Here is a 72,089-nt window from a genome sequence, read left to right as displayed (position 1 = left end):
AATAAAAAAATTTAAATTATAAAAAAAAAACCATTAAAAAAAATTAAAAATAAGACAAATATTAAGAAAATTTAAAACTTAAAAAAAGATTCCAAACAATTAAAATTACAAAAAATAAAATTAAAATTAGAAAACAACAAATTTAAATTATAAAAATTATAGAAAAATAAAAATTAAAAAATAAAACATTAAAAAAAAATAAAAAATCAAAAAATCAAAATGAAAATCCTATCTCCCTACTCACCCGAGCCCTCCCCTCTTCCCCTTTCCCCCTCACCGCTCGAGCATCCTTCCTCTCCTATCCGGCCACTCTTCCCCTTACACCCCTCGCATCTCCACCCCACCCTGCCACCCAAAAATAACAATAAAAATATTAAAAAAAAATTCAAAATCCCCACTCTATCATCACCCGACGCAACCCGCTTCTTCCACCACCCCCCCTCCTCTCCTACCCGCCCACACCCTACCTTTCCCTGCCTTCCATCTGCACCACACCCTACCACGCCCTCCCTTAGCCCCCTCCCATGTCCACCTGACTCGGGCGGGTGGGGGAGACGGTGGGGCAGGGATGGGAGGGTCGGTTGCGATGGATGCAGGGCATGAGGAGGGTGGGGGTGGGCTGGGGGCGGCGTTGTGGTTGGACGGAGGGAGGAAGGGATTTTGAATTTTTAGTTTCTAATATTTTTTTTATTTTTTATAATTATTTTTTATAATTTTTAAATTTAAATATTTTATAATTTGTTTTTTTTATATATAATTTAGATTTTATAATAGAAACTTTTTAAATTTTTTATTTTTTTAATTTAAATATTTTTATTTTTTTTAATTTTAATTTTATTTATTTTTAATTGTTTTGAATTTTTTATTTTTTATTTATTCTTTCTTAATATATATATATATATATAATTTTTTTTTATTTTTTCTTATTTATTTAATTATTTAATTTGTTCATTTTTACAAGTTAATTTTTATTTTGATTTTTTACATTTTTCTGGTTTTTATTTTTATTTTTTATTTTTTATTTTTTTATATACTTTTTTATATTTGATTTATTTTTTGTCATGAATCATCCCCTTCCCATCCTTGACTTGTTGGGCTACTGGGTGGCCACAGATTTTTTATTTTCAAGTTTCTATTTTTTTTAATGTTGTATTTAATTTGTAACTTTTTTTTTTTTTTTTTTCTAATTTTTTATTTGGTTTTTATTTTATTTTACTCCTCTTCTTTTTTTTCTTTTCTTTTTTTTTTTAAATTTTACATGGTATGGTTATTTTTTTTTACATTTTATAGCTTCTTTTATGCCATTTTTATATATATTTTTATATTTGACTTTTTTTGTCATTTTTTTTTGTTTTATTGCTTGCTATTATTTTTTATTTTTATTTTTTTTCAATATTTGAATATTTGTATTTCTATATATTTTTTATATTTGATTTTTTTGTCATGTTTTTTTATGTTTTACTACTTGTTATTATTTTTAAATTTTTTTATCAATATTTGAATTTATATATATATATATATATATATATATATATATATATATATATATATATTTTTTTTTGTAGGGACTCTGTAGATGCTTGTCCACAACCCAATCCCGTTATGTGCAATTTTATAGTTGATTTTAAATTTTTCATTATAATGAATCGAGTTTACCCCACAATGTGTTAATTTCATGGTTGGTCTTTAAGATTTCATTACAATGGGTTGAGCTCACCTACACTACATGTAAATTTGATAGTTGATTTTTAATTTTTTTTTGTAATGTATCAAGTTGTCTTAACCTATCATTTTAAAATCTTTATACATTTAGCATTTGAAAAAACTTACTCTTGGTATAATAACTCTTTCATTCACGTGTTCTTTTTTTATGTTTTTTTAATCGTAAAATTTTTCTATAATGTCATGATTGAAATATTTTGAAAATTTGAGATTGTTTTGTAGTTATAATCTTTGGTTTTGATCCCATGGTTGAAAAATTGTCAAGATTTTAATGTTTTTCTAAGTCGTGATATTTTATCTTTAATGCTATGGTTGAAAAGAGTTATAGGTATTTTTTCTTAGCACCATGCTTGAAAATTGTTGGAATTTTAAGGTTTTTCAAATAAGTGATATTTTAAATTTAATGTCATGCTTAAAAATCATTGGAATTTTAAAGCTTTTCAAAGACGTGATATTTTATATTTAATATCATGCTTGAAAATAGTTGGAAATTTAAAGTTTTTAAAAGTCATGATATTTTATTTTTAACATCATTATTAGAAAATGTTGAAAATGTACATTAAAAAAAATACGTTATTGTGGCATCAACACTTTTCGATTTCCAAATGTTTTTGGCACCAAAGAAAACAACTTTTATTGTTTTTTAGTGTTATTTTTAAAAAATATTGGAAATTTACTTTAAAAAAAATGGTGATGCACAATTAACACTTCTTGTTTTTGGGTTATTTTTCCATTATTTTTTTTTGAGATTGTTGGGTTCAAGAACCCATTTGAAATAATAGTTGTCGTTTGATCGGGTAACTATGTTATGGGACAATAACTATGTTATGGGACAAATGTTAAAGTACATAAAAAGTAGAAAACAAATAGAAAAAATAATGGTTTATATTGAACATAAATTATGATTTGAATTAAGTATAAAAATTCATTTGCGATAAGTATAAAGTCAAGGATATGGCAAGTCATAGATTTAGCCTTTTCTATATTGGTTAAACATAAGACTATCTTATAAGATAAATATTTGGCCTTTTCTATATTTGTTAAACATAAAAACAATTTTATAAGATAATAACTATATCGTACATCTGAAGGAACTATAATTTTCAATGGGGAACGGCCTACTCTCCAATGAGTTATATGGTATAAATTAGTAATAGTTGCTATCGTCAAAATTGCACCAAATCCATAGTCGTTTGTGTCTTGAAAATAATGAGGACTTGGTTACTCTCCAATGAGTTACATGGTATATATTAATAATAGTTGCTATCAACAAATCCATAGTAGTTTTTGTTCTCAAAATAATGTACAAATTTAGTGGAAATTTTTTGGAAATCAGAATTATAATTATTATGTTTCAAGATTTTGTGGGTCAACCAGTTAGTCAAGTCAAGTTACAGGAGCTCCCTCTGCACTTCGGTCACAGGCGGCTATCCTCGTATTGGGAGGGGTGCTTAGAGATTATATATATATATATATATCCCCGAGTCCTCCCTTCTCCTTAGTCTTTATGCTTTTGGTTCTTCGACAATAGGCATAATGAGTGAACACGAGTAACAGTATCTCGATAGGTAGTGTTTAACAATAATATTCTTTGTGTTCCTAAGCTAGGTTAACTTGAGTAATTAGATTAGCGTTGTTAATAGGAGCTACGTTTAGTAATCATAGCAATGTTGAGTTGGAGTATAAGTTCATAGTGATCTAAGTATAGTATAAGTCTAACTCTAGAAACAGATATAATAAGTGTATTAAAGTTTTTAATGATGTTAAATCTTTTTCTCCTATAAAAATATGATTGAATTACTTATACTATAAAATTTATTTAAAAAGAACTAGCATGATTAAAATTATTTTGGGCTAAATTAATAATACCTTAATCAAATAATTTTTTTTCAACATTTTACGAGTATCAAAGGATTTGAATTATATCTCAATAACATAATATATTTAATATTTAGCATGTTCTAGTGCGTTCAAATATTTTCGTTATATCATATATCAAAAGTTTGTAATCTTTTTTATATAAAAGTTATCTCGTAGTTAGGTATGGGAATTTAGAAATAATTAATATCAAATTATCTATATGAAAATTAGTAAAATAAAAAAATCGTAGTAAATTTTTTATAATAAGTATGAATTTAAAGAATGAGAAAAATCAAATAATAATTTTAAAGTTATTTCTTGTTTTGGGATAAATTAAAGTTATGGTAAATTTATTTTTCTTACATTTTAAATATATAGATTTCAATTTAAGATAGTAAAAACTTAATATTTCAGATTGTCATCTAGTTCGATATTTTTAATGAAATTAAAAGAAATAGAAGTTTATATTTAGAAATTTAAAATTTTAATGATTATGATTAGATTAATATTTCTAATGAAATTAGAACAAAAGATAGTATATATTTTAATGGAAGATAGTAGAAATTTAAGATTTCAATTTATTATTGAGTAGATCAATATATAGTGTTGGAAAAGAAAATCTAGTGACCATTTTATTGATTTATATTTAAAATAAAGATAATAATTTTGTGTCTATGGAAATGATTTGTAATAGTAATGAGTGAAATACATATACATTGTTAATATTGTATTTAAAGTATTGTAGGTTATGGATCAAACCAGAAAATTACTTAGTACATGTTTTTTTGAGGCAGCAAAAAATCACTCTATTTTGAAAAATGGTGCTTTAGAATACACATTTTTTTTTTGGAGCATATTTTTGGCACTTCGTGTATGAACAATTTTTTAAATGCTAGTGATTTTCATGCTGGTTTTAAAAGTGTTGATGCAACATCAACACATTTTTTTAGAGCGCTTATTTTTGACACTTTAAATTTTTTTATGTATCAAGTGTGAACATTTTTTTTTTTGTTAGTGATTTTCATCTTGATTTTGAAAAGTTCTCATGAGCATCAACCCTTTTTGTTTAGGGGGCTTAAATGTTGGTGATTTTCATGTTGTTAATAAAATAGAAAAATAAAAATAAAAAAACATGACAAAAATATATATAAAAAAAAACAAAAAACCTATAAAAATGTTAAAAATGAGAAAAATTAACTTGTAAAAATAAACAAATTGAACAAAAAATTAACCAAAAAACCAAAAATCAAAAAGTAAATAAAAAATGAAATTTTAAAATATATATATATATATATATATATATATATATATATATATATATATATATATATATATATATAATTATAATTTATAGAAAAACAAATTAAACGAAAAAAGAGAAAATATAAAACTATTTTTTTAAGTTAAAAAAAACAAACAAAAATTAAAAGCCTCATTAGAAATAAAATTTAAAATAATTACCAAAAAATTAAAAATTAAAAAAAAATAGAAAATAAAATAAAATTCAAGAAAACGAATTAAAATAAAAAAATAAAAAATAATTAAATTAAATAATTTTAATAAAAAATAAAAAATAAAAAATAAAATAAAATAAAAATTTAAGAATTATTTTTTTTTAAATTAAAATTATAAAAATAAAAAAATAACATCAAACAAAATAAAAAAAAAAAAATTATAAAAATAAAAAATCCAAAATATTAAAAAAAATCTAAAAAAAGGCATTAAAAAAATTTAAAAGTTAAAAAAAAAAAAAATTAAAAAAATACAAGAGAATTTAAAAAAAAAAAAATATTTAAACTTAAAAATTAAAAAAATTTAAAATTAAAATTAAAAAATTTATAGAAAAATAAAAATAAAAGAATAAAACATTAATTTTTTTTTAATTAAAAAAACATAAAAAATAAAATATCCTCCCATACTCATGCCTCTCATCCCCTCCCCTCGCAACTCCTGTCCCCCTCCTGACCTCTCCCCTCCCCTTCCTGTCCTCCCCAGCTCACAACCCCCCTCTTTGCCTCCCCCCCGCCCCCCCTTGCTCTCCACCCTCCCATTCTCCAATGCCCACCCCACCCCACTGAACCCCACCACCTCTTCCCACAACCCCTCCTATCTCCACTGGGTGGGCAAAGAGGGTGGTGTAGGGATGAAAGGAGTGTGGTGATGGGGGGCAAGGGGGTGGGTAGGGTGAGGGAGGCGGTAGGGTAGGGCGGAGTGAAAGAGGGAGGGGTGTATTTCGATTTTTTTATTTCAATATATTTTATAATTTATAATTTTTATAATATAAACTATTTTATTTTTTTAATTAAAAAATTTTGAATTTTTTTTAAATCTAATTTAATTTGTTTTGATTTTTTTTTTTTTTTTATTTATTTAATTCTTGTTTTGGTAGTCATTTAACTTTTTTTTTAAAGGATTGTTTTGTTTTTTTTTTTTGACATTAAAAAATTGTTTTTTTTTTAATATATTTTTTTAATTGTTTTTTTTTTTATTTCTTATTTATTTATTTTTTTTATTTTTACAAGTTATTTTTTTTTTTAATTTCTTATTTATTTACGTATTTAAATTTTTTATTTTGACAAGTTAATTTTTATTTTTATTTTCTTACATTTTTATGATTTTTTTTTTGAATTATTTCTTTTATATATATTTTTGATATTCGATTTATTTTTTGTCATGAGTCATCCCCTTGCCACCCTTGGTTGGTTGGGCCTCGGGGTAGCCAGGGATTTTTTTTTTTTTTAGTTTCTAATTTTTTTTAATGTTGTATTTAATTTTTGTAACTTTATTTATTTTTCTAATTTTCCAATTTTTATTTTGTTATTTGGTTTTTATTTTATTTTACTTGTTTTTTTTTTCTTTTTCTTTTTAAAATTTTACATGATATGGTTAATTTTTTTACATACTATCTATATATATATATATATATATGTCATTTCTATATATTTTTTATATTTGACTTTTTTTGTCATGTTTTTTTGTTTTATGTTTTATTATTTGTTAGTATCTATTATTTTTATTATTTTTTTCAATATTTGAATATTTACACACACACACACACATATATATTTTGTAGGGTTCGTGTCGATGCTTGTTTAGTAACCCAATCCCATTATGTGCAATTTGATAGTTGATTTTAAATTTTTCATTATAATGAATCGAGTTTACCCCACAATGTGTTAATTTCATGGTTGGTATTTAAGATTTCATTACAATGGATTGAGCTCACCTGCACTGTGTGTCAATTTGTTAGTTGATTTTATTTTTTTTGTAATGTATCAAGTTGTCTTAAGCTAAGATTTTAAAATCGTTATACATCTAGAATTTGAAAAAAAATACTCTTGGTATAATAACTCTTTCATTCAAGTGTTCATTTTTTAAGTTTAAAGGAGGAAAAGAATAAAACTTAATTAAAATAAAAAGTTAATCATTTTAAAATTATTCATAGCTACTAGATAAATTATGGTAATATTATTTTTCTTACCTTTCTAATAACAAAGGAAGATATAGGTTTCAACTTTAGACCATAGAAATTTAGGGATTCAATTTATTTTCCTGGATATCTATATATAGTGTTAGGAAAGGGAATTGAGTGACCATTTTATTGATTTACATTTAAATGAAAAGAATAGTTTGGTGTCGATGGATATGATTCGCACCAGTAATGGGTGAAATATGTATACTTTGTTAACATTTTAAGGATACTTAGCTTACAGTATTTGTTGTATTATACTTTGTTAACATTGTTTTTAAGGTTATGTAGGTTATAGTATTTATTAGATTGTATTTTGTTAACATTTTTGGTAAGGTTATATAGGTTATCTTATTTATTGGATTATTAAATATATGTTCAATATTAATTTGATCAATTAAAGTAAGAGTGAAATGGTGATGTAGCTTCCATTAAGGTTCAAGTTTTACTAATGATACTGTAAAGCATTTAAATACTTTAAAAACAACACTTAAATATTGCATCCACAACCAATTGTGGAAGATGAGAGTGCTCTCTTCCCAACCTAATTCCCACACATTAGATTGAATTCTCATCAAACCCACAATTATTAATTTAATATACCTCCATCATCTCTCAAATCAAACTCATTAATTAACAAGCTTAATAGCTCGAGCGAATTTCATGTAACGTCATACATCATTCTCCACAATCTCTCAATCATCTCTCTAGAATTGAAATATGAATTATCCCTCTAAAATCCTCATTCTTGTCATTATATAACTCGTAATCATGGATTCCAAGGAATTGTAAATAATGTAGGTAAACTTATAAAAGAAATGTTTCCAAAAAGTATCCTAATGACTACTTATAAGAACATGCCCCTCAATTTTTGTATAAGTCAACTTGCACATATTTTAACTATTAGGTACAAAAATTCATCTAAATATTATTTATTATGCATTAAATTATTATATACATACAATTAATTTCTCACATCAAAAACATATTTAAATAGCATTATTAGTTATTTATAATCATGGAAGCCATGAAATTATAAATAATGTAGGTTAACTCATAAAAGAAATGCTATTTCAAAAAGGTATCGTAGTGGCTACTTATAAGCACATGCCCTTAAATATTTGTATAAATCAACTTGTGCATATTTTAATTACGACATACAAAAAATCATCTAAATATTATTTATTATGCATTAAATTATTATATCTATACAATTAATTTATCACATAAAAAATATTTTTAAATAATAGTATTAGTTCACAAAATGTAGGATATGTATGTATAGTCACCATATGAAGAAACCTTTCAGTACACTAATATTCAATCATAAATAATTTCCCCTATTGCTATATGCTTTTCATATTGAAATATGTGACATGAGAACAACATACCAATATGATACTATATGTTCTTTTGTAATGGACGCAATTATGTACACTTCAATTCAATACAATCAATATGATAACAAAATATATTTAGAGCCTACCACAACTTCATACATGATCTACATTCCACAACGATCAATTATGCCCCACTTGGTGCTCAAATGATCTCATTCTTAGTGGAATGAGTTCCTCTTCTAAGACTAGTGTTCTATATTTTACTTTCAATGGCATGATATTAAACATGACCACATGTGTTGATTATGATAGGTTTTGAAGTTTTAACATTCATGAAATGGTTTATCTCTAAAAATTTTCATCTCACAGGATCTGGTGACCTTGGACATATGAAACTATATTTGTTTCCAAGTATCTCCTAAGTATTTATAGCCCCATGCATAACATGATCCTACAATAGATGAAAAAAAAAAATAGTGAATGCCTCTCTATCCACGATTCATATTATAATGCTTTTACTAAAAATCATTATTTCTATCATCTTCCATGAAATATAAAACTAGAACATCCCTACGGGCCTATATTGTGACTATCATATCAAGAATTTTCTCAAAAGAAAACAATAGTACATCAATTCATAAAATATTTCTTCTTGTACATCTCATGCATTAATTGAACAATCACATGCATCATATCATGTCAGCACTATAATATCATATGGATAACATTTCGTGTATATCCAATGTAAATAACATCAACAACATTTATCAAATCATAGAGCATATCATCCAAAATATGAGCATTCATTTAGTCACCAACTCCTATACTACACATAATCAACCCTAGTGAAATAATTAGATCATACGTGATCTATACATTAATATTTACTCATTATTAATATAGTGGTAATTTGCATCTTATGTAAATTGTAAGTTTATAACTCAAAACATTATGCCATCATAACATAGAAATATTTATATTTTGAAGGTAATAATTGATATTCATACACACTTTCATATATATGCATAAAGCCATGAACAACATAGAAAATCTCATCTCAAATGTACTTATCTATAAAATTAAACAATCAATAAAGTTGCATGTATTTCCATAAATATAAGCACAGTAGCCTAGGCATATCATATAATGTCTTCATCCGATATCTAATGTAGCATTAGGTCAAATATAACATCTATATCACACTATAAAAGTATGAGTGATTGAAGTAGAACAATGGATGACACAATAAATTGCGAAACGTAAATTTTCTCTATAACAATAATAGCAAAATCTCAAGGTAGCATAAAGATATGCCAATGTTGACCAGATATCACATAATTGCAATTCATAGATATCTAGGTACTCATGCATGTCATGTGTTTTGATAAGTGTCCTTTGATAAGGCATAAAATGTGGGGTATTACATACACCCACCCTTGAAGAATCATTGTCCTAAAATTAGAATGAACAAAAAGTTGAAATAAAACTTAACATAAAGTACTTACGCCTATGCCCTTATTAAGAATCACATATTTACAATGGTTTATTCAACATTAAACATATTGAAATCAAATAAAGAAAACCATAATGTTCTTAAGAGGGTAATTCTTGGTGTTATCACTTAAAAAATGTTGGCTTAGCCATTTCCTACTAGGCTGATCGAAATACGCCATGTAGCATGGATTTTAACATATTAAAACCCAGTTTCACCTTAGGAAATAATTTAATTGACCATTTTCCTAAATTATTTCTCATTAAAATCCAAAAAACCACATGATAATAATTAAATAATCATTATTTATTTATTATTCTCTCGAAATAATCATTAAATGAAGTTTTTGGATAAGTGTACCAAAAGGAACTCACTGAATATATTGGTGGAAAACAACCCTAACAACAATGAATAATGACTCACATTGCTCTTTATATCTGCCAAAAGAACATTAGAGACCTTGCAAGAACAACGCGCAAATGTAAAGAAACATATAACATTTAAAGCAAAATAAACTAAACAAACATATACCATGTAAAGCAAAATAAACTAAATACACCTAGTGAGGTGATGCAGGAGCAATCAGCTCAACAATATCATTGTATTTTAGTAAGGCATAGGGGGTCTCGTGTTTCCAAGGAAGTTGGTTTCCTAAGTGTGAATTAATGTAATTATTTAGGATTTTGAGTGATTTTAATGAGAATAGGATTTAATTGAATATTGTGAGACATATTTGTAAATATTCTCGAATGTAGGAAAATATGAGGGATTTAAGATAGTTGAGAGATTGAGGGATTTAAGAATTGATTGAAACTCTTGGATTAGGAGTTAGTTCATGATTTTGTGGATTGGAGAAGATCCTTAGGGATGAGGAAGAGATTTTAGGATTTTGTTGAGGAGTTTATGGATCTAAACCAGGAATTGGATTTAGAATCCCTTTGTATAAATGTAAGCCTAAAAGGCAAAGTTAGGGGTTAGATAGGTTAGATGGTTGGATTGATAACCAAGCTAATTAAAGGGTGACTGTAAGCCTATAGGAAGATTAGGAAACAAAGGCCAATAATTAAAAGAATTAGGCCAGAGAGGGACAAAGAGTTTCAATATGTAATCATTTGTTTATATGTTTATATATAGAGAATTTGATTCTGAGTGTGTAAGCGTGTGATTCAATATGGAATGATAAATTCTGTGTGTATTAGAGATTTTGTATAATATATGTATGCAGGTAGATTTCGGCGAAAAAAAGAGGAGAAGAATGAGACAATGGATCATAATGGATATTTGAAACCATTCGAAGGATCAAAGTAATGCCCCAAAATGACAGTGATTAAAGAATCAGGCAGAGTTAGAAGGAGTCATGTAGCGAAATAGTGGAAGAATGAAGAACCATTGAAATAACTGAACCGCGGAGAAACATTGAAGAAATGTCATAAAACCCAAGTAAAGAGATGGTCGAGAAGTAAAGCATCGATGTACATGGGTCATTGGATTGGGAAGATCAACAAACAGGATCAAGTCACTGAGAACAGAGCCATTAATATGACATTGCAACATCGCAAGAGTAAATGAACGAGCTTTAAGTGATTACGATTTGTGATAAGCGATGTCATTGTCAACCGTTAGATCAAATGTTCTGATTAATGGTGGAGGGTCATTGTTGAATCCCGCATCGCAACATTCCAATTGTGTATGAACTTCAGCCACAAGTGATTGCGATATGCGATTGTGATGTCCGATGTGATCGGAGGGTTGATCGCATTGAAAATATCTATGGGAGATAGACCTTAATATTGAAGGTAGCAACAAGAAATGCTAAAAATAGAAGTGCTAAAAATAGCACTGCTATAAATTGCATTTCGGGATACATTCCAATCTTAGTTAGTCCCTAAACTAAAATTGAGAATTAAAATTCGAATTTGATCTTAGCAGTTGTTTGTAAAATAATAAACTAATTGTTCTTGACTTAATTAGTTGTAGGAAATCAAACATGAAGTCTATGTGAAGACATGGAACAGTTCCTCCATTGATTGAGGAAGTTATCCCTTGATTAAAGGAGATCAGGATGAGTTGTACTTTGAGTTGTAATTAGTTAGCTCAGTTATCTGAGTTAAGTCCAGTTAGATTAGCTCCAACAGTTTGTGGAACTGATTATGAGTTCAGTTAGTTAATGCATGCATGCATGCATGTAACTTCTGCACTTCAGATAACTAAATATTCTCTCATAAATAACTAGTGCGTGTCAGTTCCATCAGAGACCCAATTGAGATTAGGTGATGGGACAGTGTACTATCAGTTGTAGGAATATTCTGTGGAGGATTCTCTTACATGCAGAAGGAACTCATTCCTTGGAGATTACGCAGTTACTTTTGAGTTTGTTGGTTATGTGATGAGGCTAATTCACATAGGTGGCAGCCTTGGACCCCAAGAGAAACTACGAAAGAAAATAGGAGGCTCGGAGGGCTGAGGGAAGGCATATGTTGTCTCTATTAAGTCTGTGAGCTGTATTGTTCGATTGTGCCGAGAGCTGGATGGATTGTGAGTTGAAGCTTTTTGCAATCTGAACATATTTCCACTTGTATGATATTACAGAGATCGGGGTTTTAGGCTGAGGTTTTCCCTAGGTTATTCTTCTATGTTCATGTATGATTGCTTTCTCATTCTGAGTTATATGTGTTCTATTTGATCTTGCTCATATTCGATTAAGCTTCTGCAAAGTTTGTTGTAGAAGTAGATCTTGTATTTTCCTTTAGTATATTGCATAATCTGTTGATCTATAGTGGGAAATTCTACATGGTATCATCGCAAAGGTGATCAAAGGATAGAATAGTATACAAGAAGGGAGAAGTTTGAAGTTTGAAGTTCCTGAATATAGAAATCGAGCTCTTATCACATCTCAATTTCACCAATGGTGTTCAACGGTTTAAGACTCGAGTATGCCCTTGATGGCAACTCGAATTATATAGCTTGGAAGGATCACATGGAAGAAGTATTAGAGGATAACAGTCTAAAGGAATTCATTGATCAAGAAGTCCCCAAGCCGGCAGTAGCTAATGGTACAGAATTTGCGAAATGAAAGAAATGTGTGGCCAGAGCAAGGAGAATCCTTCTGGAGGGAGTTCGAGACCACGTATTCTCGAGTCTCCATGGGTAGGAGACACCATTTTCGATGTGGAAAACATTGAAAGATCTATATCAAAATAACGGCGATTAAAGGAACATGGTGCTAAAAGACAAGCTTCGGAAAATCAAGTGTGAAATGGGCAACACAATCTCTACCTTTCTAAACAAGCTCACCACCTGCAGGGATGATCTTGGAAGTGTAGGGATCATGGCAGTCAATGATGACATGGTGAGTCTTGTGCTCCTTGTTCTTCCTAAGAGCTGGCATAACTACCAAAACTCGGTAAATGGAAGAGAAAAACTGCTAGATTGGGAACGAATTTGGTCAGATCTGATGCAGGAGGAGATAAGAAGAAGCACCAGAGATGGATCCTCATCAAAGCAATATGATGAGGATAATCTAGCCTTAGCGAGTAAGACGAGGAAGGGGAAAGGGAAGGTGTCCCATTCCAAATCCAATTCTTCCCATGATGGGAAGAAGTTTGACAAATCGAAAGTGTGATGCTTTCATTGTCATGAGGTGGGCCATTATGCTACGAACTATCCATAGAAGAAATCCAGTAAGGGATCCTCAAAGGGATCTGATGGTGAGGCACTGGCCTCACAATCTGAGTTGGATTTCTCACTCATCGCATCCATGGTTTCATCTATGGTGGGATGTGTTTGGTACTTGGATAGTGGAGCTTCATTCCACATGTCCAGTGACAAGAATCTTTTCAGTACCTTAGAGGAGAAGGATATCCAAAAGCGGATCAAGATGGGTGATGATGGAAAGTACCATGCTTCAGGTGAAGGTATGGTTGTGTTTCAGAGGGAGCATGGAGCTCCTCTCACCCTGACTGATGTAAAGTATGTACCAGGTCTGAAGAAGAATCTTGTGTCCATTGCTATGATAAAAGATAAAGTCTATGATGTAGTCTTTAGTAAAGGAAAGGTATTCCTGAGGCATATAGGCACTAGAAACACCAAGAGGATAGGGATTCGAGTTAAGAATCTCTACAAGCTGGAGGTAGACAACTGTGTTGCATTGAGTTCCAAAGCTGAGTTGTTGCAGTGCCATGATGTTGGCGAGCTATGGCATAAAAGATTAGGCCACTTGCACCATGGAGCCCTGAAGATCATGCGACAAATTTCTACCAGACTTCCCAAGGGAAAACTAGAGCAGACAGATACATACAAAGGCTGTACCTTGGGTAAGTATGAAAAATTGTCCTTTCAAGATCGAGACAGTAGAGCTGGAGCAATCGTGGAGTGAGTTCACTCAGATGCTTGTGGACCATTCTCTACAGCCTCCACTGCTAAACAAAGGTGCTATGTTATTTTTATTGATGATTTTTCTCGTAGATGTTAGATCTACATTATGCAAAAGAAGGGTTAGACCTTCTTGAGGTTTTGTGAGTTTAAAGCCTTGGTAGAGAAAGAATATAGAAAAAAAATAAAGGCCTTGCATAGCGACAATGGTGGAGAGTATGTCTCCCAATAGTTTAAGGACTTCTGCACTGCAGAAGGAATTAAACGGGAGTTGACGACACCCCATAACCCATAGCAGAATGGGGTGGTCGAAAGGAAGAATAGATCAATTGTGGGAGCAACTTGAGCGATGTTGCATGACCAAATCCTACCACTGCATTTTTGGGCTGAGGCATGCAATAAAACAATATACTTGCAGAACAAAAGCTCACACCGTATACTGGGAATGAAGACACCCATGGAGGCCTTTTCTGGGAAGCAACCAGATGTGAGTCACTTCTGAATCTTTGGATCATCAGTTTATTGCCATGTGACCAAAGATGCCCGGAAGAAACTAAATCCAACAACTGAGTTGGGAATACTTGTGGGGTACACGGATACACCCCACAACTATCGGGTATTTCTACCTACCAGTCAGAGGACAGTGGTATGCAGAGATCTAAAGTTTAACAAGTAGAAATCCATGCGAGTATCACTTGAGAGGGAGCTCGAGTTGCATGCAGAGGAGGATCTTTCAGTTCCGAAGGAGGAGGAGCCTCAAATTGATGTGGAGCAGCTGCATGTAGAGGATCTGGGAGTGGAGACGTCCACGCATGCTGAGTCTTCTAGAGATGGGCGGAAACACTTAAGGGAAGCTGACAGGTTGATGTTGGATGCATGAGAGAATGTGGGACAACCATCTTCTCAGCACAGACAGAGGAGGTCGCCTGAGCGGTACATTGGTTACATGGCCCTGGTTCGGGAGTGTGTAGAGTCTGAGCCTTCTTCATTCAAGGATGCAATGCAGCAGCAAGTCTAGGCTAATGCAATGGTGGAGGAGTACGACTCCATCATTCGGAACTATGTTTGGGATGTTGTCCCAAGACCTCAGGACAAGTCAGTGGTGAGTTCCTGATGGCTTTACAAGGTAAAGTAGGCACCTGATGGTAGTGTTGGGAAACATAAGGCAAGGTTTGTTACCCATGGTTTCTCACAGGTCGAGGGGATCGACTACCATGAGACTTTTGCTCCTGTAGCAAGGTACTCATCGATCAGATTGATGTTGGTGCTATCAGCTCAGATGGGTTGGAGGATCCATTAGATGGATGTGAAGACAACATTCCTCAATGGGAAGATTGAGGAGGAGGTGTACATTGAGCAGCCAGAAGATTTCAAGATGTTTGATTATGAGTTGCATGTGTGCCAACTCAAGAGGGCTTTGTATGGGTTGAAGCAAGCACCCCATGCTTGGTACACCAGGATTGATATCTATTTCATCGGGTTGGGCTTCACCAAGAGTGAAGCAGATGTGAAGCTTTACCACATCATTGTAGAAGGTAAGCCATTGATCATTGTTCTTTATGTCGGTGATCTGATTTTGACAGGTTATGATCAGCTGAACAATTCTTGCAAGGAGGACCTTGCAAGAAAGTTTGAAATGAAAGACATGGGTCTTATGCAATACTTTCTAGGCATGTAAGTGTGGCAAAAGGATGGAGAAGTTTTTGTGTCTCAAGAAAAGTATGCCAATGAGATACTGAGGCGATTCCACATGGAGAAATGCAAGCCCATGCAGACTCCTCTAGCTGGTAACTAGAGGAATGAGGATGCTACTTTAGGTGAGGTAGTAGCTGCTACTATTTATCGATAGCTTATGGGTTCACTTATGTATCTAGTGAACACACGACAAAACTTATGCTTTGCGGTGAACTAGCTGAGTCAAGCTATGGTTCAGCCTACCAAGCTATTTTGGAAGGCAATGACGCATGTGTTGAGATACCTCAGAGGCACATCTTAGTATGGATTGTGTTACAGACGGACAGAGGGAGTGAAGCTTCAGGGCTTCACAAATGCAGTTTAGGCAGGGAGTCCATCAGACCGGAAGAGCACATCTGGAGGAATCTTCAACCTTGGTTCAGCTGCAGTTTACTAGTAGAGCAGGAAATAGATATCATTTGCACTTAGCTCAGTAGAGGCTGAATACATGGCTCCCACTCAGGCAACATGCGAGGCAATCTTGATGTGGAATATTCTAGTGGGATTGTTTGGTCAGAGAATGGATCCAACTGTGATCTACTGGGATAATCTGAGTTGTAGCAAACTCTGTGAATGCAGATTTTCATGACAGGTCCAAGCACATTGATATTCGGTATAACCATCTTCGAGACTGTGTGGTGAAGATGATCATGTTATTGCTGTATGTTTCGATTGAGGAACAAGATGCAAATATTTTGACTAATGCATTATCAAAATGGAAGTTCGAGTATAGAGAGCGGATTGGGGTTCCTAATAATCCCTTTCTTGTTGGGAGGGAGTGTTGAAAATAGCAACAAGAAATGCGAAAAATAGAAGTGCTAAAAATAGCACTACTATAAATAACATTTCGGGATACATTCGAATTTTAGTTAGTCCCCAAAATAAAATTTAGAATTCAAATTCGAATTTGATCTTAGCAGCTGTTTGTAAAATAATTAATTAATTCAGCTTGAGTTAATTAGTTGTAGGAAATCAAACATGAAGTCTATGTGAAGACATCCAACAATTTCTTCATTGATTGAGGAAGTTATCCCTTGATTAAAGGATATCAGGATGAGTTGTACTTTGAGTTGTAATTAGTTAGCTCAATTTCTAAGTTAAGCCTAGTTAGATTAGTTCCAATAGTTTTTGGAACTGATTGTGAGTACAGTTAGTTAATGCATGCATGCATGTAACTGCTGCACTTCAGATAACTGAATTTCTCTCATAAATAACTCATGCATGTCAGTTCAGTCAGAGACCCAGTTGAGATTAGGTGATGGGACAATGTACTATCAGTTGCAGGAATATTCCATGGAGGATATCTCTTGCATGTAGAAGGAATTCATTCATTGCATATTGCGCAGTTACTTTTGAGTTTGATGGTTGTTTGATGAGTCCAATTCACATAGGTGGCAGCATTGGACCCCAAGAGAAACTGCACAAGGAAATAAGAGGCTTGGAGGGCTGAGGGAAGGCATATGTTCTGTCTATTCAGTCTGTGAGCGGTATTGTTCAATTGTGCTGAGAGTGGGATGGCTTGTGAGTTGAAGCTTTGTGTAATCTGAACATATTTCCACGTGTATGATATTACAGAGATCGGGGTTTGAGGCTGAGGCTTTCCCCAGAGTATTCTTCTGTGTTCGTGTGTGATTGCTTTCTCATTCTCAGTCATATGTGTTCTATTTGATCTTGCTCATATTCGATTAAGCTTCCGTAATTTTTTTGTAGAATTAGATCTTGTATTTTGCTTTAGTATATTGCATAATCTATTGATCTACAGCGGAAAATTCTACACTTAGCCCTTAACCAATGCGATATGCGAAGGTGCGATGGAGCGAGCCGATAAATATTGTGAAATGTAATGTAAGTGGAGGAAGGAGCATTGTGAAGTGCGATAGAAGAGAAAACCTGAAAAAGTAATGACTGTGGTTTATGTTTATTGAAGTCCGTGTCTTTTATCGCATCCTGGATGCGAAATGAGAAGCCTTAAGAGTCTCGTGAAACCCCGAGATTGCGATTGCGATATGGCATGCATTGAGAAATTTGTAGAGTCTAAGGAATAAGCAGAAAGGTATGGTTTATGTATGTTTATTATGATTTCTATTATAAAATATTCATAATAGAAATGAAGTGCCAATAGATTGTTCATGTGGTAAGTCCAAATAAAATGAGAGTATAAGAGTGGGGACGATTATATATATATATATATATATATATATATATATATATATATATATATATATATATATATATATATATATATATATCTGTGTGTGTGTGTGTGTGTGGCAATAAGGTTAAGAATGTTTAATATGTAGGCATTAAGGCTTGAGTAAGGGGTTAATGAAGGTTTATGAGGATTAGATAAACAACGTCCGATAGAAAGAATCAATTAATGGGAAGACTGGGCTAGCTTAATGAATCACTCCACAGAGATTTAATAAAGGGCCTTAAGTCATTAGTCATTATTGAGGATTTTACTTGGTAGAGAGTTAAATTCCTAGGGAAAAATAGATATATGCATTTTGACATGCATACTGTGGGTATACGCAGGTTTTCCTGCGTCAAAGTGGTATTAATGCAGAATTGTGATTGAAACGTTTGGTTTTAAGGCAACACAAAGAAATTCTGTGTGAACATTTATTTGAAAAGAGTTTAGAATAGAGTTATATTCTGAAGGTGTGTATACAGGTGAATGGAGATGTTTATGCAGGTGAGAAGAGATCAGATTTTAATCTGACACACATTAAGCACACAGAGGTAAGGTATAACAGAATATTGGAACTTCCAGATGCAAGAGATAGTCTACAATCCATTTGAAGTACAGAAAATGGTGGAACAAGATCATGCAGAGATCTTGAAGGTGAGGTGATATGTTTGTTTTAATTTGATTTGAAGATTGGAGGATGTGTGGCTTTTATATTGATATATAGGTGACAACATAAGAAGGTGAGGAGTTTGTAGCAATCTAGAGCAAGGAGTGTTCGAATTGGTTCTAGAGGAAAGAACCCGAGAAATGCTAACAGACTGAGCTCAAAGGAGAGAAGCTTATTGAGGCATAGATAGCAAGAAGGATACTTGTTATTGCAGAGGCGTTGTTGTAGCTCAAAAAGGCAATTCCATAGAGGATGTGGGTATAATTGCTAAGGGATAAAAGAAGCTGGAATGGGTTTCAAAGTGAAAGCAGAATGTGGAAGAACCTTGAGGAATTCCAACATAGATTGGATAAAGGGGATAGTTGTGTTCTTAGAAAGTGAAGATGAGTTGAAGCCCAGAAGGAGCAAAGAGAAGTGCTCAATGGAGGTTCTAGAGATAGAGAACAAAGTGCTTGCAAAAAGACCAAGTATAAAGGAAAACATGGTGAGGTAAGTGGTAGCAGGGAAGACTTGATGTTGTAGAGGGTTTAGTGCAACTCATAGTGAATGAGTGAGGAACTCATGAAGATAGAGATGGAGGAGGAAATGACTACTGATAGTCATAGCAGAGGTTTTGAAGAAGACCACAACAGAAGAAAGATGAAGAAGGAGGATGCCAAGGAAAATGGCAAGAGAATGAGTTTAGAGGAACTTGATAAAGAGATTGCTGAGATGAAAGAACAAATCGATGTATTCATGATGATACTAGAGGAAAGCCAGAGATTATGTTGGGTATTAAAGAAGAAGCCAGTGAAGTGGCATAAGTTACATAGGAAGCTATAGTAGAGGCAAGTAATGTGGCTGATGGAAAAACTCAGAGAAGTTGAGTTGGAAATGGAAGTGTTTATTTGTGAACCAGAGCAGGGTGAAGTTCTGGGTGGAGAAGAAGGAATTATTAATGATTTTCTGAACTGTTATACAAATGTAGACCAACAAGAGAATGTGAAACCTTATATTGTTAAATCTAATAATTTTGATATGATTACAAGTTTTGTAGAGGGTGAGCAGTCTTTTGAAGCTATCAAAAGTATGGGAGAGTATATTTTATAAGGTAAAAACTCTGAAGTCAAGAATGATGAAGAATGTCTCGTGAATGAAGAAAGTAGTGAATTATTGCAGCAGCAAGAACTTAGTAATACATTGATATTTGAAGTTGTGACAACACAGGAAAAATTTCTTGTTGAAGGAGATGAAATTCAGTTTGAAGAATTGATAGGTGAAGCAACAGTTGAAATTGTTGAACCTTGTAATTTTCAAATTTATAATTTGTGTATAAATGCAGGAATCATAAGTAAAGATGAAGTACTTATCAAGTGTCATAGAGAAATTGAATTGTTGGATTATTTGCCCGGAAACTCATAGTATGACAATATGATTGCAGAGGAAGGAGTTCATTACGATGAACAAAATCAGAAAGACATCATTAGAGTAGATGATGTGGAGGAGAGACTAGCAGACAGTCTCATGAATTCTGTTGAGAATTAAAAACAACATACTGATGTGCTGACAAAGGAGGAAGAATTAGAGCAACAAGCTTTGTTGCCAAAGGAAGAAAAGGTGTTATTGGGAAAACTAGTGTCTATGCAGAGCTGCTAGTCCCACTAAGGCTGGTAGCTACCTTAGAAACAAACAAACTAAAACTAATTTCGTTTTCCTTTATGAGAAATATATAAGAGGGGAATAAAGGAGACCAACCTCTGTCTTGCGCTTGGCTCCTTGTTTGATTCCTCTCTCTTTTGGTAGATCTTTGCCACTTGCTTCCTTGTCCACCCAGCTTCAAAGGGCACCTGTAGAATCAAAGTAGCATAACACTATCCAAGAACATAGATCTATTATCATAAACAATATAGGACCAGATACATATTAACCACACAAATGCATATATCATCAATCATACAAAAATGTGGAGGAAAACTTGAATAGCTTTATTGATAATCAAGAAAGAGCAAAGAGGATTACAACCAATTGTTCTGACCCAGCATCATCCTCTCAGCAAGAAAGCCCTTCTTCACCTCATGAAAATCTTAGATCACCCAACACTATGATATTGCACCAAGAAACCAACTACACTTCCTTACAAGACACAAAATTCCAACCTCTGGATCTCTGGGATGAGGGATCCATATATAGATGTTTGCAAGGGGGGTGAGTCAGCTTTTGAGATTTGATTAGTGTCCTCTCTCTGATAGTTCTTGAATCCACTTGGAGATTGATGATCTCTTACTCATCCCTGGGCGAATGCAGAGAGGCAAGTGTCTCAGGAGAAGTTTCTGGAAGATTCCATGATTTTCCACCTTGCAGATTGACCCTGCCATTTGTCCACTCTCGCCCATCGCACCCCATAGAAGGGCTTTTCAAGATGCATCACACCTCGCGAGTGTATTTAGGTGGGATGCGGCGCACTTTGACCATGGAGCAGGTGAGATGGACCTGTTTTGACCAGTTCTTAGCAGTTTTTCGTGGAGAACTTCTGGGAGAAGATGTAATCAGTTGACCTTGTTCTTTTAGAGGTTGGAACAACACTTTTAGGGACTTAAGAGCCCTTGGTTTATGGAAATTTTATGTTTGGGGTTGCAGTGCCCAAAACTGTCTATAACAGTTGCCCCCTAAATCATGAGGTCGTTAATTTGTTGATGTCGGGTGAAATGCTTTATCATGAGGATCTAAAGTTCTTTCAAGCTGGAAGGCAACCTGTAATAAGATACAATACAATACATTATCTTCATAATATTTTCATGATCTAGCTGAGGCGGGCATTCCCATGCTGAGCTTTATAAATTCATTTTCATGTACATAAGACAGATAATCGTCTGAGTATAGACTGATGATTCTAGTAGAGCCATCATCCCTTAGGTTGGATGATCATCTATGCAGTAATGATGTACATTTGATGTCTTTATTTTCCTGAATATATATCGCAGCCCGGATGAATGAAACTAGATCCGGGGTCTTCAATCTCATTCGATTTTCACTCAAAGTACAAGTCGATCCATGTGAGAGATATTCTGGAGTCGAACATGGAAAGACATCGCCTGATTACCAGCCAATGATGTGAGTTGTTAACAGGTGTGAGAGGAATCACCGATAATGATGATGACCCTCAAGGTACTATAGTACAATTCACGTGGTGTGAATAAGGGACTTGGTGTCGAATACCACGCAAAATCTTTCGGTCGAAGGCCATTGATGTAAACCTGTCGCTGGAAGTGAGAAACTTGCCATTGAGGCATGCAAGCTTAAAAGTACTGAAAGGGTTGTTCCTAGATCGACTTCTTGGATAATGAGCTGATGTCGACAAGAAGTGACCCATCATAGGAGGGCCTTAGTGAATCCCACATCAATGACATGGAACGGAGCAAATGATTTAATGGAGGTGAAAATGTTCTGGTGATATAAGGTTCAGGGTGGCGGTCATGAAAGAATGGAGCGTAAATGTATTCCAGTGGGTGAGACACAGGTGAATTCTCTGAGCGAATTCTCTTGAACATATCGACGACACTAACATGATGGATTGGTAGCATTAACCCCAAATATGGATGGTGTGACGGAACCATGGTGATGTGACCAGTGAATGGAACAACCCAACCCGACTCGGATGTGGAGTGAAAGTGTCATGTTCAAGAGCGACTTGCTACCAATAAAGTTTCTTGAAGTTTACTTCCCAATTTTTCCCCAGTCATTGCTGACCAGTACCTCTTTATTTTTGTCAAGCTTGAGGAGGATAACATATGCTTGTTCTATAATTTTCCCTTCGGGCAAACCCATCGCTATGTTTTAACGAGCCTAGCGATAGTGAAACTCATTATTGTCTGTTATGGACAAGTTTGTCGCTATTCGGTTTTAAGGAGTTTAATGACAAGGATAACTCAATCCTTTTCAATTTTAGACACTCTGAAAAAGGGACGTAAAGAAAACTCAAATGATCCTTTTTCATCATATAATCCCTTGAGTCTGAAAAAGTATAAAACAATACAAAAGGGATGAATTTTCGGTACTTTTAACGAGCCGAACAAAACAAGCGCTTGATCTTTTTGTGTAATAATCCCTCAAGTCCAAAAAGATTAAAATCTAAAGGAGGGATAGCACTTTCGGTCCCTTTAATGAGTTGGAGAGGCCAATCGCTCAGCAATCTTTTCATATTTTACGAGTCAGTTGAAAAGAGCTTAAAGGAGACTCGTTTTTTGAGGAACGAGTGATAAATTCGGGTAGCAGCTGATTCCAGGCAAGATTTGGAATCTTCCAATTACGGCAGTGTCATAAGGATGGCTAGCAGGATCACTCTTCGCAGTTGTTCCTCAAAAAGGGTAAACACTCAAATGGAGGTGAATGATCAGCCAAAACAAAGTGGAGGTGATAATGAGAACACGACCAAGGCTTCAAAGGCTGATGGTAATACATTCACAATGGTTATTCACCGGAAAATGGTTCATTTTTTAATGAGATTAAACTTTGGGGGAACATTTGCTCATTTCTTATGTTTATTTTTTAATGAGCTTGAATTCTGCGTTAAAACTACTCGATCCAGTCATATAATAAGGATGTCTCATATAACAACAACATTTTTTCAAAGCTTTGCCCCACATCCTTTCTTTATGCAAGTTAGGAAACGACCAATCCTACGAGTTTAGATGGTTAGAGGACCTACAAATTTAAAAAAATAAATGGTCGCTCTTCGCTTGCATGCCAAAAGGTTTGCATTCCCCCAGGTATAGCGAAGTAGAGTTTCCAGGTTACCCCTCAATTTGCAGACAAGACATTTGTTTTATCGGGAAAGGCCTACCTTTTCCATGTTACCCCTCAATTTGCAGACAAAACATTTGTTCTATCGGGAAAGGCCTACCTTAACAGAGATATCTTATTTCGGTCTAATCCCATTTTCCAAAATGGATGGGTGTGTCAGCCAGTCATATATCCTCTTCGGAAACCTACCCTATACCCAAGGTTTTCTTGTCGCAACAGGCCAGGGTGCATGCCCCCTGGGTTTCAGTCATATCCTCCGAATCACTCACACTCATCAGGAGGACGGACTGAGGATTGACGAGACATTCCATGCGTGAAAAGACAATTCAGGGATGGTATATGACTATTTGCTATGTGTGAACCGGGGAATGAAAGCTGGTATACGAGCTTGACCACTCTTCCTTGATGCGAAAAACACATTACTCTAAAGAGCGAGGAGACAATGGCTCCCATGCAATAAATATAGTCTCGTCCAAGGAGTAGATTATAATCCAGGGCTCCTTGGACGACCATTACGTTCATGTGAATGGTTTTCCCTCTCAATCTTATCGGCACATTGGGAAGGATCCCTAATGGTCAACTGGTTCCTTTGTCAAAGTCTGTTAGATTTCTCATCTCAGTCAAAAGCGATGGCAAACCAAGCGCTTTCCAAGAATTTGAGGAAAGGATACTCACAGAAGCCCCTTCATCTATGATGGTACCGGCCATGACCATTCTATATATTTGAGCAATGATTTGAAATGGTACGCTAGCCGGTAAGCGGGGTCTACCTAGTAGATTCCAATCGAAGGAAACAACCATGTTGCTTAGAGGTGGGACAGAATAGAAGGCCGGGTATGACTCTGACGAACTTCCTTCCTGCGGTAAAGGAACGGCTAGATTGCCCCCATGTTCATCAGAGTCTGTGCTTACGAAGAGAATTTGAATGGTGTCGTCCTTGTTCTCTTCGGTGACTGTATCATCTGAAGATGGATCCTCTGAAGGAAAGACCGGGTCAACTGCCACCTCGACCTTTTTACTTTCATCCAGTGTGGATTCAGAAGGTTTCTCTTCAATGATAGATGCTTCGGCCGACCATAAGGGCATGTCAGCTGGATTTTCAACTAGTGACAGACTCAGAAAGAGCTTCTTATATCCAAGAGGAAGCCGTAATGGTGAAACTAGACGGTCGTCCAAAACTCTTTTAGCCTCGTCTAAGAAGGGACAATGGTGGACGGCGTGATCACCTTCACACAGTTTACAAGGAAATTTACATTTTCCTTTTTGTCCAAGGGCTTCACTTTCACTAGTTGACGGTGTACTTTCAACATGATCGTCAGAGGTTGACGACACCGGATTGTGCAAACGAGGAGACTAGTCCCTTAAGATCCGAGGGATGTAAGGACAATCTCGATGATAATGGTCTCCTTTGCAAATGGCACATGGCGATTTAGGCCTGGACGGTGCAGTGTGTGGATTTTCACTAGACGATGCTTGGTTGCCCCTTTTCACCTTTGGCTCCTTCTTCTTCTTCTCTTTCTTCTTCTTCTCCTTCTTCTTCTCAGTTACTTGATTTTTTTCTTTACCAGCTTCATCAAGCGAAGAGGAAGGAGGAGAGGAAGAGTTGGACGAAGTAGAAGGTTGGGGGGTAACTCTGGTATCGTTTAGTTTCTAACTTGATTGTTCAGGAATCATGATGTTCTGAACGACAGAGGTTGAGAAGAGCCATACGGGCAAGCTGATTGTCAATCCTAGAAGTGACAATGTGGCCATATGGGGTGTGCCAACATCTCCCTAAGAGGAGAAAGGACTAGGATTTCCCCCGAGGGGAACTCCTTCGTTGGTGGACTCCATTTTTCTCAACCTAAGACCAAGGTAGGAAAGGTGATATTTATTCTGATTAAAATAAATTTTAGATGCTTCGACACAACTTTTTTTTTCAATTTTTAAGAGTCGAGAAAAAACAAAAGATGATTCTAGTCGCCTTCGATTTTTAATGAGCCTGAACTGACAAGTGCTTAGATGGAACTTTTCCTTTAAGGAGTCTGAAAAGGAACGAAAGAGACTGCTCTCGAAATCTAGACAGAGGGATTACCAAACCAATCGCAAAACTACAGAATACTTTTTACGGTACGGCAGTCAATCTTCCCGAATGCTGTGTTTAGTGCATTGCGATCGATAGGGCAGCAGACACGGCTTCCTATGGATAAAGGATAAAGCCTATTGTGGTCTCCCAATATATACTCGACGGTACGTGGGAGCACAAGTCCGTACTGGCACTTATCGTCTCAAAGTGGAGGAATCACCCAACCAACAATGAAAACAACAGTTACCAGGCTTTACGACATCGGAATACGTCTCTAGCCTAGACTTCTAGATGTTGTGCGTTAGGTTCCAAAGCGTTTTTAGATTCATTAAATTTATTTTACAGTTGATATTGCTTAAGAAATTTTCCTTTCAGGTTCACCGCATGATGTAGATGTACAATTCCTAAAATGCAGTCTAAGATGATAAACAATCGTTTAATCTTATTTTTGCAATGAAAATCCTAGCTACTAAGGAAAGAGAGATGGCGTTCTTTCAACATAGAGCAGAGAGCACACACTATATGCACTGTCCTAAATCAAACCAACAAACAGTCTAAATGCAAATGCATGTGCATATATTTGTTTTTAGCCTTCTTAATGTGTGAATGATAAAAAGAAAGCTAAGCGCAAATCTGAATTATTTTTCAAAGCGATATTACTAACAAGTTTCTTTTCAAGACCAAATGAAGATAATGACGACACTTTGCGATTTGGAATTGAAAACTTGCTTTCGACATTTGAAAAACTACTAATTCAAATCAAATACAAGAGTAACAGTGTAATTGACTATCAAGAACAATCGGATTCTCTTCTATGACTGAAAACAACACTTGCAACACTTTCAAATCAAGAAACGACAGTACAATTACGCTATTCCTTTGTAAAAGAGAACTGAAAATGACTCAAAATACATAAAAGAATTTACATTTCTTTGGACAATGGAGGTGGAATAATGGCAAGGAAGGGGGCTTCAACAGAGGTGTACTGACTACAGGCAGCAAAATTCTAGAATAGAGCTAAAAGGAGTGAAAACAGAAACCAAAATCTTAGAGCAGGAAAGGCCTTGTCTGATCAGCGCACCTGTAACACAGTGAACCAAAGATGCAGCGCACATACTACACTCGAGAAGTGCGATGCATCTAGAATTCACAGAAGAGACAGTGCGCTGGACCAGGGACGAGACTTTAACTGGGTTTCGGGTCATAGTTTGCAGCTCAGTTCAAGGATTTAGGCCAAGCAAGATGTAATCAGTAAATCAATCATAGTAGTAGATCTACAGAGGTTACTAGAGCCACCACAAGGGCAATTAGAGAGCTTGTAAATCAATTGTTCAATTCATAAACAAAACCCGGAGATAGACTGAAGCAACATTGACCTACTTTGCACTTGCATAGCAAATGCAGTTCGAAGGCTAGATGGCTTGACTTCAGGCTCCATCTGTAAGTTTATAAAGTAAACAAATGTAGATAAACAAACCATCTATTCGCTCCCCAGCGGAGTTGCCATTTTGTTAGCGGGAAAACTAGTGTCTATGCAGAGCTGCTAGTCCCACTAAGGCTGGTAGCTACGTTAGAAACAAACAAACCAAAACTACTTTCATTTTCCTTTATGAGAAATAGATAAGAGGGGAATAAAGGAGACCAACCTCTGTCTTGCGCTTGGCTCCTTGTTTGATTCCTCTCTCTTCTGGTAGATCTTTGCCACTTGCTTCCTTGTCCACCCAGCTTCAAAGGGCACCTGTAGAATCAAAGCAGCATAACACTATCCAAGAACATAGATCTATTATCATAAACAATATAGGACCAGATATATATTAACCACACAAATGCATATATCATCAATCATACAAAAATGTGGAGGAAAACTTGAATAGCTTTATTGATAATCAAGAAAGAGCAAAGAGGATTACAACCAATTGTTCTGACCCAGCATCATCCTCTCAACAAGAAAGCCCTTCTTCACCTCATGAAAAGCTTAGAGCACCCAACACTATGATATTGCACCAAGAAACCAGCAACACTTCCTTACAAGATACAAAATTCCAGCCTCTGGATCTCTGGGATGAGGGATCCATATATAGATGTTTGCAAGGGGGATGAGTCAGCTTTTGAGATTTGATTAGTGTCCTCTCTTTGATAGTTCTTGAATCCACTTGGAGATTGATGATCTCTTACTCATCCCTAGGCGAATGCAGAGAGGCAAGTGTCTGAGGAGAAATTTCTGGAAGATTCCATGATTTTCCACCTTGCAGATTGACCCTGCCATTTGTCCACTCTCGCCCATCGCACACCATAGAAGGGATTTTCAAGATGCATCGCACCTCCCGAGTGTATTTAGGTGGGATGCAGTTCACTTTGACCATGGAGCAGGTGAGATGGACCTATTTTGACCAGTTCTAAGCAGCTTTTCATGGAGAACTTCTGGGAGAAGATGTAATCAGTTGACCTTGTTCTTTTAGAGGTTGGAACAACACTTTTAGGGACTTAAGAGCCCTTGGTTTGTGGACATTTTATGTTTGGGGTTGCAGTGCCCAAAAATGTCTATAACAAAAGGCGCAAAAGCTTTATGGTTTTTATTTTAACAATTGTTTTATGAGTGCAGGTTTAGTTGCAGACGCTAGAGAAAATGTGATATAGGTGAGTAGCGAAGTAATAATGATAGAAGGGGATTTTATAGAAGAATTTAATCCATGGAACAGAGATGTTCAATTGATGGAAAGAATGTTTGACAGTCATGATTCAATACAGAAAGAAATAACCATGAAAGAGGGTAAGGATGAAAGGGAGGCAATCAGAATAAGTGAAGAACAAGCAAGAATCAATGGAAAAATAGTAAGTGATAGCATTTGACAACTTCAAAGAGTAGAACAACAAACTAAAAAATTAGTGGACAACAACAAGAACCCGAAACAAAAAGAAAAAGGTAGAAGTAAGTAGTGGAGTATGGACGAGTCCAAGGATATGCTGGAAACAGAGATTTAATAATTATGGCAGTTGATGATGAAATAGTTCGTATGGAGGAGATTGATAGCAGCAGGAAGGATGATCGATCAGAGTATGAAATTGATTGACAAGGAGATGAAAATGAAACAAAAGGCAGTAGACATACATCAACAGTAAAGGTGCAAGGCATTTGGGCAGCTACAAACTAAAGTTTGGGACCCTGGAAGTTTTATATCAACTTATGAACACACATGATCTTGAGATCATGAATATTTTCTACTTTGGGAGTCTGATGCAGGAGCAATCAACTCAACAATATCATTGTATTTTAGTAAGCCATAGGGAGCATTGTATTTCCAAGGAATTTGGTTTCCTAAGTGTGAATTAATGTAATTATTTATGCTTTTCAGTGATTTTAATGAGAATAGGATTTAATTGAATATTGTGAGACATATTTGTAAATATTCTCGAATGTAGGAGAATATAAGGGATTTAGGATAGTTGAGAGATTGAGGGATTTGAGAATTGATTGTAAATCTTGGATTAGGAGTTAGTTCTTGATTTTGTGGATTGGAGAGGATCCTTAGGGATGAGGAAGAGATTTTAGAATTTTGTTGAGGAGTTTATGGATCTAAACTAAGAATTGGTTTTAGAATCCATTTGTATAAATGTAAGCCTAAAAGAAAAAGTCAGGGGTTAGATAGGTTAGATGGTTGGATTGATAACCAAGCTTATTAGAGGGTGACTATAAGCCTAAGGGCAGATTAGGAAACAGAGGCCACTAATTAGAAGAATCAGGCCAGAGAGGGATGAAGAGTTTCAATATGTAATCATTTTTTTATATGTTTATATACAAGGAATTCGATTCTGAGTGTGTAAGTGTGTGATTCAATATGGAATGACAAATTTTGTGTCTATTAGAGATTCTGTATAATATATGTATGCAGGTAGAGTTCGATGAAACATAGAGGAGAAGAACGAGACATAGGATTGTAATGGATCTTTGAAACCATTTGAAGGATCAAAGTAATGCCTTGGAATGACAGTGATTAAAGAATCAGGAAGAGTTAAGCTGAAGAGGGAGTCGCACAGTGGAATAGTGGAAGGATGAAGAACCATTGAAATAACTAAACCGTGGAGAAACATTGAAGAAATGTCATAAAACCCAAGTAAAAAAATGGTCGAGAAGTAAAGCATCTATGTACAGGGGCCATTGGATCGGGAAGATCAATGGATAGGATCAAGTCACTGAGAGCAAAGCCATTAATATCTCATCACAACATTGCAGGAGTAAATGAACCAGCTTTAAATGATCACGATTTACGATAAGCAATGTCATTGTCGACCGGATCAAATTTTCTGATCAATGGTGGAGGGTCATTGTTGAATCCCACATCGCAACATTCCAGTTATGTATGAACTTCAGCCACAAGTGATTGTGATATGCGATTGTGATGTCCGATGCGATTGGAGGGTTGATCACATCGCAAATATCTATGCGAGACAGACCTTAGCCCTTGACCAATGCGATATGCTAATGTGTGATGGAGCGAGCCCATAAATATTGCGATATGTGATGTAAGCGGACCAAGGAGCATTGTGAAGTGCGATAGAAGAGCGAACCCAAAAATGTAATGACTATGGTTTATGTTTATTGAAGTATGGGTGTTTTATCGCATCCCGAATGCGAAAGGAGAAGTCTTAAGAGTCCTGTGAGACCCCAAGAGTCTGATTGTGATAAGGCATGCATTGAGAAATCTGCATAGTCTGAGGAATAAGTGGAAAGGTATGGTTTATGTATGTTTATTGTGATTTCTATTATAAAAGTTTCATAATAGAAATGAAGCGCTGATAGATTGTTCATGTGGTAAGTCCAAATATAACCAGAGTATAAGAGTGGGGACGGTTATATATATATGTGGCAATAAGGTTAAGAATGTTTAATATGTTGGCATTAAGGATCAAATAAGGGGTTGATGATGGTTTATGAGGATTAGATAAAAAAACGTCCGATAGAAAGAATTAATTAATGGGAATATTGGGCTAGTTTAATGAATCATTCCGTAGAGATTTAGTAAAGGGCCTTAAGCCATTATTCATTATTGAATATTTGAATCAGTAGAGATTTAAATTCCTGGGAGAAAATAGATATATGCATTTTGACATGCATATTGTGGGTATACGCAGGTTTTCCTACGTCATGAGGCAACACATGCAAGCTTGGATGTATAAATCCCCCTCCATATGATGGGTCCTTTGATACCCTATATTTAAGTTTCAACTCTCTCTCTCTCTCCCTTGATGGATGCAATGGGAAAATGGAGCTAATGGTGGCTTCAACATGAAAATGGGAACTCAAATCTCCTAAGACAATAATGAGGACGACGAGAATGGTCATGTGTAGAATGAGGAGAGAACCCCTCTGTTTATAATAAAATAATATGATAGATCTATATATATAATAATAATAAAAAGTTATTAGATCAAATAGAGATTGTAATATCCCTTACATAAGCTACCATAAAAATTCTCGTAAAATGAGTGTTGTTTTATAATTAAATATTATTAATTCTTATACTGGTATTACATGAAGAATATTATTCTAATTATTAATTACAGTAATATTACAAGAATTAATTCTTAATTCTTTTATTTAGAGGAATTTGTATTATTCTATGTAAATAAATTGGATTTTGCAAGTTGTTATATTTGATGAATTTTAGAACTAATGAGTCATAGTTTTGGAAAAGCTATGAATAAGTGATATTTTATTCATACGGAAAAAGAAAATCTACCTAAAAAAAGCATGAGAGATTTATGGATGATTTATTGAGTGATTTTAAAATTTAGAAAAATATGATTTATGGAGTGATTTTAGAGTTTAGGAAAAATTTTGATTTATGGAGTGATTTATGGAGAGATTTTAAAATATACGAAAAATCTAATTTATGGAGTGATTTATGGGTGATTTATGGAATGATTTTAGGATTTAGAAAAGCTATTTGATTTTCTTAATTTTACTTATTGTATGTCTATGGGAAAATATGAGAACTAATGACCAAATGCATGTGGAATCAATCCAAGAGAGAGCAAGAAGTATTTTTGAGTAAGTATATGTACAAAATTGGTTGAATGAAATTCGGTCCGGTGGGATACTCAACACACAATTGCTCCATCTCTTACTTGGCCAGTGTTGGCTATGGTAATGTGACAGAGATAATCAATTCGATATAGAATACCATGTCAGAAGTCTTATTGGGCTGAGAGATTCCAGGCATGCATTAAAAGATAACTAACTGTGAACTTTGAAAATTATTTTGTTTTCATATGGTACATGAAGAAGTAAGAATCAAATTTATTTGCTTGAAAAATTCATTGATAAAGATTTGAGAATATTTTCTTGGGAAAAACTCCACGAAATTTCATGCATAGATGAATAAGTGTTTTGTTCATTGAATTATTAAAATATTTCATGTGCATTGAATTCTTAAAAGATTACCATGGCTAAATAATTATGTGAATTGCATGAGTTATTGGAAAATATGGCCCAAATATGTCTTCGTATCTCCAAAACCATGATAGATGTGTAGTAACTAAAAGAAATTTTTAAAAATGAGCCCGTTTTCGCCAAAATTGTCTTTCAAATTTCAAAAATTTATTTTCAACTTCTCAAAAACCGTGTCGAAAGTTGATGACTAAGACATGAAATTATGTAATATACTAAATGTCGAAAAATGGGTTGCAAAGATTCATTTGAATATTCCAAACCATGACACCTGTGTAAAAATTAAGAGGCATTTTTTTAATGAACTAGTTCCCAACAAAAACCACTTTTGTTTTTACAAAAAATTCATTTCCAGATGTTCAGAAACTGCGCCCAAAATTGATGACTAAAACCTGAAAAACACAGTAAAATAGAGTGTTGCCATTTGATTTTCCAGCACGATAAGAATAGTTGTTTATGTACATATAGAGATAACTATTGTGAATGCTATTGAAAAGAAATAAATTAATTGCATGAACAAACAATTAAATATTAAGTTTGATATTTCTTGAAAGGAAATATGTGATTCGCATGCAAAAAAATAGAGTGCTTATGTCGATAAGTCTTGAAAAGCAATTAAGTTATTTAATTTAAAAGATTACCAAGGATGTTCTCATGATGCATATGAATTACTGTTTTAAAGAGAAATATTGGACTCTTAAATTGAATATGTTTTTATGTGGATAGGAATAATATCTTGTATATTTGATCTACTGAAAATGAATATGTGATTTTACATTTATGGGAAGCTTAAGTCATGCAGAAAGAGATAAGTAACTTTTTTGAGAAGGATTTCACATAAAACCTTTTCATAAAAGAAAATCGGTTGTGTTATTTGAGAAATTGGTTGTTTTATTTGAGAAATATTTTTTATTCATGCCTTAAGTCTTCATACTTCATTTTCAAAGGAAAAATCTATGATCAAACTCATGGCATTGCCATGGGTTCTCCTTTATCACCAATTATTCCAACTTATACATGGAACACTTTGAACAAATGGCCCTTAGGTCTTTCCCATTTACCCCTGAAGAATGGAAAAGATATGTAGATGACATATTCGCTAAATGGAGCCATGGTTTAGATAAACTTAATGAATTTTTATCACACATAAACAACCTCTCTGAACACATAAAATTCACAATTGAAATTGAAAAGGACAACCAACTCCCTTTCCTAGATGTCCTCCTCACCAAGGAAAATGGTAAACTAAGCCACCAGGTCTTTAGAAAACAAACTCACACTGACAAATATCTTCACTCAAATTCCCACCACCATCTAAAACAAAAAGTGGGCGTCATCAAAACCCTAGCTACTAGAGCTTCTAGAATCTCTGACCCCGAACATTTAGAGGAAGAACTTAACTATCTCTACAAAGTCTTTATAAACAATGGTTATCAGAAAAAACATTATCCAAAAAATAATTAAAGAAGCCACAACCAAAACTCAAAAAAGAAAATATCTTGAAAATCCTAAAATCTCCTTACCCTATATAAAAGCAACCACACACAAAATTGCTAGAATTCTCACCAAACATAACATCATAGTTGCCTTCACTCCCCAAACACCATAAAAGACATGCTTGATTTTTCCAAAGACTTAATAGACCCAAAAAATCACAAAGGAGTATACTCTATTCCCTGTTCATGTGGAAAGGTGTATATAGGTGAAATAGGGAGATCCATGGGCATAAGGTTAAAAGAACACATTAATGATATTGTAAGAAATAGGTCGGAAAAATCAGCCCTAGCAGAGCATGCATGTTCTTCCTCACACTATATTTGCATGGAACACGCAAAATTAATTCACAAAGAAGACCATTATTTAAAAAGAAGGGTGAAAGAGGCCATTGAAATTGAGAAATCGTCCAACAACATGAACAGAGATGATGGGCTAAAACTAAGTAATACCTAGAAACCCTTATTAAATAAAATAAAAAATTAATATATATATATATATATATATATATATATATATATATATATATATATATATATATATATATATATATAATTTAATGAATAATTAACAAACACTCATAAATTAATTAATATTAAACCTAATAATAATTAATACCCTATTTAATTTTCTCATTTAAATAAAATTAATTAAGTCTGAATAAATAAACCATCAGCATTAACTTTAAATTTGAAAATATAATGAACAAAACACTTAATATATAGTGATAAGAACTTAATATATAATTAACATGGTATTTAAATATATAATTAACAAAAAAAAATTAAATATATAATTAAGAAGAAATTTAAATATACAATTAAATAAGAAACTTAAATATATAATTAACAAACACTCATAAATTAATATTAAACCTAATCATAATTAATACCCTATTTAACTTTCCCATTTAAATAAAATTAATTATGTGTGAATAAATATCCCATCAACATTAGCTTTAAATTTGAATATATAATTAACAAAGGATTTAATATATAATGATAAGAATTTAATATATAATTAACATGGTATTTAAATATATAATTAACAAGAAATTTAAAGATATAATTAACAGGGAATGATAAGGGTTTAGTATATCTCCTAATTGGAAATGGATATATTTTTAAATTGAGAAATATAATTAACAAGGTATTTAAATATATAATTAACATGATATTTAAATATATAATTAACAAGAAATTTAAATATATAGTCAACAAAACACATAAATTAATTAATATTAAAACTAATCATAATTAATACCTTATTTAACGTTTTCATTTAAATAAAATTAATTAAGTCTGAATAAATAAACCATCAACATTAACTTTAAATTTCAATATATAATTAACAAAACATTTAATATATAATGATAAGAATTTAATATATAATTAACATGGTATTTAAATATATAATTAACATGGTATTTAAATATATAATTAACAATAAATTTAGATATATAATTAACAAGGAATGATAAGGGTTTAATATATTTCTTAATTGGAAATGAATATATTTTCAAATTTATCATATCTAATGTTTGTATATTTACAATATCACTATTAAATCAAAATATCACTATTCAAAAATTAATTAATCATTTATAAAGCCGACATTAAATATTTCTCTCAATTAACTATTAATTGCTCCATGCTTTTACACTCTCTCTTTAAAAATGAAGATCACATTTCCCTGATGATGGACTCACTAGGTTAGTCCGAAACGTTGGTTTCTAAAACTGATAACAGGTTTTTTCCACAGATATCTCTAAAAATTCTACCAACCTGTATGGACTCTCTCTTCAACAATATTACACATTTGTCTGATGTGTGAAATGATAGGATTTTTTTTTCTATTGCATGCATAGTAGCTACTGAGATAGCTAACCTTTGGAAAAATAATAATTAGTGTGTTAGATTCATTGGAAGATAAAAATATTTATTGGTATGCAAGGAAGTATTTGTTGTGTTAGAACTCTTGAAAAAGAAGAGAAGAGAAAAACATGTCCTTATATGCATTATTGAATTAGATTCTTGGAGAGAAAAACTGGTAATCACATGCTTTATTGTGTTAAGATTTCTTTGGAAGATTCTTTAGAGAAGCATATACACTTGCATGCATGGAAAAATATAATTTTGGTATTAGATTTTCGGAGAAAAGGAAGGGATGATCACATAATATTGATTGTGTTAACTTTCTTTTGGGAAAAGTAATATGCATTTGCACACCTAAAAGGATTTGCTATGGTATTGGCTTTGTTTTGGGAGAATATTATGTATAGTTATTGGGCTAGATCTTTTCGTATGAGGAAAATGTCTCTTTGCATGCATGAAAGAATAAATGTTATGCATTCGATCCCTTGGTAAATATATTTTTTTTCCATGTAATATTTTGTTAGTTTCCTTTGTTAATAAATATATGTTTCACATGCAAGAAGAAAAATCTATCATGTTATTTTCTATTTGAGAGGACAAGTAGTTGCATGCAAGAAATTATAACTATTATGTTAACTTTGTTTGGAATAGAGCTTGCATTGTTATATATAATAGCCATTATGAATAGCGTTGCTTTGGAAAATATGTTTTTGGAAAGGAACATACATCACATACATAAGTATAAAATCGATTGCGTTAATCCCTTTCGAAAAGAAAACGTAATAGTAGGAACAAAGAAAAAAAATTGTTGGGCTAGTTCTCTTGAAAGCTTGTTATGTATTTGAATGCACAAGAACAATATCTAGTATGCTATCTTTCCTTTTGAAATAATATGAAAGTGCATTAAAGATTTTGTTAGTGTTTTGTTGGATAAATGATGCTTGATCGTGATTTTCTTGTTACAAATGCATGCGAAATGATGTTAAAAAAGGCATTTCATGACATTGTGTTTACTTTTTATGCATGCACACAAATAGATGTTGAAGTGTCACTAATAAATATTGATTATTGGTTTATTAATATTTTATCTAATCACGATATCAAGTGTGTTTACAACAAAAATGGTAGGAAGGGATGGTGACTTTACAAATAATAGTTCATGTTTAACATTGTGGCAAATAAAGGTTTGTTGGCCCATGTGTATTGAGGAATTCCAACTACAGGATCATCCACTAATGAAAATAGTCACACCACAAAGACATAGAGATTGAGGATTCATGGGTAAATGATATTATGATGATTGTAATAGGTTATAGCTAGTGATGTTTCATTTAAGATGACTTCTCTATGTAATGATGATGGTTATTGTAATGATCATTGAGGGAATACACAAAGAAATTGAGAAAGTTACACATTGGTAAATACCCAAAAGAAATTCATATCTTCATGAATTTTCCTGCGAGGTTACCCGGGAATGTTACAAAGATCTAGTCGTTAGGAATATTTTATCATATTTTTGAGAGGGAAAGATTATTTGAAATGATCAAATATATTTATTTATTAAATGGTTAAAGTAATTAAAAAACAAAAAAAATTAATGATTTATTAATTACTTTATAGGGATAAAGTCGAAGATAAATTAGAAATAATTATTAAATAATGATTTAATAATTATCTGAAGAGGGAAAGAGGGGATAAATATGGAATAATAAATAAATAGTTATTTATTTAATTATTCTTGAGTCATTAAACAAAAAAATGGTTAGAAATAGTCATTAAATAATAATTTAATATTTATTTCGAGAGAATAATAAATAAAAAATGATTTATTTAATTATTCTCATTGGGTTTTTGTATTTTAAAGAAAAATAATATAGGAAAATGGTTCGCTAAATGATTTCCTAGGTTAAAATGGGTTTTAATGTGTAAAAACCCATGCTCCATGGTGTATTTTGATCATCCTAGTAGGAAATGGCTAGCTGATCACATTTTACATGATAACACCTAGCAACATCAAAAATATTTGATTACATCAAAATCTTTTAAGCATTTTAGGTCCCACTCTAACATTCAACCAATAGACTTACTCAACATTCAAAAATAATTATTTGAAATCATCATATAAATATTAATCTAACTCAATCACCACGAATTACTTAATGTATTAAGAAAGTGTCATCTCTCACTAAAGTGCTTAAAAAAACTCATCTAAAATCCCTTTACAAATCCTTATCCAAATCCCATATCCATTCAAGTACTAATAATAGTTAATTCAAGTACTAATAAAAGTTACTTGTATCTCATCCACATGAATGACTTACACCCATCAAAATATATATATCTATATCTATATATATATATATATATATATCACTTAAAGATTCTAATATTAAACCCCAAACATTACATTTTAAGAACTATTCTCTTCATTTTCGTATATATATATATATATATATATATATATATATATATATATATATATATATATATATATATATATATATATATATATATATATCAATTTCTATGTGTGGGGTAGGGAAGGGGGATGGTGGGGGTGGTGTTGGTAAAGAACCATGAATGCATCTCTTGAATTTTCCAGTGTAATTTTTGTCTTATTCATTTCTTGTGATTATTTTATCTAAAAAGATATAATCCTTACTTATGATGCAAGTATTTACAAACAATCCTTCATCTTTAGGGATGTAAATCAAAATGACATAATAACTAACAACAACCACATTAATAATATGAAGTTCTATATACATTGATATATGTATATTTAACACTTTTGGTTAGATTGTACTCAATAAGTGATTAGGACCTACACATTGGCCATCTTTAGACCATTTCCCATAAATTATTAGGGGAAAATACAACCATGTTTCATTTATTATTCAACATTCGCCACTACTTGCATTTTTTTTTAGGGTTTTCTATTTTTAGGAGGTCTATTTTTAGTGAGGCTGTCACCTAGGTGACATATGGCATGGTATAAACAATAGTTGGACGGTGGCATGGCTATTCCCACTCCATAAATTTGTACTACCTCATGCATAGACCTTCCTAGAGTGAATATGCACTTCCTCTCTACTTTGTAGCAATAAACAACCACTTTTCTCTCTCTCCCTTTGGTTAAGTTGACATTTAGTCCTATTTTCAGAGTTTAACTAGTTAGTTTCTTTCATGTGACATTTATTAATCAGTTTTAACTGATTTCTAAATCCACTTACTTCCAATTCACTCAATTATAGGATATTTTCTAATTTTAAGTCTCTTAATTTAATTTTAACTTATTAGTTTTGCTTACTTCGAGTTCACTCAATTTTAGGACATTTTTCTAATTTTAGGTTTCTTAATTTAATTTTAACTTATTTTCCCAATTAGGGAAAGTGGTTTTAAGTGAAATTAAGTATATGCACATAATACCCCAACCATTTTTCTAATTTTAGGTCTCTTAATTTAATTTTAACTTATTTTGCCAATTAAGGAAAGTTGTTTCAAGAGAAATTAAGTATATACAGATAATACCCCAACCTAGTTAAAACCGGTTGATCACTTGAAGAGTCTATATAATGTATTCATGTCCAACAATAATATATCATCAATTATTCATGCATATGCTTTGAGTAATTCAAATTTTCTCTTTGGTTACTTAGTGAATTTTCTAACAAATGTTCTCTATTTTATTTTATTTTAGAAGTAACTAATTTAATATTTTTAATGATCTAATTTTTGTTCATATAATGAAAATATTAAAAATATATACTATTCTGAATAAATGTTTCTAATATATTAAATATATGCATATCAACCCAAATAAACCCATTAATACTATTAATGTGGTTGTTACTAATAACCAATTTATGCATAAATATATATTCAAATAATTACTATCAAATGATTACATGAACCAAACTAATAAAAAACTTTAGTTTTACTTATAAAGCTTTTTTTTTTCCATGAACCAAACTAATAAAAAACTTTAGTTTTACTTATAAAGCTTTTTTTTTAACCCTAACAAAGATATTTTATATTAAGAAAAAGTTGTTGTATTGATTACAATGAAAGTAAATCAGCAATATACTTTAAAATTCTTTAAAGACATTTTATATTAAGAAAGAGTTGTTGTATTGATTGCAATGAAAGTAAATCAGCAATATACTTTAAAATTCTTTAAACAAAAGCATGGTCAGAATGTGTACAGAATCTTTTAGCTATAGCAATATATTGCGACATACAACACATTCCAGTGTATCCTAGAGGAGTACTCTGGAAAAGAGCCGTAAGTACTAAAATAATTTGGTATTTAAAATTAAAGCACTTTAAAGCACTTTTGTCTTAAAGTCAAAGGGGCAATTTTTGTTTTACGCGCAGCAGTGTTGATATAATGGGAGATTGAGTCTCTTGTAACCCTTCGTGACGACTTACGTGAAATGAACGATTTCTCACGGCAGTGGAACCATTTCCTCTGTTGGGCCCCGGTTACCGTGAACAGTGGGAATGATAAATCCTGGCTGATGTGTTCTGTAAACATCGGACTTAGTTAACGTGAAAACAAGTGCGATACTTTGTGAGGTGAGAAAGTAAATTCGAGTAATCCTGAATTTAAAAGCTGTACATTGTTAAAGCGTATAGAAGTTAAAATATAAACATGGAAAAATCTCAAGGAGGCAAAGGTTAAAGTGCATATAAGGTAGAAGAAAAATGGGAAGAAATTAATGATGGTTTGTACCGAACATGAATTACCGTTTGCAGTAAGTATAAAAATTCATTTGCAGTGAGTATAAAGTCAAAGATTTCGCCTTTTCTATATTGGTTAAACATAAAAACAATTTTATAAGATAAAGATTATATAATACATCTAAAGGAATTATACTTTTCAATGAGGAACTGCCTACTCTCCAATGAGTTATATGGTATAAATTAGTAATAGTTACTGTCATCAAAATTTCACCAAATCCATAGTCGCTTTTGTCCTGAAAATAATGAGGAACTGCTTACTCTCCAATATTTTATACGGTATAAATTAGTAATAGTTGCCATCATCAAATCCATAGTAGTTTTTGTTCTGAAAATACTGTAAAAATTTAGTGGAATTTTTTTGGAAATCACAATTATAATTACTATGTTTCAAAATTTTGTGGCTCAAGTTTTTTTTAATGGTATTGAATCTTTTTCTACTATCAACGACAATGTGATTGACTTACTTATACTATCAAATTTATCAAAAAAATTAACCTAATTAAAATTATTTTTGGCTAAATTAATAATACCTTAATCAAATAAACTTTTTTCAACTTTGTATGAGTACCAAAGGATTTGAATTCTAATTCAATAACTTTATGCATTAAAAAAAATATTTTGAATTATAACTCAATAACATAATAGATTTAATATTTAACATTTCTAGTGCGTTCAAATATTTTCGTTATACCATATATAAAAGTTTGTAATCTTTTTTATATAAAAGTTATCTCGTAGTATGGGAATTTAGAAACAATTAATATCAAATTATTTATATGAAAATTAATAAAATCAAAAAAATCATAGTAAATTTTTTATAATAAATATGAATGTAAAGAATGAGAAAAATCAAATAATAATTTTAAGGTTATTTCTTGTTTTGGGATAAATTAAAGGTATGGTAAATTTATTTTTCTTATATTTTAAATAATATAGATTTCAATTTAAGATAGTAAAAACTTTATATTTCAATTGATTGTGATGTAAATTTGTATTTCTAATGAAATTAGAATAAATGAAAGTTTATATTCTAATTTAAGATTTTAATGATTGTGATGTAGATGAATAATTTTAATGAAATTAGAATAAAGGAAACTAATTATTTTAATTTAAGATAGTAGAAACTTGAGATTTCAATTTATTATTAAGTATATCAATATTTAGTGACCATTTTATCGATTTACATTTAAAATAAAAATAATAATTTTGTGTTTATGGAAATGATTTGCAATCGTAAGCAGCAAGATACATATACATTGTTAACATTGTATTTAAAGTTATGTAGGTTATCTATCAAATCCATAAATTTACCTAATACCCGTTTTTTAAAATGTTAGTGATTTTCATGCTCATTTTGAAAAGTGTTGATGGAGCATCAACACATTTTTTTAGCGGGATTATTTTCGACACTTTAAATTTTTTTATGTATCTGTGAACATTTTTTTTTGTTAGTGATTTTCATCTTGATTTTGAAAATTTCTTATGAGCATCAATCCTTTTTGTTTAGAGGGCTTATTTTTTACACTTTAAATTTCCTAATGAATTAATTGTGGGTAATTTTTTTTAAATGTTGTGATTTTCATGTTGTTGTTTTTTTTTTTGGTGAAGCAAGAATTAGACCTTCTATTCATGTGAAGCTAAAAAAGTTGGTTACATAAAATACAACAACCCCAAAGGAGCAGAAAGCCAAAGAGTTGAATGGCGCCCTATGCTTTGGAATCTGAGCCAACTACTCGAGATCCTGGCTAAGGGCCCAAAAAACATACCAACCTTCAAAACAAAAACAAGTGATACCATAAAGTCATTAAGGGGACCTAATGAGGAAATAGAGACCGTGGTGAAAAAATTTCGAGTCCGCGAGGTAGATAACCAGCGAGCAATTGTCCTCCCTAGAACTCCCTCATCCCGTACCTGAGTAGGAACATGCAAAGAAGATATCACGGTCCCACAAATTAGCACAATATACCTCAGCCGTAGATCTGCTACCACTAGATCCTACGGCTATGAAGGATCTGGAAATAAGAGCGAGGAATACCTGCTTGATGAAGTTGGTATTCTCTCTCCTCTTTGAGCCACATGTTGAATAGTTGGTGGCATCAGAGGCATTTTTGTTAAACCACTTATGGTAATGCGGATGACCGAAAACCACTGAAACTGTAGCAAAACCCCCTTGTACTATAGAAAATATCTAGGTGCCACCTTTTGGTTTCGCGCTCTTTCTCCTATGCCTTCCGTCCATCTGCGTGATCAAAATATGCTAGTTCTCAGGTCATTTGTTTGGAAAACCCTTAATATCTATCAGCTTAATTTTCAACTGGCTATTTGTCCTTCATGTACTGATAATGCTCCCTGCCTATGCGAGCCAGAGTGTAGCCGTCCTTATGCAGTTGTCCTGTAGGAACCATCTCCCACGAGTTGCACTTGTTGTCTCTTGTACATAGCATCCCTTCATTAGTTAGCTGGTCTGCCAGTCTGTTGGCATTTCTACGCACATGAACAAAGCTAAGAGTTCTAAGTGTTCTTAGGTGAGATTGAATTCGGTGATAGACCTGCAAAAGTCTCCAATGGTTTGAAGCTTTGTCTGGTGCAGTGCCAGTGCCTATCCTTTTGACCAAATTAATAGTTAATTTCATGTCTGCCTCTATGAGTGTGTTATGTAAATTGTGATCAATCAGAATTTCTAAGCCTTGCTTAATGGCAATTAGTTCCACCATATTATTAGTTTCCCTCCCCAAATAACTATGAATGATGAATTTTATATTGCCCTCTTCATATCTTATGACTCCTCCATAACCGGCATCCCCAGGGTTTCCTTTTGAGGCTCCATCTATGTTGAAATTCAAAAAGCCATGGGGAGGGGATTGCCAGATAACTTTTCCTTCTGATATGTGCCTTGCTTTCTTTTTTATTCCCTGAGGGACATGTGACTGGAGCCCCAACTATTCGAGAATGTGAGCATCCCATTGACCAGTGGGTTTCTCAGGTGGTTGCTTCAGAAGGACATTAATGGTTTCTTTAAGTTGTTTTAGGATCTGAGCCATGATGCTTTGTGTTGAACCAGATTTCTCTTTGAAGATCCCGTTGTTGCGTTCTTTCCAAACATCCCAGATCAAAAATCCTGAAATCAAAGTCCAGGCTAAATTGACTATCTCATTATCTGATAAGTCTTTCCTCGAATTCTTTAAAGTTTTAGTAATGTCATTTTCATTCCTGACTGTTTGGTTGAAAATAGAGGCCACCCAATTCCATAAGGTGGAGGTGAAAGGGTAGAGGCTAAGAAGGTGATTAATAGTTTCCTCCTGGATACCACATAACTAGCATCTTGATGGACCAACAAAACCTCTCTTTCTCAGATTTTCCCAAGTCAGAATCTTTTTATGATGAACCCGTGACATGAATAGTTTGATCTTCATCCAGTGTGGGTTGTTCCAAAGATCTTTCCATGTTTTGTTAGGGCTTGGATAGTTAAGTCTAGTGGCTATTCTTTTGGCTTCTTTGAGGTTGAATATGCCCTCATTGTTTCTCCCCCATCTTAGTAGATCATTAGAGGTTGAAGTCAAAATTTGCCTCTTTTCCAGAATCGCTTCAAAAACTTTAGCTTGGGCCTTTAAAGGGGTCTCTTCACTGTAATCTAGTACCTTCCAAATTCTCCATTTACCAGTGCCTCTTGACTGATCCCAAAAGTCACTTACTCTTTGTAGTCCTTTATTAATGGTATCATTTTTTATGATATCCAATCCTTCTCTACATAGGTTATGTTCCTGCTACCAGTTGTCCTCCCAGAACTAGGCTAGGTTCCCATTTCTGATCTCCCAGAAACTATGTTTCTGATCTAAGGCTCTATTCTTCCAACCATTGTGCCAAATATGGGAACCCCAGATGTGTCCTGTCATTCGAATGTGGTCACTTTCCTGCCAATCCATTGCATATTTCTATTTCCAAAACTTAGCCCAGGGGTTTCTTATTTCCTTCAACCATCTCCACCAAAGTTTGTCCCCCAAAACTTTGCTTAGAGTGTCCGGGTTGTGGAGACCCAAACCACCATGGGTTTTGGGTTTGCAAAGCTTGTCCCAAGCTACGAGAGCCCATTTATTTTTCTCTTCCCCTTTACCTGAAAGAAAATTTCTTTGGATATTCCTGATTTGCTGTAAAACTCCTATTGGGACACGAAGGGCTAAAAACATGAAAATTGGAATGGTTTGTAGAATAGCCTTTGTAAGAATTAGCCTTCTTTCTAAATTCAAAGATCTGCTAGTCCAATTCTGACTTTGTCCTTCAGTTTATTTGTAACTGACTCTGAGATTTCCTTACTCAGAGGTTTATCAGTGAGAGGAATTCCCAATTATTTGGATGGAAGATGATCTCTTTGAAAGTTGAGAATTCTGGAGAGGTTTCTTTGAATAGAGATATCAGTATTGAAAATGAAAACTTTTGATTTTGAGAGGCTTACCTCAGTGCCAACAACCATTGCGAAATCATGTAGGATTTGTTTGAAATCTTTACCTTCCTTGACTGTGGGTATGCCCTGCAGCATGGTGTCGTCCACAAATTACTGATGAGTCAATGTGTCCCCATTCTAAGTAAGTTTGAGTCCCTGGATTCTTCCATCATGAGAATGAAGAGGAATGGGAAGAGAGGATCACCTTGCATGACGCCTCTCGATGGCCTAAAGGTTCTGTATGGAGAGCCATTAAGAAGGATTGAAAAACTAGCAGTGGTAACTAGGGCCATGACCCACTTTATCCAATTGTGGTTAATGCCATAAGCTTTAAGAAATTCCCTGATGTAAGACCAACTTAGCTTATCATAAGCTTTCGCTATGTCCAGTTGTATTATCATACCTTCTTGCTTATTGGTCTTGACGGAATGAACCACTTTGTGAGCTTGAATGATATTATTGAGAATTTGTCTACCTTCCACATATCCAGTCTGCTCCTCTGACATGAGCGTTGGAAGAAGGGGTTTGAGTCTGTTAGTGATAACTTTGGAAATGATTTTGTACACCAAATTGCATAAAGCTATGGGTCTGAATCTATCTGGTGTCATGGATTTTTCCTGTTTAGGGATTAGAGCTATGAAGGATTCATTAAGCACTCTTAGAATTGTCCTTCCTTTTCTCGAGTCCTCAACTACATCAACAATGTCATGTTTGACTGTTTCCCAGTATGCTTTGAAGAAGTCAACATTGAAACCATCCAAGCCTGGAGCTTTCCCATTGTGCATCTCTTTGATTACTTCCTTGACCTCTTCTTCCATTACTAGCCTGTTGAGATTATAATTATCTTCCCTGGTTACTAGTTTTGGAATGTTCTGAGTGAAGCTCTCAGTGAATTGAGATCTATCTGCAATGGTCTCCTCTGCTATGCTTTGAAAATGTTGTACCAGAACAAATTCCATTTCCTTGTGAGTGGTTAGCTCTTTCCCTTGAGGATCTATGAGTTTTTTGATTCGATTATGAGCCCTGTGTTTCATGGTAGACTTGTGAATGAACCTAGTGTTTCTCTCCCCTTCTTTAATCCATTGAACTCTTGATTTCTATCTCGAGAAGATTTCCTCCTACTAGCATCTATTGTCCCTTTCTTGTTGAAGAGAGTCCGCTTGCATTTTCCATTCCTCTGTGAAGCCTTCTGTGATGAGAATTTGATTAGTTTCCTGTAGTTTTTTTTCCACTTCTCTTTTGGCTTCAAAAATATAGCCAAACTCATTTATTTTCCATTATTTGAGCCTTATCTTGATGTGTTTGAGTCTCTGGTGCAGGAGGAACATTTTTGTACCTTAGGTGGGTATGTCTTCCACCCACCATTTACCAATATTAGTGATAAAGTCAAGGTGAGTGAGCCAGACATTTTGGAACCTAAAAGGTCTATTCCTTGGGGTGCTAATAAAAGAAGCTTCCAACTGGATGGGCCAATGGTTCGAGCCTCCAAAAGGAAGGATAAAGGTTGTCATGATATGACTAGAGAGAAGGAGATACTTTGAGATTATAAATCTATCTAGTTTCGAGGCAACTTGGGAAGTTCCTCCTCTCTTGTTATTCCATGTGAAGGTACCATTTATTATGTCCATATCCACCAGTCTCATGTTGTTTAGGAAGTTTTGGAAGGCAATTGAGTCTCGTACAAGTGTTATGGTCCCTCCTTTTTTCTCCGTGAGAGAACTGATCATGTTAAAGTCCCCTCCCAGAATCTAGGGGATTACTGGTTCTCTCTCTCTCAGCTCCTCCAAAGAGCTGAGGAGCTTGGGTTTGTCTTCAAGAAGTTGAGGACCATATAAATGTGTGATCATGTAACAATCCTTGTCCCCAAAGGTTGTATAACCATTGAAAGGTGGTTTCTGGATGCCTCAGCATCCAGGATCTCAAATTTTCGAGGATTCCATAGAGTAAGAATTCCCCCTACTGTATTATTTGCTTTGACTTCTAGGTACTCATATTTGATAAGCCATTTACTATGTATTTCTTTGATCTTGTCTACTGAGCATTTTGTTTCTTGTATAAACACCATGTCTGGTTTTTCTTCTTTTATTCTGTTACTGAGATTTCTTTGTTTTCTTTTACTTCCTAGTCCTCTAATGTTCCAGGTTGTAAGCTTCATAATGATGGGTTTGTGAAAGAGTAACTGGTGAGATCTTTCATCTTACCTGAATTAATCATGAGTTTCCCACACTCTGACAGAAGTTCATTCTGTCTCTTTCTTCCTCTTTTCTTGCCTGGGTTTTTGGTGGAGTGTCCTGATGTAATCTCCATTGATTTAACCCCTATGTTCTCCTGGCTGTCATGGTTCCTTTTGACTCCTGCAGCCTTTGTTTGAGACCTTCGGAGGAATAGCTATTGTACTATGTCAAACTCCTCTTGTGGCAGAAAGTCAATCCCTTTCTTGGTTCTCTACTCTAGAAACTTTTCTAGTTCAAGGTTCTCCCTCTTAAGAATCTCTTGTAGGTCTTGGTCCTCCGTACTTCCTTCGCTTTGCGTCATCTCATGGTCCCTGCCAAGTTCCATAGTGATTGGGGGTCCTCCCTTTGTTCATTGTATTCCTATATGATTTCCATGATGTCCCCTTTTTCTTTCTCTGTATGAATATCCTCTGGTTCCTTGTTCATTCCATTTTTCCCCACTCCTCTTCTAAAATATCAAAACTGCTATGACTTGGTAGCTTGTTCTCACTAGGTTTCTTTTGGTACTTTTTCCACCTCCTTTCCCTCTACCTCCCACTTTGGTAAACCCTGTAGAGTCTTTTCCTATGTTGGGTTTTAGGTTGTCCTCCCTTTTTTTCCGTGGGAAATCTCTGAAGAGGTGCCCATGTTCATGATATTTATGGCATCTAAATGGGATGTGTTCAAAGTTGACCGCTTGTACCCATTCCTCATCATATACTTCTAGGATGACTTCATTTGGGAGTGCTCCCGATAAGTCAATTTCTACACATACGTGGGCGAAGGAGGTATATCTACCTCACAAAGTCACCTCTGATATCTTTAAAAATGCCCTAATTTATTACCTATAGCTTTTAAGGATTCCTGCAGCCAATAATCTAAAGGTAAGGAGTATAATCTAATCCATACCGGGACCGATGTGAATGTTTCTTGCTTCGGAAGAAAGTTCATCACCCAATGTCGCATGTAAAGGCCTGCAACAACATAGAAGTAGGATCCTCTTTCAAAAACTCTGTCTTTGTCCTCCAGGTTAGTGAAAACCACTGTGAAAAAACCCTTGGACCCAAGATGTAGATTTATTTCTCCCTTCGCTTTCTAGTTGTTTCTTATCCATGTGTATAGCGCTTTCTGCATGGGCCATATGCCCATAAACTTACATATGACCGCATAAGTCTCCATATGATCTCTGTGCACCTGTAGTGTAGGGTCATTTAAGACCACCCAGGGTTTAATGTTGGACATGGGCTTGCAAAGTCCCATTGTAGATATGTTCTCCATTCTCTGACTGTTGTCTCCAGATTTCATTTCCTTCCTGGCCTCCTTGTGGGTCCCTTCCTTATCTAAGGATTTACTACTTTCTAGCTTTCGAGTACCTATTGTCTTTGTTCTTGCCTCTATTGGTTTCCCAAAATTGTTCAAACTCGTCTCTTTGCTTCTGTTTGAAACCATGTTACTGTAGGAGGGAGTGGAGCTTCCTCCTCCATGCCCCTCCATTGTTACTAGCTCGCTTATGTCGCCCCCTGTTCAAAACCCTCGTTGACTTCCTCCTCACAATCTCTTTCCGGAAGTGTTTGATCTTGATTTTCATGTTGTTAATAAAACATAAAAATAAAAATAAAAAAAAACATGAAAAAAATCAAATACAAAAAGATATATAAACAAAACAAAAGACCTATAAAAATGTAAAAAAGAAGAAGCAAAATTAACTTGTAAAAATAAACAAATTGAATAAAAAATTAATTAAAAAACTTCGAAAAGTAAATAAAAAATGCAATATATATATATATATATATATATATATATATATATATATATATATATATATATATATATATATATATATATATATATATATATATATATATATATGTATAATTTAAACAAAAACAAATTAAACCCAAAAAGAGAAAATCTAAAAGAATTTTTTTTAAGTTAAAAAAAAAAATTAAAAAATAAAATCCTCATTAGAAATAAAATCTAAAATAATTACAAAGAAAATGAAATTGAAAAAAAAATCAATTAAAATAAAAAATTAAAAAATATTTAAATTAAATAATTTAATTAAACAAAATTATAAATTATAAATAAAATAAAATAAAAATTTAAGAATTAGTTTTTTGACCTTTGTTGCAATACTGACCTTCCTAGCCTTTTACGTCGTCAAAATTATAGTGAGCTCGGGAGGCTCCTCTCTGAGCTTTTGGAGCATAGGAGTAAAATCTTAAATCAAACTAAATAATTCATTTCTTTAGGTCCGATAAACGAAAGTTTGGTCTCAGTGGATGTTAACCATTATCATCATTGTCATCATCATCAAATATATAAAAATAAAAAAAATTAACATAAAAGGAAATAAAATTAAAAAAAAAAAAAAAAAAAACAATTAAAAAAAAATTAAAAATAAGACAAACATTAAGAAAATTTAAAACTTAAAGAAAAAAATTCAAAACAATTAAAATTAAAAAAAATTAAAATTACAATTAGAAAAAAAGAAATTTAAATTATAAAAATTATAGAAAAATAAAAATTTAAAAATAAAACATTAAAAAAAAATTGAAAAAAAAATCAAAATCAAAATCCCATCTCCCTACTCACCCAAGCCCTCCCCTCTTCCCCTTTCCCCCTCGCCACTCCAGCATCCTTCCTCTCCTATCCGGCCACTCCTCCCCTTACACCTCTTGTGTCACGCCCCCAATTCTTTTTTCCTTAAATTGGCCGGGTGCGGCACCGCCTAAGTAACCAACATTCTTCATTATTAGTTCACTTTACAAACTATGCCTTCAACATTCATTATATACATGAATTATATTATTAATGTGTGGAATCCATTAATAACAACATAGAACAACAATAAGAACACAAGCATATGCAAGAGAGCTTCTTTTATTATGTATATGAGAAAATAGTACAATGACCAAGAGCTTGGGCTCAACTGGCATTCATAACCGAAGTTGGGCGCCCACCCGTGCAAGAGCACACGGCGGTCACACCTCAACTCACCCAAAAATACAACATATACAATACGTGCAAGCATTTGCCCGAACGCGTGGTGGCGCCCGTGCACACCCGCACGACCCACAACCAACTCACACAATTGGCCGGTGGGCGCCTCACTACGCCCTCCACCGCACCTCCACCCGGCTACACAAAGTGCACCCAAAGTCACATTGCCCGGCTCGGCAGGCACATCACCAAACATGACTCAAGCTGCGGCTACAAGAGACTTCACACCTCTTCTTGAGCGATGTATCAATGCGAAAGTTCGATGTCCAAATGAGCGTTCATTCCATGTTTTTATATGCATTCAAGTGTGGCGATCTCACCCGTGGCCGACCCACCAAATGTTCCCAAGCCGACATGCCCAAACGATCTGCGACACCACTTCATAAGTCGACTCGCCCTCCATTTGCCACGCCCAGCTCGCCATACAAATAGAGCTCCAATCTGTGCGCGCGCATTATTACAACTGCGCCTCATCGTTGGTCGCTCGTTACACTTGTGCCTTAGTCAATTTTCGATAGGAGAGCGCGCGGCCGGCTGCCTGATGACCGCAGGACGTTACATCCTCCCTTTCATGCCCCCAAGCCAGCGGTAGTCTTTCAACCACTCTTAGCGAGGTGCGGCACCACCGAACACTTTCTTTTCACCAATACTTATGTTCGTGGACTATGCCTAACCACTTACTCCTACCTAGTTTGTGTTTCACAACCAAGTATTATTATGTTATCCTTTATACCAATGAACACCCATACACATTCATTATCAACAACAATTATAAACGAGAACACAATTTCACAGTATAAAGGGAGGGGCAACTCCCTGAACAATGAGTCTGCCCGAAATATATGTATTAATCAATCTTCTATATTACAAGCTTATACAAGTATACTTGGAAGTCCAAGTTTCATACCTAGCCAATTTTACAATCAAGGCAAACTCGGTTGCCTACCTTTTTTCACCTTCGTACACACTTGCACGATGGGCGGGCGCTCACCCGAGCCACCAAGACACCCATGCCAGGACTTAGCATTAACGGGCGTTGCACATTCACCGTGCACGCCTCAACCAACCAATGGGCACACCTTGCCCAATGCTTCACCCAACTCCAAGTGCGTTCCCAAACCATGCGGCCAAACCAAGAAGAGTGCACGAGCTATGCGCCTTCACCTCTTGTTCCTTGCGCACTATAATCTGCGCACTACAACTCTTGTACGAAGTGTTGATCCAATGGTTGATTGAATGCCTTTGAAACGCTCCAACGCATCCCTTATATATAGTCATTGTAAGTGGGGGTGGGGCTTGCCTAGCCGACCACCTAATGTTCGTGGGCACACCCTTCTCCAATGCCAAGCGCCCATACTTTGAGTCGGCCCACCCTCCATCATGAGTCGGCCTCCAAGTAAACACCCGACGCTCCAACCAGTGTATAAATACCATTGCACTTTTATTTGTGTCGCACATTGTCGCTGTCTTTTGATGCAAGTTCGTCGCAACCGTGTCGCGCCTCCGTCGTACAACCGTTGTGCGACCCAACTCCCCTCCTGCCCGTGTATGTGCCCAGCTCGCCAATCGCCCAATGCGTCGCACGTCTGGGTAGAAGCTCAGGACGTTACATCGTCCTCCACCTGAAATCGTTGTCGTCCTCGACAACATATCATCCTGGTAGCCATCTACCAAAATCATCAATATCCATGATGTTCAACTCCGCCACACATTGCAAACATCCCTGTAACATAGGTAGAACTCCATCTCCATCATGTCTCGCCTCAGCAACCATCTGTCACCAAGATAACCATACCAAGGTATACACCTTGTCGGTATGTCATACATCAGATATCATCTCAATCCATGATCATCGACCCCTCTGTCACAATCTCCACATGCTGCTCTCCATCGTGGAAGGCTGGTCCCTCCATCTCAAGCTACATGCCTACTGCAATCCTTCATGTCGACCTCATCATGTGTCATCATGTGAACTGCTACCATGATACTCCAACAAATTCTAACACATCTCTACCATGTGCCAACATCTCATCCCAACAGTAACATCAATCTGTACACTGGATCCCCTCATTATTCGAACTAGTTGGGTAGCTAATCCAACGATACGCCCAAACCACAAGAATGCACATCCTCATATCACCATTAGTCGTTTCTCAAAACATCCTGTCACATCCTCAACTCATCAAGAATCTATCTCCATACAAGTGTAAACCATGCTCAGGTCAATGGAAACTCCATCCCATCTGCAACATGTCATGATGCCTGATGCCAAGCCATCCCTGCACCATCAGTCATACCTGCTCATCCTATTTTAAGGACTCACTGCTATGAGCAGCTAACAATGAGCCCCATCTTATTGTCCATCTAAGAAGATGTGGAGGGAGTACACCCTGAAGGCTCTCCCTCACTAATCAACTCGATCCATCTGTCAGGATTCTCAATCTCCATCCTTTGTAGATAAGTGACCCGATCCTTCTCCCGGACATTCAACCTTACATATACCTCATCATCATCATCATCATCCTCAACTACCTCTAGCCTTCTTGAAAAATCCAAGATGCTATCTGAAAGTGTCCTGATGACCAATGATTTCTTGGTAAGCTTTGCCTCAACAATAGACAACCGCTTACTCATGTCTCCCATCCGCTTTTCATCCTCCATTTGCATCACTGCCAACTTACAATCAGGTCTTGTCACTCCAATGGTTGGCACACCAATAGGTACATCCTCCCTTCCATCATAAATGTACAGCTTCCTCAAATGTGGAGCAATCATAGCATCAAACTGTTTCATGAATTCCATCCCCAGCATAGCCTCATAGTCATCAATCCGCACTATAGTGAAGTCGACCTTCCCCATCCGTTCACCAAGTGTTGTGTCCACCCTTTCACCTATACCAAGAACTTCAATAGGAGGAGAATTGACTATCTTCATCTGTGCCTTTTCCGGTACAAATTTTAGCCCAATTCTTCTCACAGTATCTTCACCCATGAAGTTGTGAGAAGCCCCAATATCCACCATAGTGAGTATATCAACACCTCCAACCTTCATCCGAACATAGTCCAACCTATTCCTCTCAGGATCCCTCTCAGAGATCACCTCTGTAGTAGCAGCAGCACCAAGTATTTGCATCATCCCCACAGAAGCTCCGTCATTCTTCGCATCAGATTGTGCAATCGCAGCCACTTTTAGTCTAGAAGGACAATTCTTCACTGTATGTGGTCCAGCACATATCCAACACTTCATGGCTTTCTTCGTCTTGGAATTATCATCCGATTTCGAAGCATCATCCTTCTTCTTCTCTTTCAGCTTATCGAACTTCTTCGTCTCATCATAATGCTCCACCAACTTGTAAACAACAGCAAAAGCTTCCTCAAGTGTTATAATCCTCTGCCTCTTCACTTCATTGCATGCCTAAGGCTTCAATCCAATAGTTAAGTTGAACACCTTGTCCCTCTCCGCCATGTCCGGAAGTTCCAGAACCGCACTTGCAAACTCCTGCTGATATGTCTGTAGGTTCCCGGTGCTTTATGAACTTAATCTTCATCCTTGCTTCCCATGTTTCATCCTCAGGACTGAAATGGGTCTGCAAAGCTTTCTTCATGTCATCCCATGAAGTAATGTCACCAGCACTGCCATTGGCAATCCGATCCATCCTCATTCGCCACCACATCTTAGCATCCTTTGTCAAGAACTGAGCAGCTACCTTGACCTTCGTCTCATCATCAAATAGACCCGATCGTTCCAAGTATTGCTCCATGTCGCATAGAAAGTTGCCAAGAGTCTTTGCACTGCTTGTACCATCGTAAGATTCTGGTTCCTTGACTTTCACATGAGGCACTCCTCCACCTGAGTTATGCCTCATGGCCTTCTTCAACACCGCAATCTCATCTCTAGCTTCGTTAAGAGATTTCTTCAAGTCCACAATCTTTGCAAGACCTTGGTCCCTTGCTTCTTCAACCTCTTTAACCCTTACTTCAAGTTGTGTACACAAAAGATCAGTGTACTCGTGTTGTGTCCGGAGTTCATCGAGCTCTTCCTTCATCTTCGAATTGGCCTCTTGCTCCTTAGCGAACAGGTCCATATTCTTATCCCAGGAAGTCTCCATAACCTCCATTCTCACCGACACGTTTTCCATAAGTGTGATAGTAGCATCCTGCACACCATGACTAGACCCAGCCTGAGATTTAGCTGCCATTGCTAACAACTTTCTTCTTCTTTGCAATCTAGTTTCAACCATCCAATAGCTTCACCAAGTTTTCTGTAACCTGAACCAGCCCTTGTTCCACTTGTGTGTGAAACAGCTTCCTTCACCTGCAAGTACCTACTTCACTGTCCTGAATTCCCAAGTGTTTCCACACCTGCACTTCGCCACGAGCAACCTTGCTCACCAGCTCCAACCGAGCTCTGATACCAACTTCACTTCAGTGAAGTTGTGTAGCAACTTCAACCTTCAATGACTGAATCAACTGCTCTGATACCAATTCTCACGATAGTGCAGTGGGATCAGCACTTCATTGTCAACCCGGTCATCAGCTAGCTCTGATACCAACTGTCATGCCCCCAAGCCGACGGTAGTCTTTCAACCACTCTTAGCGAGGTGCGGCACCACCGAACACTTTCTTTTCACCAATACTTATGTTCGTGTACTACGTCTAACCACTTACTCCTACTTAGTTTGTGTTTCGCAACTAAGTACTATTATGTTATCCTTTATACCAATGAACACCCATACACATTCATTATCAACAGCAATTATAAACGAGAACACAATTGCATAGTATAAAGGGAGGGGAAACTCCCTGAATAATGAGTATGCCCGAAATATATGTATTAATCAATCTTCAATATTACAAGCTTATCCAAGTATACTTGGAAGTCCAAGTTTCATACTTAGCCAATTTTATAATCAAGGCAAACTCGGTTGCACCTTCATGCACACTTGCACGATGGGCGGGTGCTCACCCGAGCCACCAAGACACCCACGCCAAGACTTAGCACTAACAGGCGTTACACGTTCACTGTGCATGCCTCAACCGACCAACGGGCACACCTTGCCCAACGCTTCACCCAACTCTAAGTGCATTCCCAAACCATGCGGCCAAACCAAGAAGAGTGCACGAGCTATGTGCCTTCACCTCTTGTTCCTTGCGCACTAGAATCTGCGCACTACAACTCTTGTTCGAAGTGTTGATCCAATGGTTGATTGAATGCCTTTGAAATGCTCCAACGCATCCCTTATATATAGTCATCGTAAGTGGGGGTGGGGCTTGCCCAATCGACCACCTAATGTTCGTGCGCACACCCTTCTCCAACGCCAAGTGCCCATACTTTAAGTCGGCCTGCCCTCCATCATGAATCGGCCTCCAAGTAAATTCCCAATGCTCCAACCGGTGTATAAATACCATCGCGCTTTTATTTGTGTCGCACATCGTCGCATGTCTTTTCTCGCAAGTTCGTCACAACCGTGTTGCGCCTCCGCCGCATAACCGTTGTGCGGCCCAACACACCTCCTTCCTGCACACGTGCCCAGCTCACCCATCGCCCAACACGTCGCACATCCGGGTAGAAGCTCAGGATGTTACACTCCCCCACTGGAAATCATTGTCACCCTCGACAATCCCGACTGCCTCAAAAGCTTACTGTCATACTTCGCAATCTTTTCCTTCCATCTCCAAAGTGAGTCCTCCAATTCCCAGCTTTCTTCCTCCGGTGCATTATTCCATCTGACAAGAAATTCCCGCTTCATGTGGCAACCAATCCCTGTAGTTCTGAAACTCAAAATCGTCTCCAACTCCAGTCTTGGCTTGTCCACAATCCCGACTGGTCCTCTCGGTGGTTCAGCTCTCTCTGGATGATCAGCATCAAGTCTGCATCTCTTCAACTGACTCATGTGAAAAACTGGATGCTTCATGTGCATATGGTGTGGAAGCTCCAGCTCATAAGCAACTTCCCCCACTCTCTTCTTCACTTGGAATGGTCCCTCATACTTCCATGTCAGTTTGCTCGCAGTCCCCTTGGTTGGCTGAAATTGCTCTTCGATAATCCTGAGAAACACCATATCTCCCACACTGAAGTGCGCATCCCGTCTTCCTCGATCAGCATATTTCTTCATCCTTCTTGTAGCTTTGTGCAAGCGCAACCGTGCCAACTCCAAGGTCTCATCCCAAGCCTTCATGAACGTCTTCGCATGAGGACTCCTCAAAAACACTCCTATCACTATGGTATGTGGTGCAACAGGCATCTGTCCATTCACCAACTCAAATGGACTATACCTTGTTGCAGAACTCTTTTGAATATCGTAGCTAAACTGAGAAATATTTAAGAGTTCAGGCCAATTCTTCTGATCAGCCGTCACATAATGTCTCAAGTAGTCCTCCAATAGTGCGTTGATCCTCTCGGTCTACCCATCTATCTACGGATGGTAACTCGAACTCATCAACAACTCTATCCTGACTAACTTGAACAATGTGGTCCAAACTCTACCTGTAAAATGTGGATCTCTATCTGACATGATGCGTAATGGCATCCCCTAATACTTCACTATGTTCTTAAAGAACAACTTCGCAGTCTGCTCAGCTCCACAAGGCATCTTTGTAGGAACAAAGACAACATACTTGGAAAAAAAATCAACCATGACCATAATCCCATTATACCCCTGAACCTGTGGCAACTGAGTGATGAAGTCCATCGAGACACTCATCCATGGTCTCTCGGGAATCGGTAAAGGCTGAAACAGTTCTCCTTGCCTCTGAGTATCCGATTTGTCCTGCTAACAAACGATGCACGTATGTACATACTCCTCCACATCCTCTCGCATCTTCTCCCAAAAGAATCCTCTCTCCAACAATGCCAAAGAACGACGCATCCCTGGGTGGCCAGCCCATGGCGAGTCGTGGCACTCCTTCAAAAGGTGCCTCCTGAGCCTAGATGACTTTGGAACATAGAGTCGGTTTCCAAAGAACAAGAACCTGTCTCGTAGAAAGAAATTTCGTGTCTTCCCCTCCTTTATCTGCTTCACTATATTCTGTGCCAAAGTATCGGTTTCAACACTTGATCTTATTCTACATCTCTTCTGACATCTAAACTCGACTCCTACTCCTAGCTGCCCAGTCTTCTCCCTCCAATGCTGCAGGTTGTCCCTTCCTACTAAGGGCATCTGCTAGCACATTGTGTCTTCCCGGTCTATACTCGATAGTCATGTCGAATTCTACCAAGAAGTCCTGCCAATGAGCTTGATTCGCAGAAAGCTTTGGTTATGATGCAAAATTACTTGCTGCAACATTTTTAGTCTTGACAACAAACGGCTTCCCAATCAGGTAATGCCTCCACACATGAAGACAATGAATGATCGCAATCATCTCCTTCTCATGGATCGGATACCTCCGTTCTCTATCCTGCAACTTCCGACTCTCATACGCCACTGGATGCCCATCCTGCATAAGAACCCCTCCTATGGTAAAATCTGAAGCATCAGTGTGTACTTCAAACGGTCGCTCGAAGTCTGGCAACTTCAGTATGGTGCTGTAACCATCCTCTTCTTCAAGTCATCAAATGCCTCTTGACATTTGTTCGTCCAACTCCACCTCTTGTCTTTCTTCAATAAGTCTTTCAGTGCCGATGTCACCTTGGAGTACCCATCTACAAACTTCCGTTGGTAGTTGGTCATGCCCAAGAACACCCTCATCTCATGGACATTCTTCGGTTCAACCCAGTCATCAATCACCTTCACTTTGCTCGGCTCCATCCGTATGTGCCCTTGACAATCAATATGCCCAAGGAACAGAATCTCGGTCTGAGTGAACACACACTTAGACTTCTTCAAGAACAACTGGTTCAAGCCCTCAGCGCATCAAACACCATCGCTAAGTGCTTCTTATGATCCTCCATGTTGTCACTGAACACCACTATATCGTCCAAGTACACTACTACGAACGAATCCAAGTATGGTCGTAGTACATCATTCATCAAAGTGCAAAACGTAGCAGGAGCATTACACAACCCGAATGGCATAACAAGGAACTCAAAGCTACCATACCTTGTTACTATCGCGGTCTTCTTCTCACCTCCTTCAGCTATCCGCACCTGATAATACCCATGCCTCAAGTCCAGCTTGGAAAACACTCGGGCTTTCGCAAGCTTGTCAAATCAATCAGCAGCCAATGGCAAAGGATACCTGTTCCTTACCATCTGCTTGTTCAATGCACGGTAATCGCAGCACATCCATAGCTCATTCAAATCGTTCTTCCGCTGGAACAATACCGGAGCTCCATAAGGGGACCTTGAAGGTCTGATGAAACCTGCATCAGCTAACTCCTTTAGCTTTCATTTCAATTCCTCCAACTCAGGTCCTGACAATCGATAAGGTGCTTTAGCCAGGGGTTGCTTTCCTGGCTCAAGCTCAATGCTATGGTCCACTACACGCCTTGGTGGAAGCTTCTTTGGTAGCTTATCAGGCATCAAATCCGCATATTTGGCCAGTACCTCAGAAATCTCAGCTGGAACAGGTGTCGCCACTCCATCACCTTCAAATCCCTTGAACATCACCGCATATGTCTCCATAACTGACTCCTTCATAGCCTTCTCCAAACTCAGTGCAGAAACACGCTGCACCCTGATTTCCCTCCTTTGCCTATGAGTGGGCAAAGTCCAAGTTTGTGACTGTCCAACCAGCACCACCTCATCACAGAAGGGGACAACAATAGCCTTGTTGCCCTTCACGAAATCCTGTCCAAATATCATATCAAAGTCGTTCATCTCCATCACTGTGAAGTCCAAATGACCCTTCCAGTCTTTTATCTTCACAGGTACTTTGTATACCAAACCTGCCACTTTAGCTCTAGAGTTCACTGCCTTGACTTCCACATTCGATGGGAAGATCATCATTCCAACCTCTTTTTCCAACAGTGTTGTCATGAAGTTATGAGTGGCCCCCGTGTCCACTAGAGCTTCAATGGTCTTACCATGAACCATCAAGTCCACGAAACTGAGACTGTTAATCCATGATTTCTCCATAACTTTTCCCTGCATACATGTCTTTTCTCTGCATTCATCCAACTTCTTCAACCCTGAATCAGCTCTGATACCATCTGTCACGAAGTGCAGGTGCATATCATCTTCATCGTACACCAGCTTCACTCGTTGTGAACCTGCTCTGATACGAAGTGTCACGCCCCCAATTCTTTTTTCCTTAAATTGGCCGGGCGCGGCACTGCTTAAGTAACCAACATTCTTCATTATTAGTTTACTTTACGAACTACGCCTTCAACATTCATTATATACATGAATTATATTATTAATGTGTGGAATCCATTAGTAACAACATAAAATAGCAATAAGAACACAAGCATATGCAAGAGAACTTCTTTTATTATGTATATCAGGAAATAGTACAATGACCGGGAGCTTGGGCTCAACCGACGTTCATAACCGAAGTTGGGCGCCCACCCGTGCAAGAGCACACGGTGGTCACACCTCAACTCACCCAACAATACAACATATACAATACGTGCAAGCATTTGCCCGAACGGGTGGGCGCGCCCGTGCACACCCGCACGACCCACAACCAACTCACACAACCGGCGGGCGGGCGCCTCACTACGCCCTCCACCCGCACCTCCACCTGGCTACACAAAGTGCGCCCAAAGTCACCTTGCCCGGCTCGGCGGGCGCATCACCAAATGCGCCTCAAGCTGCGGCTACAAGAGACTTCGCACCTCTTCTTGAGCGATGGATCAATGCGAAAGTTTGATGTCCAAATGAGCGTTCATCCCATGTTTTTATATGCGTTCAAGTGTGGCGACCTCACCCGCGGCTGACCCACCAAACGCTCCCAAGCTGACGCGCCCAAACGATCCGTGACACCCCTTCATAAGTCGGCTCGCCCTCCATTTGCCACGCCCAGCTCGCCATACAAATAGAGCGCCAATCTGCCCGCGCGCATTATTACAACCGCACCTCATCGTTGGTCGCTCGTCGCACTTGTGCCTTAGTCGATTTTCGGTAGGAGAGCACATGCCCGGCTGCTCGATGACCGCAGGACGTTACACCTCGCATCTCCACCCCACCTTGCCACCAAAAAATAAAAATCAAAATATTTAAAAAAATCAAAATCCCCACTCTATCATCACCCGACGCAACCCGCTTCTTCCCACACCCCGCAACTCCAGCCCCCCTGCTCTCCTACCTACCCACACCCTACCTTTCCCTGCCTTCCATTTGCACCGCACCCCACCACGCCCTCCCTCAGCCCCCTCCCATCTCCACCTGACTCGGGTGGGCAGGGGAGACGGTGGGGCAGGGATGGGAGGGTGGGTTGCGGTCGATGCGAGGCATGAGGAGGGTGGGGGTGGGCTGGGGGTGGTGGTGGGGTAGGGCGGAAGGAGGAAGGGATGAAGAGATTTTGAATTTTTAGTTTCTAATATATTTTTTCTAATTTTTAATTTTTTATAATTATTTTTTATAATTTTTAAATTTACATATTTTTAAATTTGTTTTATATATATATATATATATATATATATATATATATATATAAATAATTTATATTTTATAATATAAACTTTTAAATTTTAAATTTTAAATTTTTTATTTTTATTTTTTAATTTAAATATTTTTATTTTTTTTAAATTTTATTTTTATTTATTTTTAATTTTAATTGTTTTGATTTTCTTTTTATGTTTTTTTTTCAATTATATATATATATATATATATATATATATATATATATATATATATATATATATATATAATTTTTCATTTTTTTTTATTTAATTATTTAATTGGTTCATTTTTACAAGTTAATTTTTATTTCGATTTTCTTACATTTTTATGGTTTTTATTTTTATTTTTTATTTTTTTTATATTTGATTTATTTTTTGTCATGAATCGTCCCCTTCCCATCCCTGACATGTTGGGCTACTGGGCCACAAATTTTTTATTTTCAAGTTTCTATTTTTTTAATGTTGTATTTAATTTTGTAACTTTTTTTATTTTTCTTATTTTCTAATTTTTTATTTGGTTTTTATTTTATGTTACTCCTCTTTTTTTTATTTGGTTTTTATTTTATTTTACTCCTCTTTTTTTTTCTTTTCTTTTTTTAAATTTTACATGGTATGATTATTTTTTTTACATTTTATAGCTTTTTTTATGTCATTTTTATATATATTTCTATATTTGACTTTTTTTATGTTTTTTCGCTTATTATTTTTTATTTTTATTTTTTTCAATATTTGAGTATTTGAATCTATATATTTTTTATATTTGATTTTTTTTGTCATGTTTTTTTATTTTTTACTACCTGTTATTATTTTTAAAATTTTTTATCAATATTTGAATTTATATATATATATATATATATATATATATATATATATATATATATGTATATATATTTTGTAGGGTCTTCATAGATGCTTGTCTAAAGCCCAATCCCGATATGTGCAATTTTATAGTTGATTTTAAATTTTTCGTTATAATGAATTGAGTTTACCCCACAATGTGTTAATTTCATGGTTGGTCTTTAAGATTTCATTACAATGGATTGAGCTCACCTACACTACATGTAAATTTGATAGTTGATTTTTAATTTTTTTTTTTGTAATGTATCAAGTTATCTTAACCTATGATTTTAAAATCTTTGTACATTTAGCATTTGAAGAAAATTACTCTTGGTATAATAACTCATTCATTCACCTGTTCTTTTTTTAAGTTTTTTTAATCATAAAATTTTTCCATAATGTCATGATTAAAATATTTTGAAAATTTGAGGTTGTTTTGTAGTTATAATCTTTGGTTTTGATTCCATGGTTGAAAAATTGTCAAGATTTTAATATTTTTCTAAGTCATGATATTTTATCTTTAATGCTATGGTTGAAAATAGTTATAGGTATTTTTTCTTAGCACCATGCTTGAAAATTGTTGGAATTTTAAGGTTTTTCAAATAAGTGATATTTTAAATTTAATGTCATGCTTAAAAATCATTGGAATTTTAAAGCTTTTCAAAGACATGATATTTTATATTTAATGTCATGCTTGAAAATAGTTGGAAATTTAAAGTTTTTCAAAGTCATGATATTTTATTTTTAACATCATTATTAGAAAATGTTGAAAATGTACATTAAAAAAAATACGTTATTGTGGCATAAACACTTTTTGATTTCCAAATGTTTTTTGCACCAAAGAAAACAACTTCTATTGTTATTTAGTTTTATTTTTAAAAAATATTGGAAATTTACTTTAAAAAAAAATGGTGATACACAATTAACACTTCTTGTTTTTGGGGTATTTTTCCATTTTTTTTTTTGGATGGTTAAGTTCAAGAACCTATTTGAAGTAATAGTTATCATTTGATCGGTAACTATGTTGTTTGATCGGTAACTATGTTATGAGACAAATGTTAAAGTACATAAAAAGTAGAAAACAATTAAAAAAATAGAAAAAATAATGGTTTATAATGAACATAAATTATGATTTGAATTAAGCAAAAAAATTCATTTGCGATAAGTATAAAGTCAAATATTTGGCAAGTCATAGATTTAGCCATTTCTATATTGGTTAAACATAAAGACTATCTTATAAGATAAATATTTGGCATTTTCTATATTTGTAAAACATAAAAACAATTTTATAAGATAATAATTATATCGTACATCTAAAGGAACTATAATTTTCAATGGGGAACTGCCTACTCTCCAATGAGTTATATGGTATAAATTAGTAATAGTTGCTATCGTCAAAATTGCACCAAATCCATAGTCGTTTGTGTCTTGAAAATAATGAGGACTTGGTTACTCTCCAATGAGTTACATGGTATAAATTAATAATAGTTGCTATCATCAAATCCATAGTAGTTTTTGTTCTCAAAATAATGTACAAATTTAGTGGAAATTTTTTGGAAATCAGAATTATAATTATTATGTTTCAAGATTTTGTGGGTCAACCAGTTAGATTTTGTGGGTCAACCAGTTAGTCAAGTTACAGGAGGTCCCGCTGCACTTTGGTCACAGGCGGCTATAGCCTCGTATTGGGAGGGGTGCTTAGAGATTTTATATATATATCCCCGGGTCCTCCCTTCTCCTTAGTCTCTATCCTTTTGGTTCTTCCACAATAGGCATAATGAGTGAACAAGAGTAACATTATCTCGATAGGTAGTGTTTAATAATAATATTCTTTGTGTTCCTAAGCTAGGTTAACTTAAGTAATTAGATTAGCGTTGTTAATGAGAGCTACGTTTAGTAATCATAGCAATGTTGAGTTGGAGTTATCCGAGTGGAATGTAAGTGAAGTTAAGTTCATAGTGAATAAGTCTAACTCTAGAAACAGATATACTAAGTGCATTAAAGTTTTTAATGATGTTGAATTTTTTTTCTTATCAAAAATATGATTGAATTACTTATACTATAAAATTTATTGAAAAAGAACTAGCATAGTTAAAATTATTTTGTGCTAAATTAATAATACCTTAATCAAATAATTTTTTTTCAACTTTTTTACGAGTATCAAAGGATTTGAATTATAACTCAATAACATAATATATTTAATATTTAGCATGTTCTAGTGCGTTCAAATATTTTCGTTATATCATATATCAAAAGTCTGTAATCTTTTTTATATAAAAGTTATCTTGGAGTCAGGTATGGGAATTTAGAAATAATTAATATCAAATTATTTATATGAAAATTAGTAAAATAAAAAAATCATAGTAAATTTTTTATTATAAGTATGAATTTAAAGAATGAAAAAAATCAAATAATAATTTTAAAGTTATTTCTTGTTTTGGGATAAATTAAAGTTAAGGTAAATTTATTTTTTTACATTTTAAATATATATATTTCAATTTAAGATAGTAAAAATTTAATATTTCAGATTGTGATGTAGGTCAATATTTTTAGTGAAATTAAAACAAATCAAAGTTTATATTTAGAAATTTAAAATTTTAATGATTATGATGTAGATTAATATTTCTAATGAATAGAACAAAAGACAATATATATTTTAATTTAAGATAGTAGAAATTCAAGATTTCAATTTATTATTGAGTAGATCAATATATAGTGTTGGAAAAGAAAATCTAGTGGCCATTTTATTGATTTATATCTAAAATAAGGATAATAATTTTATGTCTATGGAAATGATTTGTAATAGTAATGAGTGAAATACATATACATTGTTAATATTGTATTTAAAGTTTTGTAGGTTATGGATGAAACCAGAAAATTACCGAGTACATGTTTTTTTGAGGCAGGAAAAAATCACTAGATTTTGAAAAATGGTGCTTTAGAATATACATTTTTTTTGGAGCATATTTTTGGCACTTAGTGTATGAACAATTTTTTAAATGCTAGTGATTTTCATGCTCATTTTGAAAAGTGTTAATGCAACGTCAACACATTTTTTAGAGCCCTTATTCTTCACACTTTAAATTTTTTTATGTATCAAGTGTGAACATTTTTTTTGTTAGTGATTTTCATCTTGATTTTGAAAAGTTGTCATGAGCATCAACAATTTTTGTTTAGAGGACTTATTTTTTAAATGTTGGTGATTTTCATGATGCTAATAAAACAAAAAAAAAAAACATGACAAAAATATATATAAAAGAACAAAAAAAACAAAAAACCTATAAAAATGTTAAAAGAAGAGAAAAATTAACTTGTAAAAATAAACAAATTGAATAATAAAAAAAAAATAATAAAAAAAAATAAAAAAATCAAAAACTAAATAAAAAAATGAAATTTATATATATATATAAATATAAAATTTATAAAAAACAAATTAAACGAAAAAAGAGAAAATATAAAACTATTTATAAGTTAAAAAAACAAACAAAAAATAAAAGCCTCATTAGAAATAAAATTTAAAATAATTACCAAAAAAAATTTAAAATTTAAAAAAAAAAATAGAAAATAAAACAAAATTCAAAAAAACGAATTAAAATAAAAAAAATAAAAAATAATTAAATTGAATAATTTAAATAAAAAATAAAAAATAAAAAATAAAATAAAATAAAAATTTAAGATTTATTTTTTTTAAATTAAAATTACAAGAATGAATAAATAACATCAAACAAAATTATATAAAAAAAATAAAAATTATAATAATAAAAATTATAAAAATAAAAAAACCAAAATATTAAAAAAAATATTAAAAAAGGCATTAAAGAAATTTAAAAATACAAAAAAAAATACAAAAGAATTTATATATATATATATATAAACTTAAAAATTAAAAAAATAAAAAATTAAAATTAAAAAAATCATAGAAAAATAAAAATAAAAGAATAAAACATCAATTTTCTTTTTTAAAATTAAAAAAACATCAAAAATAAAAAATCCCCCCATACTCATGCCTCTTGTCCCCTCCCCTCGCAACTCTGGTCCCCCTCCTCACCTCTCCCCTCCCCTTCCTATCCTCCCCAGTGCACAATCCCCCACCCCGCCCCCTCTTGCTCTGCACCCTCCCCTTCTCCGATGCCCACCCCACCCCACTGAACCCCGCCACCTTTTCCCACAACCCCTCCTATCTCCACCCGGCCCGAGTGGGCAAAGAGGGTGGTGTAGTGATGGAAGGAGTGTGGTGACGGGGGCTGAGGGGGTCGGTAGGGTGAGGGAGGCAGTAGGGTAGGGCAGAGCGAAAGAGGGAGGGGTGTATTTCGATTTTTTTATATTAATATTTTTTATAATTTATAATTTTTATAATTTTCTTTTTTTTAATAGTTATAATTTTATGATTATGTTTTCTAATTTTTAAATTTAAATATTTTATAGTTTTTTTTTAATTAAAAAAATTATAATTATAAATTTATAATATAAACTATTTTATTTTTTTAATTAAAAATTTTGAATTTTTTTAAATTTAATTTAATTTGTTTTTAATTGTTTTGATTATTTTTTTTATTTAATTCTTGTTTTGGTAGTCATTTAACCTTTTTTTTTAATGATTGTTTTGTTTTTTTATTTTTGACATGAAAAAATTGTTATATATATATATATATATATAAACCCCGGATGTGGGTGACACTTTGGCTTTAAATGTTCATCATGTAGAACAATAAGTCCTAGTACTTCCAGCTGCAGAGCAGCGTGGTTTCCCAAGACTTCACCTCGCGCAAGAGAGATGGAGTTATTAAGGCTAGATTTGAAAGGATATCTGCATTTATGGAGTTCGCTGTTCAACGCAACATTCTGGCTGTTATAATCATGTCGATCCTGTATGTTTTCCTCACACCTTGCACTCAGTCTTACGGCGACGGGACCTGGTTAGCGGTGGTCTATGGTGACGGGCTGATTGTTACACACAGAGGCAAGCTCCAGGCCTACTCTCTGTATCTCCAAAATAGGTTCAGCACGGCTTTCAGGGGTAAGCTCTCCACAGTTATTGACCTCAGCATTGGCAGTATTGTGTCTCCATCTTCTGCTTTCTCTGTGCATTCAATTCGGTATCTGTGTCATTTCTACCATCCCTCTATTGTTGTCTCTGGTCTCTCTAGTCTCTCTATGCCCTACCATCCGTCTTTCATAATGGTTCGATAGGGTAAAAGGCGTCGCACCGAGGGACGTCGTGACAGTGGCTTACTTTCAACCGTCGGTCACTCTGTGGAACCTAAGCACTCGCCTACCAACCTTCCCCCCTCTCATGAGGTTGTGCCACCTTTGAGCTCTGGGTGCAAGCCAATTCCTAATAGTGCTTTCCAAACCACGCATTTTAAATTTCAAAGTAATTTAAACAGGGTTTTGGTTACTGCTCACATTACTATAATCCTTTCGGAAGAAGAAAATCAAATTTCCCCTCTGGCATGCATCGCTCTTGATCCTTCCCAAAGCAGTGAGCATTCCATGGATAAAGACAACCTAGATAACAAGAAGAGTGATAAGTCTAGTCAGGAGGAAATTCCTAAAAGTATTCCGACCCTTGAAGACATAAGCCCAGTTGATGAGGAAGGGACTCTTGGCGCCACAAGTCACTCCATGGCGATCCAGATGGCAATGAGAGTCTGAGGATCGGCAGTGTGTGTCTATTTGAGGAGAAGACTACTGGTAAGGTTAAGGAAGTTTAGCGCCACCTGGGACTGCTTCTTTCCTTTTTGTTTTTTGCTACTGCTCAGATGGCCACCTACAGGCATCTTCGCTCACAGCCAAGGTTCAGAATTTATGGCCTCTTGTTTTGGCATCCCTTCGAGGAAATGGTGGTTCACTTACTGGCTAGTCTGCAATGAATTTAAGCTTCTATTGCCAATGTCTCTATCTCCGCTCTACAAGTCATCCTCTGGGTTCTATATCTAGTTTCTAGCTACATGTAACTGGTCTCCCCAGCTTCTTTTTGTAAGGGGGCAGTTCTGCTATGTTGAGTGCCTTTGAGCTCTGATCTCTGAGGCCTCAACTCCATGTAAAAATAGTCTTCTTTTAAGTTAATAGAATTTAGTATTTGCAGAGAAATATATATATATATATAAATTGTTTTTTTTTTACTTCTTATTTATTTAATTTTTTTATTTTTACAAGTTATTTTTTTTTAATTTCTTATTCATTTATGTATTTAAATTTTTTTATTTTGACAAGTTAATTTTTATTTTTATTTTCTTACATTTTTATGATTTTTTTTTTTGTTTATTTCTTTTATATATTTTTTTGATATTCGATTTATTTTTTGTCATGAATCATCCCCTTGCCACCCTTGGCCGGATGGGCCTCGGGTAGCCAGGGATTAATTTTTTTTGTAGTTTCTAATTTTTTTTTAATGTTGTATTTAATATTTGTAACTTTGGTTATTTTTCTAATTTTCCAATTTTCCAATTTTTTTTTTTTTATTTGGTTTTTATTTTATTTTACTTGTTTTTTTTCTTTTTATTTTTAAAATTTTACATGATATATCTATATATATATATATATATATATATGTAGATAATGTCATTTCTATATATTTTTTATATTTGACTTTTTTTGCCATGTTTTTATTTTTTTATTTTTATTTTTATTATTTATATATATATTGTAGGGTTCATGTTGATGCTTGTCTAGTAACCGAATCCCATTATGTGCAATTTAATAGTTGATTTTAAATTTTTCGTTATAATGAATCAAGTTTACCCCACAATGTGTTAATTTCATAGTTGGTCTTTAAGATTTCATTACAATGGGTTGAGCTCACCTACACTGTGTGTCAATTTGTTAGTTGATTTTTTTTTTTTTTTGTAATGTATCAAGTTGTCTTAAGCTAAGATTTTAAAATCGTTATACATGTAGAATTTGAAAAAAAATACTGTTGGTATAATAACTCTTTCATTCAAGTGTTCATTTTTTAAGTTTTTTAGTCATAATCTTTAGTTTTAATTCCATTGTTGAAAATTTGTCAAGATTTTAATGTTTTTTTGAGTAGTGATATTTTTATCTTTAAAACTATGGTTGAAAATAGTTATAAGTATTTTTTCTTAGCACCATTCTTGAAAATTGTTGGAATTTTAAGGTTTTTCAGAGAAGTGATATTTTAAATTTAATGTCATGCTTAAAAATCATTGGAATTTCAAGTTTTTTCAAAGACATGATATTTTATATTTAATGTTGGGCTTCAAAATCATTGGAAATTTAAAGTTTTTCAGAGTCATGATATTTTATTTTTAACGTCATTATTAAAAAATGTTGAAAATGTACCCTAAAGAAAGAAAACTTTATTCTAGCATCAAAAGTTTTCGATTTCAAGGGGTTTTTTGCACCAAAGAAAACAACTTATATTGTTTTTTAGTGTTATTTTTAAAAAATATTGAAAATTTATGCTAAAAATGGTGATGTAGAATCAACACTTCTTATTTTTAAGTTGTTTTTCATGTTTTTTTGAGATTTTAAGGCTTGAGAAACTGTTTTGAGGTAATAATTATAGTTTGATCGTAACTATGTTATAAGACAAAGGTTAAAGTGCATAGAAAGTAGAAAACAAATAGAAATGTTGGTTTGTACGAACATGAATTATGATTTACAGTAAGTATAAAGATTCATGTGTAGTAAGTATGAAGTCAAATATTTGACATTTCCTATATTGGTTAAACATAAAAACAATTTTATAAGATAAAGATTTTGCCTTTTCTATATGTGTTAAACATAAAAACAATTTTATAAGATAAAGATTTGGCATTTTCTATATTTGTTAATCATACAAACAATTTTATAAGGTAATAATTATACAATAATCTAAAGGAATTGTACTTTTCAACGAGGAATTACCTACTCTCCATTGGGTTATATGGTATAAATTAGTAATAGGTGATATCATTAAAATTTCATCACATCCATAGTCGTTTTTATCCTGAAAATAATGAGGAACTCTTTACTCTCCAACGAGTTATATAGTATAAATTAGTAATAGTCGCCTGTTTACTCTCCAATGAGTTATATAGTATAAATTAGTAATAGTCGCTATCATCAAATCCATAGTAGTAATGGAATTTTTTAGAAATCAAAATAGGAACTGCTTACTCTCCAATAAGTTATATAGTATAAATTAGTAACAAGTGCTATCATCAAATCGAGAGTAGTAATGGAATAATCAGAATTATAATTATTATTATTATGCTTTAAGGTTTTGTGTGTTTCAAGTATTTTTTTTATGGTATTGATTTTTTTCTACTATAAAAAATTAAAAATAACCTAATTACAACTATTTTTGGCTAAATTAATAATACTTTAACCAAATAAACTTTTTTCAACTGTGTATGAGTATCAAAGGATTTGAATTCTAATCCAATAACTTTATGCATTAGGAAAAAGGTTTTGAATTATAACTCAATAACATAATATATTTAATATTTAACATGTTTTAGTACGTTCACAGTTTTCCTTATATCATATATAAAAGTGTGTAATCTTTTTATATAAAAGTCATGTCATATTGACGTATGGGAATTTAGAAATAATTAATATCAAATTATTTATATGAAAATTAATAAAATAAAAAAATCATAGTATTTTTTTTTAATAATAAGTATGAATTTAAAGAATGAGAAAAATCAAATAATAATTTTAAAGTTATTTCTTGGTTTGGGATAAATTAAATAATAATTTTAAAGTTATTTTTTGTTTTGGGATAAATTAAACGGTTAGTAAAAAAAAATCTTACATTTTAAATATATAGATTTCAATTCATTGTGATGTAGATCAATATTTCTAATGAAATTAGAACAAATGAAAGTTTATATTTTAATTTAAGATAGTATAAATTTAAGATTTCAATGATTGTGACGTAGATCAATATTTCTAATGAAATTACAACAAAGGAAAGTATATATTTTAATTTAGGATAATAGAAACTTAAAATTTCTATTTATTATTGAATATCTCAATATATAGTGTTGCAAAAGAAAATTTAGTGACAATTTTACTGATTTACATTTAAAATAAAAATAATAATTTTGTGTCTATGGAAATGATTTTCAACAGTAATGAGTGAGATACATATATATTATTAATATTGTATTTAAAGTTATGTAGCTTATAATATTTATTGGATTATTAGACATATACTCAAATATTAATTTTTTTCAATTATTAAGAGTGAAATGATAATGTAGCTTGCACTAAGGTTCAACTTTCACCAATGACAATTAAAGCCTTTAAATAGACTTTGAAAACAACACTTCAATACTCAATCTACAAGCAATTGTGGAGGATGTTAGTGCTTTTTTATAAATCTAATTCCCCCACCTTGTTGAATTCTCATCAAACACAATATTATTAATTTACTATGCCTCCATTCCTTCTCAAATAAAACTAGATAATCCACAAGCTTAATAGTTATAGCAAATTTCATGTAATCTCATTTATCATTCTCCACAATCTCTCAATCGTCTCTCTAGAATTCAAATATCAATTAGCCCTCAAAAATCCTCATTCTCGTCATTATATAACTCACAATCATGGATTTAATTGAATTATAAATAATTTAGGTAAAATTATAAAAGAAATGTCACTTCCAAAAATTATCCTAATAACAACCTATAAGAAAATGCCCTTAAATTTTTTGTATAAATAAACATGCACATATTTTAATTATGAGGTACACATATTTATTTAAATATTTATTTCCTATGTGTTGAGTTATTATGGGTATACAATTAATTTATCACATCAAAAACATTTTTATATAATAGTATTTTATATAATAGTATTAGTTTACAAAATGCATAATATGTTTGTGCACCTATGACATGAAGAAACATGTATACACACATCTTCAATAGTAAATAATTATAAATAATTTCACATACTACTACATGCTTTTTATATTGAAATATGTGATAGAAAGTAACAATAAGCATATGATGTTATATGCTCTTTTATCGTCGACACAATTATGTAAACGTAAATTCAATACAATCAAGATGATAAACAATTTATTTAGATCTTACCACCACTTCATACATAGTCTACAATCCATAACCACCAATTATGGCATACTTGGTGCTTAAATGATCTTGTTCACAATCACATGACTCTCTCTTATAAGAGTAGTATTTTATATAATAGTCTCCACGCTGTGATGTTAAGAATGATCACATGTGTCAATTACGATAGGTTTCAAAACTATCTTTGTCTGCAAACATCTCTTGAGGCTTTATGGCCACATGCATTACATGATCCTACAACAGATGGAAAATAAAACTAGTGAACGCTTCATATCTAATACATGATCCATATTATGGTAGTACTTTTACTAAGATTCATTATTTCTATCAACTCCCATGAAATCCAACACTCGAACATCCTTGTGAGCCTATAGAGTGGCTATCATTTCAAGCATTTTCTCCAAAAACACCAATATTACATCAATCCATAATATGTATCTAGTCATACATCCCGTGGATTAATTGAACAATAACATGTATCAAATAATGTCAACAAATGACTATCATGTCGATAATAAAATCACATATATATAATGTAACTAGCTTCAAAAATAAGTTATCAAATCGTAAAGCATATCATCCAAATTATTCACCAACTCATATCCTACACATAATCAACTGTAGTGTAATAATTAGATCATATATGGGCTATACATTAAGATTTACTCATCATGAATATAGTGGTAATTTGCATCTCATGAAAATTGAAAGTTTATGACTCACAAAAATATGCGACCATAATAGAAAAAATTATAGTTTCAAAGTAGTAAATGATATTAATACACTTTTTTGTAT

This window comes from Pinus tabuliformis, chromosome X (genome assembly GCF_031772625.1).
Source record: "Pinus tabuliformis cultivar Carrire ecotype Pingquan chromosome X, CPIR1, whole genome shotgun sequence".
Taxonomy (NCBI): Eukaryota; Viridiplantae; Streptophyta; class Pinopsida; order Pinales; family Pinaceae; genus Pinus; species Pinus tabuliformis.
The sequence above is the reverse complement of the archived record's forward strand: the minus strand, read 5'-3'. Positions refer to the sequence as shown.